Source organism: Schistocerca gregaria, chromosome 7, assembly GCF_023897955.1.
Source record: "Schistocerca gregaria isolate iqSchGreg1 chromosome 7, iqSchGreg1.2, whole genome shotgun sequence".
NCBI classification, from domain to species: Eukaryota; Metazoa; Arthropoda; class Insecta; order Orthoptera; family Acrididae; genus Schistocerca; species Schistocerca gregaria.
The window spans coordinates 7,533,259-7,605,347 of record NC_064926.1 but is presented as its reverse complement, the minus strand read 5'-3'; positions in this window follow the sequence as shown (position 1 = coordinate 7,605,347).

Below are 72,089 nucleotides of genomic sequence, written 5' to 3'. Positions count from 1 at the left end.
TATTCAATCCCGATGCAATTTCTGTGTTTCATCCACAATCTGATAGTCCACAAGACTACAGAAAGCCACCAGATGTGCATTGGGAACTACTACTGGTCTTCCAGGGAACGATCAAAGCGTAGACTGTTTGAGACATTACTCCCATGGAAGAAAGTGCGCATGGTAACTGTTGTATTCATTACCGATGCAATTTCTGTGTTTTATCAACACTATGATAGTCCACAGATTACAGAATGCCTCCAGATGTGCATCGGAAACTACTAGTGGTCTTCCAGGGAACGATCAAAGCGTAGACTGTTTGAGACATTACTCCTGTATAGGAAAGGGCGCATGGTGACTGTTGTATTCAATCCCGATGCAATTTCTGTGTTTCATCAACACTTTGATAGTCCACAGATTACAGAATATCTCCAGATGTGCATCGGAAACTACTACTGGTCTTCCAGGGAACGATCAAAGCGTAGACTGTTTGAGACATTACTAACATGTAGGCAAGTGCGTATGGTGACTGTTGTATTAAATCCCGATGCAATTTCTGTGTTTCATCAACACTCTGATAGTCCACAGATTAAGGAATGCTACCAGATGTCCATCGGAAGCTACTACTGGTCTTTCAGGGTACGATTAATACGTGGAATGTTTGAGACATTACTCCTGTGAAGGAAAGTGCGCATGCAGACTGTTGTATTCAATCCCGATGCAATTTCTGTGTTTCATCAACACTCTGATAGTCCACTGATTACAGAATGCCACCAGATGTGCATCGGAAACTACTACTGGTCTTCCAGGGAACGATCAAAGCGTAGACTGTTTGAGACATTACTCCCGTGGAGGAAAGTGCGCATGGTGCCTGTTGTATTCAATCCCGATGCAATTTCTGTGTTTCATCAACAATCTGATAGTCCACAAGATTACAGAAAGCCACCAGATGTGCATTGGGAACTACTACTGGTCTTCCAGGGAACGATCAAAGCGTAGACTGTTTCAGACATTACTCCCATGGAAGAAAGTGCGCATGGTGACTGTTGTATTCATTCCCGATGCAATTTCTGTGTTTCATCAACACTATGATAGTCCACAGATTACAGAATGCCACCAGATGTGCATCGGAAACTACTACTGGTCTTCCTGGAACGATCAAAGGGTAGCCTGTTTGAGACATTACTCCCATGGAGGAAGGTGCGCATTGTGACTGTTGTATTCAATCCCGACGCAATTTCTGTGTTTCATCAACACTCTGATAGTCCACAGATTACAGAATGCAACCAGATGCGCATCGGAAAATACTACTGGTCTTCCAGGGAACAATCAAAACTTAGACTGTTTGAGACACTACTCCCATGGAGGAAAGTGCGCCTGGTGACTGTTGTATTCAATTCCGATGCAATTTCTGTGTTTCATCAACACTTTGAAGGTCCACAGGTTACAGAATGCCTCCAGATGTGCATTGGAAACTACCACTGGTTTTCCAGGGAACGATCAAATCGTAGACTGTTTGAGGCATTACTCCCATGGAAGAAAGTGCGCATGGTGACTGTTGTATTCAATCCCGATGCAATTTCTGTGTTTCATCAACACTTAGATAGTCCACAGATTACAGAATATCTCCAGATGTGCATCGGAAACTACTAGTGGTCTTCCAGGGAACGATCAAAGCGTAGACTGTTTGAGACATTACTCCTGTATAGGAAAGTGCGCATGGTGACTGTTGTATTCAATCCCGATGCAATTTCTGTGTTTCATCAACACTTTGATAGTCCACAGATTACAGAATGCTTCCAGATGTGCATCGGAATCTACTACTGGCCTTCCAGGGAACGATCAAAACGTAGACTGTTTGAGACACTACTCCGACGGAGGAAAGTGCACATGGTGACTGTTGTATTCAATCCCGATGCAATATCTGTGTTCCATCAACACTCTGATAGTCCACAGATTACAGAATGCCTCCAGAAGTGCATCGGAAACTACTTCTGGTCTTCCAAGGAACGATCAAAGCGTAGACTGTTTGAGACATTACTCCCATGGAGGAAAGTGCGCATGGTGACTGTTGTATTCAATCGCGATGCAATTTCTGTGTTTCATCAACACTTTGATAGTCCACAGATTACAGAATATCTCCAGATGTGCATCGGAAACTACTACTTGTCTTCCAGGGAACGATCAAACCGCAGACTGTTTGAGACATGACTCCTGTGGAGGAAAGTGCGCATTGTGACTGTTGTATTCAATCCCGATGCAATTTCTGTGTTTCATCAACACTCTGGCAGCCCACAGGTTACAGAATGCCTCCAGATGTGCATCGGAAACTACTACTGGTCTTCCAGGGAACGATCAAAGCGTAAACTGTTTGAGACACTACTCCCATGGAGGAAAGTGCGCCTGGTGACTGTTGTATTCAATCCCGATGCAATTTCTGTGTTTCATCAACACTTTGAAGGTCCACAGGTTACAGAATGCCTCCAGATGTGCATTGGAAACTACCACTGGTCTTCCAGGGAACGATCAAAGCGTAGACTGTTTGAGACATTACTACCATGGAGGAAAGTGCGCATGGTGACTGTTGTATTCAATCGGGATGCAATTTCTGTGTTTCATCAACACTTTGATAGTCCACAGATTACAGAATATCTCCAGATGTGCATCGGAAACTACTACTTGTCTTCCAGGGAACGATCAAACCGCAGACTGTTTGAGACATTACTCCCGTGAAGGAAAGTGCGCATGCAGACTGTTGTATTCAATCCCGATGCAATTTCTGTGTTTCATCAACACTCTGATAGTCCACAGATTACAGAATCCCTCCAGATGTGCATCGAAAACTACTACTTGTCTTCCTAAGTACGATCAAAGCGTAGACTGTTTGAGACATTACTAACATGTAGGAAAGTACGCATGGTGGCTGTTGTATGCTATCCCGATGCAATTTCTGTGTTTCATCAACACTTTGAAGGTCCACAGATTACAGAATGCATCCAAACGTGCATCGGAAACTACTACTGGTCTTCCAGGGAACGATCGAAGCGTCGGCTATTTGAGACATTACTCCCATGAAGAAAAGTGCGCATGGTGACTTTTGTATTCAATCCCGATGCAATTTCTGTGTTTCATCAACAATCAGATAGTCCACAAGATTACAGAAAGCCTCCAGATGTGCATCGGAAACTACTACTGGTCTTCCTGGGAACGATCAAAGCGTATACTGTTTGAGACATTACTAACATGTAGGCAAGTGCTCATGGTGACTGTTGTATTCAATCCCGATGCAATTTCTGTGTTTCATCAACACTCTGATAGTCCACGGATTAAGTAATGCTACCAGATGTGCATCGGAAGCTACTACTGGTCTTTCAGGGTACGATTAATACGTGGACTGTTTGAGACATTACTCTCGTGAAGGAAAGTGCGCATGCAGACTGTTGTATTCAATCCCGATGCAATTTCTGTGTTTCATCAACACTCTGATAGTCCACTGATTACAGAATGCCACCAGATGTGCACAGGAAACTACTACTGGTCTTCCAGGGAACGATCAAAGCGTAGACTGTTTGAGACATTACTCCCGTGGAGGAAAGTGCGCATGGTGACTGTTGTATTCAATCCCGATGCAATTTCTGTGTTTCATCCACAATCTGATAGTCCACAAGACTACAGAAAGCCACCAGATGTGCATTGGGAACTACTACTGGTCTTCCAGGGAACGATCAAAGCGTAGACTGTTTGAGACATTACTCCCATGGAAGAAAGTGCGCATGGTGACTGTTGTATTCATTCCCGATGCAATTTCTGTGTTTTATCAACACTATGATAGTCCACAGATTACAGAATGCCTCCAGATGTGCATCGGAAACTACTAGTGGTCTTCCAGGGAACGATCAAAGCGTAGACTGTTTGAGACATTACTCCTGTATAGGAAAGTGCGCATGGTGACTGTTGTATTCAATCCCGATGCAATTTCTGTGTTTCATCAACACTTTGATAGTCCACAGATTACAGAATATCTCCAGATGTGCATCGGAAACTACTAGTGGTCTTCCAGGGAACGATCAAAGCGTAGACTGTTTGAGACATTACTCCTGTATAGGAAAGTGCGCATGGTGACTGTTGTATTCAATCCCGATGCAATTTCTGTGTTTCATCAACACTTTGATAGTCCACAGATTACAGAATATCTCCAGATGTGCATCGGAAACTACTACTGGTCTTCCAGGGAACGATCAAAGCGTAGACTGTTTGAGACATTACTAACATGTAGGCAAGTGCGTATGGTGACTGTTGTATTCAATCCCGATGCAATTTCTGTGTTTCATCAACACTCTGATAGTCCACAGATTAAGGAATGCTACCAGATGTGCATCGGAAGCTACTACTGGTCTTTCAGGGTACGATTAATACGTGGAATGTTTGAGACATTACTCCCGTGAAGGAAAGTGCGCATGCAGACTGTTGTATTCAATCCCGATGCAATTTCTGTGTTTCATCAACACTCTGATAGTCCACTGATTACAGAATGCCACCAGATGTGCATCGGAAACTACTACTGGTCTTCCAGGGAACGATCAAAGCGTAGACTGTTTGAGACATTACTCCCGTGGAGGAAAGTGCGCATGGTGACTGTTGTATTCAATCCCGATGCAATTTCTGTGTTTCATCAACAATCTGATAGTCCACAAGATTACAGAAAGCCACCAGATGTGCATTGGGAACTACTACTGGTCTTCCAGGGAACGATCAAAGCGTAGACTGTTTCAGACATTACTCCCATGGAAGAAAGTGCGCCTGGTGACTGTTGTATTCATTCCCGATGCAATTTCTGTGTTTCATCAACACTATGATAGTCCACAGATTACAGAATGCCTCCAGATGTGCATCGGAAACTACTACTGGTCTTCCTGGAACGATCAAAGGGTAGCCTGTTTGAGACATTACTCCCATGGAGGAAGGTGCGCATTGTGACTCTTGTATTCAATCCCGACGCAATTTCTGTGTTTCATCAACACTCTGATAGTCCACAGATTACAGAATGCAACCAGATGCGCATCGGAAAATACTACTGGTCTTCCAGGGAACAATCAAAACTTAGACTGTTTGAGACACTACTCCCATGGAGGAAAGTGCGCCTGGTGACTGTTGTATTCAATCCCGATGCAATTTCTATGTTTCATCAACACTTTGAAGGTCCACAGGTTACAGAATGCCTCCAGATGTGCATTGGAAACTACCACTGGTCTTCCAGGGAACGATCAAAGCGTAGACTGTTTGAGGCATTACTCCCATGGAAGAAAGTGCGCATGGTGACTGTTGTATTCAATCCCGATGCAATTTCTGTGTTTCATCAACACATAGATAGTCCACAGATTACAGAATATCTCCAGATGTGCATCGGAAACTACTAGTGGTCTTCCAGGGAACGATCAAAGCGTAGACTGTTTGAGACATTACTCCTGTATAGGAAAGTGCGCATGGTGACTGTTGTATTCAATCCCGATGCAATTTCTGTGTTTCATCAACACTTTGATAGTCCACAGATTACAGAATGCTTCCAGATGTGCATCGGAATCTACTACTGGCCTTCCAGGGAACGATCAAAACGTAGACTGTTTGAGACACTACTCCGACGGAGGAAAGTGCACATGGTGACTGTTGTATTCAATCCCGATGCAATATCTGTGTTCCATCAACACTCTGATAGTCCACAGATTACAGAATGCCTCCAGAAGTGCATCGGAAACTACTTCTGGTCTTCCAAGGAACGATCAAAGCGTAGACTGTTTGAGACATTACTCCCATGGAGGAAAGTGCGCATGGTGACTGTTGTATTCAATCGCGATGCAATTTCTGTGTTTCATCAACACTTTGATAGTCCACAGATTACAGAATATCTCCAGATGTGCATCGGAAACTACTACTTGTCTTCCAGGGAACGATCAAACCGCAGACTGTTTGAGACATGACTCCCGTGGAGGAAAGTGCGCATTGTGACTGTTGTACTCAATCCCGATGCAATTTCTGTGTTTCATCAACACTCTGGCAGCCCACAGGTTACAGAATGCCTCCCGATGTGCATCGGAAACTACTACTGGTCTTCCAGGGAACGATCAAAGCGTAAACTGTTTGAGACATTACTCCCATGGGGGAAAGTGCGCATGGTGACTGTTGTATTCAATCCCGATGCAATTTCTGTGTTTCTTCAACACTATGATAGTCCACAGATTACAGAATGCCTCCAGATGTGCATCGGAAACTACTTCTGGTCTTCCAGGGAACGATCAAAGCATAGACTGTTGAGACACTACTCCCATGGAGGAAAGTGCGCATGGTGACTGTTGTATTCAATCCCGATGCAATTTCTGTGTTTCATCAACACTATGATAGTCCACAGATTACAGAATGCTACCAGAGGCGCATCGGAAACTACTACTGGTCTTCCAGGGAACGATCAAAGCGTAGACTGTTTGAGACATTACTCCCGTGGAGGAAAGTGCGCATGGTGACTGTTGTATTCAATCCCGATGCAATTTCTGTGTTTCATCAACACTCTGATAGTCCACAAGATCACAGAAAGCCACCAGATGTGCATTGGAAACTACTACTGGTCTTCCAGGGAACGATCAAAGCGTAGACTGTTTGAGACATTACTCCCATGGAGGAAAGTGCGCATGGTGAGTGTTGTATTCAATCCCAATGCAATTTCTGTGTTTCATCAACACTCGGAATGCCTCCAGATGTGCATCGGAAACTACCACTGGTCTTCCAGGGAACGATTAAAGCGTAGACTGTTTGAGACATTATTAACATGTAGGCAAGTGCGCATGGTGACTTTTGTATTCAATCCCGATGCAATTTCTGTGTTTCATCAACACTTTGAAGGTCCACAGATTACAGAATGGATCCAAATGTGCATCGGAAACTACTACTGGTCTTCCAGGGAACGATCAATGCGTAGACTCTCTGAGACACTACTCCCATGGAGGAATGTGCGCATGGTGACTGTTGTATTCAATCCCAATGCAATTTCTGTGTTTCATCAACACTCGGAATGCCTCCAGATGTGCATTGGAAACTACTACTGGTCTACCAGGGCACGATCAAAGCGTAGACTGTTAGAGACATTACTAAAATGGAGAAAAGTGCGCATGGTGACTGTTGTATTCAATCCCAATGCAAATTCTGTGTTTCATCAACATTCGGAATGCCTCCAGATGTGCATCGGAAACTACCACTGGTCTTCCAGGGAACGTTTAAAGCGTAGACTGTTTGAGACATTACTAAGATGTAGGCAAGTGCGCATGGTGACTGTTGTATTCAATCCCGATGCAATTACTGTGTTTCATCAACACTTTGAAGGTCAACAGATTACAGAATGCATCCAGATGTGCATCGGAAGCTACTACTGGTCTTATAATGAACGATCAAAGCGTAGACTTTTTGAGACATTACTCCCATAGAGATAAGTGCGCATGGTGACTGTTGTATTCAATTCCGATGCAATTTCTGTGTTTCATCAACACTCTGATATTCCACAGATTACAGAATCCCTCCAGATGTGCATCGAAAACTACTACTTGTCTTCCTATGTACGATCAAAGCGTAGGCTGTTTGAGACATTACTAACATGTAGGCAAGTGCGCATGGTGAGTGTTGTATTCAATCCCGATGCAATTTCTGTGTTTCATCAACACTCTGGCAGCCCACAGGTTACAGAATGCCTCCAGATGTGCATCGGAAACTACTACTGGTCTTCCAGGGAACGATCAAAGCGTAAACTGTTTGAGACATTACTCCCATGGGGGAAAGTGCGCATGGTGACTGTTGTATTCAATCCCGATGCAATTTCTGTGTTTCTTCAACACTATGATAGTCCACAGATTACAGAATGCCTCCAGATGTGCATCGGAAACTACTTCTGGTCTTCCAGGGAACGATCAAAGCATAGACTGTTGAGACACTACTCCCATGGAGGAAAGTGCGCATGGTGACTGTTGTATTCAATCCCGATGCAATTTCTGTGTTTCATCAACACTATGATAGTCCACAGATTACAGAATGCCTCCAGATGTGCATCGGAAACTACTTCTGGTCTTCCAGGGAACGACCAAAGCATAGACTGTTGAGACACTACTCCCATGGAGGAAAGTGCGCATGGTGACTGTTGTATTCAGTCCCGATGCAATTTCTGTGTTTCATCAACACTCTGATAGTCCACAGATTACAGAATGCTACCAGAGGCGCATTGGAAACTACTAATGGTCTTCCAGGGAACGATCAAAGCGTAGACTGTTTGAGACATTACTCCCGTGGAGGAAAGTGCGCATGGTGACTGTTGTATTCAATCCCGATGCAATTTCTGTGTTCCATCAACACTCCGATAGTCCACAAGATCACAGAAAGCCACCAGATGTGCATTGGAAACTACTACTGGTCTTCCAGGGAACAATCAAAGCGTAGACTGTTTGAGACATTACTCCCATGGAGGAAAGTGCACATGGTGACTGTTGTATTCAATCCCAATGCAATTTCTGTGTTTCATCAACACTCGGAATGCCTCCAGATGTGCATCGGAAACTACCACTGGTATTCCAGGGAACGATTAAAGCGTAGACTGTTTGAGACATTATTAACATGTAGGCAAGTGCGCATGGTGACTGTTGTATTCAATCCCAATGCAATTTCTGTGTTTCATCAACACTTAGATAGTCCACAGATTACAGAATATCTCCAGATGTGCATCGGAAACTACTAGTGGTCTTCCAGGGAACGATCAAAGCGTAGACTGTTTGAGACATTACTCCTGTATAGGAAAGTGCGCATGGTGACTGTTGTATTCAATCCCGATGCAATTTCTGTGTTTCATCAACACTTTGATAGTCCACAGATTAGAGAATGCTTCCAGATGTGCATCGGAATCTACTACTGGCCTTCCAGGGAACGATCAAAACGTAGACTGTTTGAGACACTACTCCGACGGAGGAAAGTGCACATGGTGACTGTTGTATTCAATCCCGATGCAATATCTGTGTTCCATCAACACTCTGATAGTCCACAGTTTACAGAATGCCTCCAGAAGTGCATCGGAAACTACTTCTGGTCTTCCAAGGAACGATCAAAGCGTAGACTGTTTGAGACATTACTCCCATGGAGGAAAGTGCGCATGGTGACTGTTGTATTCAATCGCGATGCAATTTCTGTGTTTCATCAACACTTTGATAGTCCACAGATTACAGAATATCTCCAGATGTGCATCGGAAACTACTACTTGTCTTCCAGGGAACGATCAAACCGCAGACTGTTTGAGACATGACTCCCGTGGAGGAAAGTGCGCATTGTGACTGTTGTATTCAATCCCGATGCAATTTCTGTGTTTCATCAACACTCTGGCAGCCCACAGGTTACAGAATGCCTCCAGATGTGCATCGGAAACTACTACTGGTCTTCCAGGGAACGATCAAAGCGTAAACTGTTTGAGACACTACTCCCATGGAGGAAAGTGCGCCTGGTGACTGTTGTATTCAATCCCGATGCAATTTCTGTGTTTCATCAACACTTTGAAGGTCCACAGGTTACAGAATGCCTCCAGATGTGCATTGGAAACTACCACTGGTCTTCCAGGGAACGATCAAAGCGTAGACTGTTTGAGACATTACTACCATGGAGGAAAGTGCGCATGGTGACTGTTGTATTCAATCGCGATGCAATTTCTGTGTTTCATCAACACTTTGATAGTCCACAGATTACAGAATATCTCCAGATGTGCATCGGAAACTACTACTTGTCTTCCAGGGAACGATCAAACCGCAGACTGTTTGAGACATTACTCCCGTGAAGGAAAGTGCGCATGCAGACTGTTGTATTCAATCCCGATGCAATTTCTGTGTTTCATCAACACTCTGATAGTCCACTGATTACAGAATGCCACCAGATGTGCATCGGAAGCTACTATTGGTCTTCCAGGGAACGATCAAAGCGTAGACTGTTTGAGACATTACTCCCGTGGCTAAAGTGCGCATGGTGACTGTTGCATTCAATCCCGATGCAATTTCTGTGTTTCATCAACAATCTGATAGTCCACAAGATTACAGAAAGCCACCAGATGTGCATTGGGAACTACTACAGGTCCTCCAGGGAACGATCAAAGCGTAGACTGTTTGAGACATTACTCCCATGGAGGAAAGTGCGCATAGTGACTGTTGTATTCAATCCCAATGCAATTTCTGTGTTTCATCAACACTCGGAATGCCTCCAGATGTGCATCTGAAACTACCACTGGTCTTCCAGGGAACGATTAAAGCGTAGACTGTTTGAGACATTACTAACATGTAGGCAAGTGCGCATGGTGACTGTTGTATTCAATCCCGATGCAATTTCTGTGTTTCATCAACACTTTGAAGGTCAACAGGTTACAGAATGCATCCAGATGTGCATCGGAAACTACTACTGATCTTATAGGGAACGATCAAAGCGTAGACTATTTGAGACATTACTCCCATAGAGAAAAGTGCGCATGGTGACTGTTGTATTCAATTCCGATGCAATTTCTGTGTTTCATCAACACTCTGATAGTCCACAGATTACAGAATCCCTCCAGATGTGCATCGAAAACTACTACTTGTCTTCCTAAGTACGATCAAAGCGTAGACTGTTTGAGACATTACTAACATGTAGGAAAGTACGCATGGTGAATGTTGTATGCTATCCCGATGCAATTTCTGTGTTTCATCAACACTTTGAAGGTCCACAGATTACAGAATGCATCCAAACGTGCATCGGAAACTACTACTGGTCTTCCAGGGAACGATCGAAGCGTCGGCTATTTGAGACATTACTCCCATGAAGAAAAGTGCGCATGGTGACTTTTGTATTCAATCCCGATGCAATTTCTGTGTTTCATCAACAATCTGATAGTCCACAAGATTACAGAAAGCCTCCAGATGTGCATCGGAAACTACTACTGGTCTTCCTGGGAACGATCAAAGCGTATACTGTTTGAGACATTACTAACATGTAGGCAAGTGCGCATGGTGACTGTTGTATTCAATCCCGATGCAATTTCTGTGTTTCATCAACACTTTGATAGTCCACAGATTACAGAATATCTCCAGATGTGCATCGGAAACTACTAGTGGTCTTCCAGGGAACGATCAAAGCGTAGACTGTTTGAGACATTACTTCTGTATAGGAAAGTGCGCATGGTGACTGTTGTATTCAATCCCTTTGCAATTTCTGTGTTTCATCAACACTTTGATAGTCCACAGATTACAGAATATCTCCAGATGTGCATCGGAAACTACTACTGGTCTTCCAGGGAACGATCAAAGCGTAGACTGTTTGAGACATTACTAACATGTAGGCAAGTGCGTATGGTGACTGTTGTATTCAATCCGGATGCAATTTCTGTGTTTCATCAACACTCTGATAGTCCACAGATTAAGGAATGCTACCAGATGTGCATCGGAAGCTACTACTGGTCTTTCAGGGTACGATTAATACGTGGAATGTTTGAGACATTACTCCCGTGAAGGAAAGTGCGCATGCAGTCTGTTGTATTCAATCCCGATGCAATTTCTGTGTTTCATCAACACTCTGATAGTCCACTGATTACAGAATGCCACCAGATGTGCATCGGAAACTACTACTGGTCTTCCAGGGAACGATCAAAGCGTAGACTGTTTGAGACATTACTCCCATGGAGGAAAGTGCGCATGGTGACTGTTGTATTCAATCGCGATGCAATTTCTGTGTTTCATCAACACTTTGATAGTCCACAGATTACAGAATATCTCCAGATGTGCATCGGAAACTACTACTTGTCTTCCAGGGAACGATCAAACCGCAGACTGTTTGAGACATGACTCCCGTGGAGGAAAGTGCGCATTGTGACTGTTGTATTCAATCCCGATGCAATTTCTGTGTTTCATCAACACTCTGGCAGCCCACAGGTTACAGAATGCCTCCAGATGTGCATCGGAAACTACTACTGGTCTTCCAGGGAACGATCAAAGCGTAAACTGTTTGAGACACTACTCCCATGGAGGAAAGTGCGCCTGGTGACTGTTGTATTCAATCCCGATGCAATTTCTGTGTTTCATCAACACTTTGAAGGTCCACAGGTTACAGAATGCCTCCAGATGTGCATTGGAAACTACCACTGGTCTTCCAGGGAACGATCAAAGCGTAGACTGTTTGAGACATTACTACCATGGAGGAAAGTGCGATGGTGACTGTTGTATTCAATCGCGATGCAATTTCTGTGTTTCATCAACACTTTGATAGTCCACAGATTACAGAATATCTCCAGATGTGCATCGGAAACTACTACTTGTCTTCCAGGGAACGATCAAACCGCAGACTGTTTGAGACATTACTCCTGTGAAGGAAAGTGCGCATGCAGACTGTTGTATTCAATCCCGATGCAATTTCTGTGTTTCATCAACAATCTGATAGTCCACAAGATTACAGAAAGCCACCAGATGTGCATTGGGAACTACTACTGGTCTTCCAGGGAACGATCAAAGCGTAGACTGTTTCAGACATTACTCCCATGGAAGAAAGTGCGCATGGTGACTGTTGTATTCATTCCCGATGCAATTTCTGTGTTTCATCAACACTATGATAGTCCACAGATTACAGAATATCTCCATATGTGCATCGGAAACTACTACTGGTCTTCCAGGGAACGATCAAAGCGTAGACTGTTTGAGACATTACTAACATGTAGGCAAGTGCGCCTGGTGACTGTTGTATTCAATCCCGATGCAATTTCTGTGTTTCATCAACACTTTGAAGGTCCACAGGTTACAGAATGCCTCCAGATGTGCATTGGAAACTACCACTGGTCTTCCAGGGAACGATCAAAGCGTAGACTGTTTGAGACATTACTTCTGTATAGGAAAGTGCGCATGGTGACTGTTGTATTCAATCCCGATGCAATTTCTGTGTTTCATCAACACTTTGATAGTCCACAGATTACAGAATATCTCCAGATGTGCATCGGAAACTACTACTGGTCTTCCAGGGAACGATCAAAGCGTAGACTGTTTGAGACATTACTAACATGTAGGCAAGTGCGTATGGTGTCTGTTGTATTCAATCCCGATGCAATTTCTGTGTTTCATCAACACTCTGATAGTCCACAGATTAAGGAATGCTACCAGATGTGCATCGGAAGCTACTACTGGTCTTTCAGGGTACGATTAATACGTGGAATGTTTGAGACATTACTCCCGTGAAGGAAAGTGCGCATGCAGTCTGTTGTGTTCAATCCCGATGCAATTTCTGTGTTTCATCAACACTCTGATAGTCCACTGATTACAGAATGCCACCAGATGTGCATCGGAAACTACTACTGGTCTTCCAGGGAACGATCAAAGCGTAGACTGTTTCAGACATTACTCCCATGGAAGAAAGTGCGCATGGTGACTGTTGTATTCATTCCCGATGCAATTTCTGTGTTTCATCAACACTATGATAGTCCACAGATTACAGAATGCCTCCAGATGTGCATCGGAAACTACTACTGGTCTTCCTGGAACGATCAAAGGGTAGCCTGTTTGAGACATTACTCCCATGGAGGAAGGTGCGCATTGTGACTGTTGTATTCAATCCCGACGCAATTTCTGTGTTTCATCAACACTCTGATAGTCCACAGATTACAGAATGCAACCAGATGCGCATCGGAAAATACTACTGGTCTTCCAGGGAACAATCAAAACTTAGACTGTTTGAGACACTACTCCCATGGAGGAAAGTGCGCCTGGTGACTGTTGTATTCAATCCCGATGCAATTTCTATGTTTCATCAACACTTTGAAGGTCCACAGGTTACAGAATGCCTCCAGATGTGCATTGGAAACTACCACTGGTCTTCCAGGGAACGATCAAAGCGTAGACTGTTTGAGGCATTACTCCCATGGAAGAAAGTGCGCATGGTGACTGTTGTATTCAATCCCGATGCAATTTCTGTGTTTCATCAAAACTTAGATAGTCCACAGATTACAGAATATCTCCAGATGTGCATCGGAAACTACTAGTGGTCTTCCAGGGAACGATCAAAGCGTAGACTGTTTGAGACATTACTCCTGTATAGGAAAGTGCGCATGGTGACTGTTGTATTCAATCCCGATGCAATTTCTGTGTTTCATCAACACTTTGATAGTCCACAGATTACAGAATGCTTCCAGATGTGCATCGGAATCTACTACTGGCCTTCCAGGGAACGATCAAAACGTAGACTGTTTGAGACACTACTCCGACGGAGGAAAGTGCACATGGTGAATGTTGTATTCAATCCCGATGCAATATCTGTGTTCCATCAACACTCTGATAGTCCACAGATTACAGAATGCCTCCAGAAGTGCATCGGAAACTACTTCTGGTCTTCCAAGGAACGATCAAAGCGTAGACTGTTTGAGACATTACTCCCATGGAGGAAAGTGCGCATGGTGACTGTTGTATTCAATCGCGATGCAATTTCTGTGTTTCATCAACACTTTGATAGTCCACAGATTACAGAATATCTCCAGATGTGCATCGGAAACTACTACTTGTCTTCCAGGGAACGATCAAACCGCAGACTGTTTGAGACATGACTCCCGTGGAGGAAAGTGCGCATTGTGACTGTTGTATTCAATCCCGATGCAATTTCTGTGTTTCATCAACACTCTGGCAGCCCACAGGTTACAGATTGCCTCCAGATGTGCAACGGAAACTACTACTGGTCTTCCAGGGAACGATCAAAGCGTAAACTGTTTGAGACATTACTCCCATGGGGGAAAGTGCGCATGGTGACTGTTGTATTCAATCCCGATGCAATTTCTGTGTTTCTTCAACACTATGATAGTCCACAGATTACAGAATGCCTCCAGATGTGCATCGGAAACTACTTCTGGTCTTCCAGGGAACGATCAAAGCATAGACTGTTGAGACACTACTCCCATGGAGGAAAGTGCGCATGGTGACTGTTGTATTCAATCCCGATGCAATTTCTGTGTTTCATCAACACTATGATAGTCCACAGATTACAGAATGCTACCAGAGGTGCATCGGAAACTACTACTGGTCTTCCAGGGAACGATCAAAGCGTAGACTGTTTGAGACATTACTCCCGTGGAGGAAAGTGCGCATGGTGACTGTTGTATTCAATCCCGATGCAATTTCTGTGTTTCATCAACACTCTGATAGTCCACAAGATCACAGAAAGCCACCAGATGTGCATTGGAAACTACTACTGGTCTTCCAGGGAACGATCAAAGCGTAGACTGTTTGAGACATTACTCCCATGGAGGAAAGTGCGCATGGTGAGTGTTGTATTCAATCCCAATGCAATTTCTGTGTTTCATCAACACTCGGAATGCCTCCAGATGTGCATCGGAAACTACCACTGGTCTTCCAGGGAACGATTAAAGCGTAGACTGTTTGAGACATTATTAACATGTAGGCAAGTGCGCATGGTGACTTTTGTATTCAATCCCGATGCAATTTCTGTGTTTCATCAACACTTTGAAGGTCCACAGATTACAGAATGGATCCAAATGTGCATCGGAAACTACTACTGGTCTTCCAGGGAACGATCAATGCGTAGACTCTCTGAGACACTACTCCCATGGAGGAATGTGCGCATGGTGACTGTTGTATTCAATCCCAATGCAATTTCTGTGTTTCATCAACACTCGGAATGCCTCCAGATGTGCATTGGAAACTACTACTGGTCTTCCAGGGCACGATCAAAGCGTAGACTGTTAGAGACATTACTAAAATGGAGAAAAGTGCGCATGGTGACTGTTGTATTCAATCCCAATGCAAATTCTGTGTTTCATCAACATTCGGAATGCCTGCAGATGTGCATCGGAAACTACCACTGGTCTTCCAGGGAACGTTTAAAGCGTAGACTGTTTGAGACATTACTAAGATGTAGGCAAGTGCGCATGGTGACTGTTGTATTCAATCCCGATGCAATTACTGTGTTTCATCAACACTTTGAAGGTCAACAGATTACAGAATGCATCCAGATGTGCATCGGAAGCTACTACTGGTCTTATAATGAACGATCAAAGCGTAGACTTTTTGAGACATTACTCCCATAGAGATAAGTGCGCATGGTGACTGTTGTATTCAATTCCGATGCAATTTCTGTGTTTCATCAACACTCTGATATTCCACAGATTACAGAATCCCTCCAGATGTGCATCGAAAACTACTACTTGTCTTCCTATGTACGATCAAAGCGTAGACTCTTTGAGACATTACTAACATGTAGGCAAGTGCGCATGGTGACTGTTGTATTCAATCCCGATGCAATTTCTGTGTTTCATGAACACTCTGGCAGCCCACAGGTTACAGAATGCCTCCAGATGTGCATCGGAAACTACTACTGGTCTTCCAGGGAACGATCAAAGCGTAAACTGTTTGAGACATTACTCCCATGGGGGAAAGTGCGCATGGTGACTGTTGTATTCAATCCCGATGCAATTTCTGTGTTTCTTCAACACTATGATAGTCCACAGATTACAGAATGCCTCCAGATGTGCATCGGAAACTACTTCTGGTCTTCCAGGGAACGATCAAAGCATAGACTGTTGAGACACTACTCCCATGGAGGAAAGTGCGCATGGTGACTGTTGTATTCAATCCCGATGCAATTTCTGTGTTTCATCAACACTATGATAGTCCACAGATTACAGAATGCCTCCAGATGTGCATCGGAAACTACTTCTGGTCTTCCAGGTAACGACCAAAGCATAGACTGTTGAGACACTACTCCCATGGAGGAAAGTGCGCATGGTGACTCTTGTATTCAATCCCGATGCAATTTCTGTGTTTCATCAACACTCTGATAGTCCACAGATTACAGAATGCTACCAGAGGCGCATTGGAAACTACTAATGGTCTTCCAGGGAACGATCAAAGCGTAGACTGTTTGAGACATTACTCCCGTGGAGGAAAGTGCACATGGTGACTGTTGTATTCAATCCCGATGCAATTTCTGTGTTCCATCAACACTCCGATAGTCCACAAGATCACAGAGAGCCACCAGATGTGCATTGGAAACTACTACTGGTCTTCCAGGGAACAATCAAAGCGTAGACTGTTTGAGACATTACTCCCATGGAGGAAAGTGCGCATGGTGACTGTTGTATTCAATCCCAATGCAATTTCTGTGTTTCATCAACACTCGGAATGCCTCCAGATGTGCATCGGAAACTACCACTGGTATTCCAGGGAACGATTAAAGCGTAGACTGTTTGAGACATTATTAACATGTAGGCAAGTGCGCATGGTGACTGTTGTATTCAATCCCGATGAAATTTCTGTGTTTCATCAACACTTTGAAGGTCCACAGATTACAGAATGGATCCAAATGTGCATCGGAAACTACTACTGGTCTTCCAGGGAACGATCAATGCGTAGACCCTCTGAGACACTACTCCCATGGAGGAATGTGCGCATGGTGACTGTTGTATTCAATCCCAATGCAATTTATGTGTTTCATCAACACTCGGAATGCCTCCAGATGTGCATTGGAAACTACTACTGGTCTTCCAGGGAACGATCAAAGCGTAGACTGTTAGAGACATTACTAACATAGAGAAAAGTGCGCATGGTGATTGTTGTATTCAATCCCAATGCAATTTCTGTGTTTCATCAACATTCGGAATGCCTCCTGATGTGCATCGGAAACTACCACTGGTCTTCCAGGGAACGTTTAAAGCGTAGACTGTTTGAGACATTACTAAGATGTAGGCAAGTGCGCATGGTGACTGTTGTATTCAATCCCGAAGCAATTACTGTGTTTCATCAACACTTTGAAGGTCAACAGATTACAGAATGCATCCAGATGTGCATCGGAAGCTACTACTGGTCTTATAGGGAACGATCAAAGCGTAGACTATTTGAGACATTAACCCATAGAGATAAGTGCGCATGGTGACTGTTGTATTCAATTCCGATGCAATATCTGTGTTTCATCAACACTCTGATAGTCCACAGATTACAGAATCCCTCCAGATGTGCATCGAAAACTACTACCTGTCTTCCTATGTACGATCAAAGCGTAGACTGTTTGAGATATTACTAACATGTAGGCAAGTGCGCATGGTGACTGTTGTATTCAATCCCGATGCAATTTCTGTGTTTCATCAACACTTTGAAGGTCCACAGATTACAGAATGCATCCAAACGTGCATCGGAAAATACTACTGGTCTTCCATGGAACGATCGAAGCGTCGGCTATTTGAGACATTACTCCCATGGAGAAAAGTGCGCATGGTGACTGTTGTATTCAATCCCGATGCAATTTCTGTGTTTCATCAACACTCTGAATGTCCACAGATTACAGAATGCCTCCAGATGTGCATCGGAAACTACTACTGGTCTTCCAGGGAACGATCAAAGCGTAGCGTGTTTGAGACATTACCCCCATGAGGGAAGGTGCGCATTGTGACTGTTGTATTCAATCCCGATGCAATTTCTGTGTTTCATCAACACTCTGATAGTCCACAGATTACAGAGTGCTACCAGAGGCGCATCGGAAACCACTACTGGTCTTCCAGGGAACGATCAAAGCGTAGACTGTTTGAGACATTACTTTCGTGGAGGAACGTGCTCATGGTGACTGTTGTATTCAATCCCGATGCAATTTCTGTGTTTCATCAACACTCTGATAGTCCACAGATGACAGAATGCTACCAGATGTGCATCAGAAACTACTACTGGTCTTCCAGGGAACGATCAAAGCGTAGTCTGTTTGAGACATTACTCCCGTGGAGGAAAGTGCGCAAGGTGACTGTTGTATTCAATCCCGATGCAATTTCTGTGTTTCATCAACACTCTGATAGTCCACTGATTACAGAATGCCACCAGATGTGCATCAGAAACTACTACTGGTCTTCCAGGGAACGATCAAAGCGTAAACTGTTTGAGACATTACTCCCGTGGAGGAAAGTGCGCATGGTGACTGTTGTATTCAATCCCGATGCAATTTCTGTGTTTCATCAACAATCTGATAGTCCACAAGATTACAGAAAGCCACCAGATGTGCATTGGGAACTACTACTGGTCTTCCAGGGAACGATCAAAGCGTAGACTGTTTGAGACATTACTCCCATGGAGTAAAGTGCGCATGGTGACTGTTGTATTCAATCCCAATGCAACTTCTGTGTTTCATCAACACTCGGAATGCCTCCAGATGTGCATCGGAAACTACCACTGGTCTTCCATTGCACGATTAGAGCGTAGACTCTTTGAGTCATTACTAACATGTAGGCAAGTGAGCATGGTGACTGTTGTATTCAATCCCGATGCAATTTCTGTGTTTCATCAACACTTTGAAGGTCAACAGATTACAGAATGCATCCAGATGTGCATCGGACACTACTACTGGCCTTCCAGGGACGATCAATGCGTAGACTCTCTGAGACACTACTCCCATGGAGGAATGTGCGCATGGTGACTGTTGTATTCAATCCCAATGCAATTTCTGTGTTTCATCAACACTCGGAATGCCTTCAGATGTGCATTGGAAACTACTACTGGTCTTCCAGGGAACGATCAAAGCGTAGACTGTTAGAGACATTACTAACATGGAGAAAAGTGCGCATGGTGACTGTTGTATTCAATCCCAATGCAATTTCTGTGTTTCATCAACATTCGGAATGCCTCCAGATGTGCATCGGAAACTACCACTGGTCTTCCAGGGAACGTTTAAAGCGTAGACTGTTTGAGACATTACTAAGATGTAGGCAAGTGCGCATGGTGACTGTTGTATTCAATCCCGATGCAATTACTGTGTTTCATCAACACTTTGAAGGTCAACAGATTACAGTATGCATCCAGATGTGCATCGGAAGCTACTACTGGTCTTATAGGGAACGATCAAAGCGTAGACTATTTGAGACATTACTCCCATAGAGATAAGTGCGCATGGTGACTGTTGTATTCAATTCCGATGCAATTTCTGTGTTTCATCAACACTCTGATAGTCCATAGATTACAGAATCCCTCCAGATGTGCATCGAAAACTACTACTTGTCTTCCTATGTACGATGAAAGCGTAGACTGTTTGAGACATTACTAACATGTAGGCAAGTGCGCATGGTGACTGTTGTATTCAATCCCGATGCAATTTCTGTGTTTCATCAACACTTTGAAGGTCCACAGATTACAGTATGCATCCAAACGTGCATCGGAAACTACTACTGGTCTTTCATGGAACGATCGAAGCGTCAACTATTTGAGACATTACTCCCATGGAGAAAAGTGCGCATGGTGACTGTTGTATTCAATCCCGATGCAATTTCTGTGTTTCATCAACACTCTGAATGTCCACAGATTACAGAATGCCTCCAGATGTGCATCGGAAACTACTACTGGTCTTCCAGGGAACGATCAAAGCGTAGCGTGTTTCAGACATTACCCCCATGAGAGAAGGTGCGCATTGTGACTGTTGTATTCAATCCCGATGCAATTTCTGTGTTTCATCAACACTCTGATAGTCCACAGATTACAGAGTGCTACCAGAGGCGCATCGGAAACCACTACTGGTCTTCCAGGGAACGATCAAAGCGTAGACTGTTTGAGACATTACTTTCGTGGAGGAACGTGCTCATGGTGACTGTTGTATTCAATCCCGATGCAATTTCTGTGTTTCATCAACACTCTGATAGTCCACAGATTACAGAATGCTACCAGATGTGCATCAGAAACTACTACTGGTCTTCCAGGGAACGATCAAAGCGTAGTCTGTTTGAGACATTACTCCCGTGGAGGAAAGTGCGCAAGGTGACTGTTGTATTCAATCCCGATGCAATTTCTGTGTTTCATCAACACTCTGATAGTCCACAGATTAAGGAATGCTACCAGATGTGCATCGGAAGCTACTACTGGTCTTTCAGGGTACGATTAAAACGTAGACTGTTTGAGACATTACTCCCGTGAAGGAAAGTGCGCATGCAGGCTGTTGTATTCAATCCCGATGCAATATCTGTGTTTCATCAACACTCTGATAGTCCACTGATTACAGAATGCCACCAGATGTGCATCAGAAACTACTACTGGTCTTCCAGGGAACGATCAAAGCGTAGACTGTTTGAGACATTACTCACGTGGAGGAAAGTGCGCATGGTGACTGTTGTATTCAATCCCGATGCAATTTCTGTGTTTCATCAACAATCTGATAGTCCACAAGATTACAGAAAGCCACCAGATGTGCATTGGGAACTACTACTGGTCTTCCAGGGAACGATCAAAGCGTAGACTGTTTGAGACATTACTCCCATGGAGTAAAGTGCGCATGGTGACTGTTGTATTCAATCCCAATGCAACTTCTGTGTTTCATCAACACTCGGAATGCCTCCAGATGTGCATCGGAAACTTCCACTGGTCTTCCATTGAACGATTAGAGCGTAGACTGTTTGAGTCATTACTAACATGTAGGCAAGTGAGCATGGTGACTGTTGTATTCAATACCGATGCAATTTCTGTGTTTCATCAACACTTTGAAGGTCAACAGATTACAGAATGCATCCAGATGTGCATCGGAAACTACTACTGGCCTTCCAGGGACGATCAATGCGTAGACTCTCTGAGACATTACTCCCATGGAGGAATGTGCGCATGGTGACTGTTGTATTCAATCCCAATGCAATTTCTGTGTTTCATCAACACTCGGAATGCCTTCAGATGTGCATTGGAAACTACTACTGGTCTTCCAGGGAACGATCAAAGCGTAGACTGTTAGAGACATTACTAACATGGAGAAAAGTGCGCATGGTGACTGTTGTATTCAATCCCAATGCAATTTCTGTGTTTCATCAACATTCGGAATGCCTCCAGATGTGCATCGGAAACTACCACTGGTCTTCCAGGGAACGTTTAAAGCGTAGACTGTTTGAGACATTACTAAGATGTAGGCAAGTGCGCATGGTGACTGTTGTATTCAATCCCGATGCAATTACTGTGTTTCATCAACACTTTGAAGGTCAACAGATTACAGAATGCATCCAGATGTGCATCGGAAACTACTACTGGTCTTATAGGGAACGATCAAAGCGTAGACTATTTGAGACATTACTCCCATAGAGATAAGTGCGCATGGTGACTGTTGTATTCAATTCCGATGCAATTTCTGTGTTTCATCAACACTCTGATAGTCCATAGATTACAGAATCCCTCCAGATGTGCATCGAAAACTACTACTTGTCTTCCTATGTACGATCAAAGCGTAGACTGTTTGAGACATTACTAACATGTAGGCAAGTGCGCATGGTGACTGTTGTATTCAATCCCGATGCAATTTCTGTGTTTCATCAACACTTTGAAGGTCCACAGATTACAGTATGCATCCAAACGTGCATCGGAAATTACTACTGGTCTTCCATGGAACGATCGAAGCGTCGGCTATTTGAGACATTACTCCCACGGAGAAAAGTGCGCATGGTGACTGTTGTATTCAATCCCGATGCAATTTCTGTGTTTCATCAACACTCTGAATGTCCACAGATTACAGAATGCCTCCAGATGTGCATCGGAAACTACTACTGGTCTTCCAGGGAACGATCAAAGCGTAGCGTGTTTCAGACATTACCCCCATGAGAGAAGGTGCGCATTGTGACTGTTGTATTCAATCCCGATGCAATTTCTGTGTTTCATCAACACTCTGATAGTCCACAGATTACAGAGTGCTACCAGAGGCGCATCGGAAACCACTACTGGTCTTCCAGGGAACGATCAAAGCGTAGACTGTTTGAGACATTACTTTCGTGGAGGAACGTGCTCATGGTGACTGTTGTATTCAATCCCGATGCAATTTCTGTGTTTCATCAACACTCTGATAGTCCACAGATTACAGAATGCTACCAGATGTGCATCAGAAACTACTACTGGTCTTCCAGGGAACGATCAAAGCGTAGTCTGTTTGAGACATTACTCCCGTGGAGGAAAGTGCGCAAGGTGACTGTTGTATTCAATCCCGATGCAATTTCTGTGTTTCATCAACACTCTGATAGTCCACAGGTTACAGAATGCCTCCACATGTGCATCGGAAGCTACTACTGGTCTTCCTGGGAACGATTAAAGCGTAGACTCTTTGAGACATTACTAACATGTAGGCAAGTGCGTATGGTGACTGTGGTATTCAATCCCGATGCAATTTCTGTGTTTCATCAACACTCTGATAGTCCACAGATTAAGGAATGCTACCAGATGTGCATCGGAAGCTACTACTGGTCTTTCAGGGTACGATTAAAACGTAGACTCTTTGAGACATTACTCCCGTGAAGGAAAGTGCGCATGCAGACTGTTGTATTCAATCCCGATTCAATATCTGTGTTTCATCAACACTCTGATAGTCCACTGATTACAGAATGCCACCAGATGTGCATCGGAAACTACTACTGGTCTTCCAGGGAACGATCAAAGCGTAGACTGTTTGAGACATTACTACCGTGGAGGAAAGTGCGCATGGTGACTGTTGTATTCAATCCCGATGCAATTTCTGTGTTTCATCAACAATCTGATAGTCCACAAGATTACAGAAAGCCACCAGATGTGCATTGGGAACTACTACTGGTCTTCCAGGGAACGATCAAAGCGTAGACTGTTTGAGACATTACTCCCATGGAGTAAAGTGCGCATGGTGACTGTTGTATTCAATCCCAATGCAACTTCTGTGTTTCATCAACACTCGGAATGCCTCCAGATGTGCATCGGAAACTACCACTGGTCTTCCATTGCACGATTAGAGCGTAGACTGTTTGAGTCATTACTAACATGTAGGCAAGTGAGCATGGTGACTGTTGTATTCAATCCCGATGCAATTTCTGTGTTTCATCAACACTTTGAAGGTCAACAGATTACAGAATGCATCCAGATGTGCATCGGACACTACTACTGGCCTTCCAGGGACGATCAATGCGTAGACTCTCTGAGACACTACTCCCATGGAGGAATGTGCGCATGGTGACTGTTGTATTCAATCCCAATGCAATTTCTGTGTTTCATCAACACTCGGAATGCCTTCAGATGTGCATTGGAAACTACTACTGGTCTTCCAGGGAACGATCAAAGCGTAGACTGTTAGAGACATTACTAACATGGAGAAAAGTGCGCATGGTGACTGTTGTATTCAATCCCAATGCAATTTCTGTGTTTCATCAACATTCGGAATGCCTCCAGATGTGCATCGGAAACTACCACTGGTCTTCCAGGGAACGTTTAAAGCGTAGACTGTTTGAGACATTACTAAGATGTAGGCAAGTGCGCATGGTGACTGTTGTATTCAATCCCGATGCAATTACTGTGTTTCATCAACACTTTGAAGGTCAACAGATTACAGTATGCATCCAGATGTGCATCGGAAGCTACTACTGGTCTTATAGGGAACGATCAAAGCGTAGACTATTTGAGACATTACTCCCATAGAGATAAGTGCGCATGGTGACTGTTGTATTCAATTCCGATGCAATTTCTGTGTTTCATCAACACTCTGATAGTCCATAGATTACAGAATCCCTCCAGATGTGCATCGAAAACTACTACTTGTCTTCCTATGTACGATGAAAGCGTAGACTGTTTGAGACATTACTAACATGTAGGCAAGTGCGCATGGTGACTGTTGTATTCAATCCCGATGCAATTTCTGTGTTTCATCAACACTTTGAAGGTCCACAGATTACAGTATGCATCCAAACGTGCATCGGAAACTACTACTGGTCTTTCATGGAACGATCGAAGCGTCAACTATTTGAGACATTACTCCCATGGAGAAAAGTGCGCATGGTGACTGTTGTATTCAATCCCGATGCAATTTCTGTGTTTCATCAACACTCTGAATGTCCACAGATTACAGAATGCCTCCAGATGTGCATCGGAAACTACTACTGGTCTTCCAGGGAACGATCAAAGCGTAGCGTGTTTCAGACATTACCCCCATGAGAGAAGGTGCGCATTGTGACTGTTGTATTCAATCCCGATGCAATTTCTGTGTTTCATCAACACTCTGATAGTCCACAGATTACAGAGTGCTACCAGAGGCGCATCGGAAACCACTACTGGTCTTCCAGGGAACGATCAAAGCGTAGACTGTTTGAGACATTACTTTCGTGGAGGAACGTGCTCATGGTGACTGTTGTATTCAATCCCGATGCAATTTCTGTGTTTCATCAACACTCTGATAGTCCACAGATTACAGAATGCTACCAGATGTGCATCAGAAACTACTACTGGTCTTCCAGGGAACGATCAAAGCGTAGTCTGTTTGAGACATTACTCCCGTGGAGGAAAGTGCGCAAGGTGACTGTTGTATTCAATCCCGATGCAATTTCTGTGTTTCATCAACACTCTGATAGTCCACAGATTAAGGAATGCTACCAGATGTGCATCGGAAGCTACTACTGGTCTTTCAGGGTACGATTAAAACGTAGACTGTTTGAGACATTACTCCCGTGAAGGAAAGTGCGCATGCAGGCTGTTGTATTCAATCCCGATGCAATATCTGTGTTTCATCAACACTCTGATAGTCCACTGATTACAGAATGCCACCAGATGTGCATCAGAAACTACTACTGGTCTTCCAGGGAACGATCAAAGCGTAGACTGTTTGAGACATTACTCCCGTGGAGGAAAGTGCGCATGGTGACTGTTGTATTCAATCCCGATGCAATTTCTGTGTTTCATCAACAATCTGATAGTCCACAAGATTACAGAAAGCCACCAGATGTGCATTGGGAACTACTACTGGTCTTCCAGGGAACGATCAAAGCGTAGACTGTTTGAGACATTACTCCCATGGAGTAAAGTGCGCATGGTGACTGTTGTATTCAATCCCAATGCAACTTCTGTGTTTCATCAACACTCGGAATGCCTCCAGATGTGCATCGGAAACTTCCACTGGTCTTCCATTGAACGATTAGAGCGTAGACTGTTTGAGTCATTACTAACATGTAGGCAAGTGAGCATGGTGACTGTTGTATTCAATACCGATGCAATTTCTGTGTTTCATCAACACTTTGAAGGTCAACAGATTACAGAATGCATCCAGATGTGCATCGGAAACTACTACTGGCCTTCCAGGGACGATCAATGCGTAGACTCTCTGAGACATTACTCCCATGGAGGAATGTGCGCATGGTGACTGTTGTATTCAATCCCAATGCAATTTCTGTGTTTCATCAACACTCGGAATGCCTTCAGATGTGCATTGGAAACTACTACTGGTCTTCCAGGGAACGATCAAAGCGTAGACTGTTAGAGACATTACTAACATGGAGAAAAGTGCGCATGGTGACTGTTGTATTCAATCCCAATGCAATTTCTGTGTTTCATCAACATTCGGAATGCCTCCAGATGTGCATCGGAAACTACCACTGGTCTTCCAGGGAACGTTTAAAGCGTAGACTGTTTGAGACATTACTAAGATGTAGGCAAGTGCGCATGGTGACTGTTGTATTCAATCCCGATGCAATTACTGTGTTTCATCAACACTTTGAAGGTCAACAGATTACAGAATGCATCCAGATGTGCATCGGAAACTACTACTGGTCTTATAGGGAACGATCAAAGCGTAGACTATTTGAGACATTACTCCCATAGAGATAAGTGCGCATGGTGACTGTTGTATTCAATTCCGATGCAATTTCTGTGTTTCATCAACACTCTGATAGTCCATAGATTACAGAATCCCTCCAGATGTGCATCGAAAACTACTACTTGTCTTCCTATGTACGATCAAAGCGTAGACTGTTTGAGACATTACTAACATGTAGGCAAGTGCGCATGGTGACTGTTGTATTCAATCCCGATGCAATTTCTGTGTTTCATCAACACTTTGAAGGTCCACAGATTACAGTATGCATCCAAACGTGCATCGGAAATTACTACTGGTCTTCCATGGAACGATCGAAGCGTCGGCTATTTGAGACATTACTCCCATGGAGAAAAGTGCGCATGGTGACTGTTGTATTCAATCCCGATGCAATTTCTGTGTTTCATCAACACTCTGAATGTCCACAGATTACAGAATGCCTCCAGATGTGCATCGGAAACTACTACTGGTCTTCCAGGGAACGATCAAAGCGTAGCGTGTTTCAGACATTACCCCCATGAGAGAAGGTGCGCATTGTGACTGTTGTATTCAATCCCGATGCAATTTCTGTGTTTCATCAACACTCTGATAGTCCACAGATTACAGAGTGCTACCAGAGGCGCATCGGAAACCACTACTGGTCTTCCAGGGAACGATCAAAGCGTAGACTGTTTGAGACATTACTTTCGTGGAGGAACGTGCTCATGGTGACTGTTGTATTCAATCCCGATGCAATTTCTGTGTTTCATCAACACTCTGATAGTCCACAGATTACAGAATGCTACCAGATGTGCATCAGAAACTACTACTGGTCTTCCAGGGAACGATCAAAGCGTAGTCTGTTTGAGACATTACTCCTGTGGAGGAAAGTGCGCAAGGTGACTGTTGTATTCAATCCCGATGCAATTTCTGTGTTTCATCAACGCTCTGATAGTCCACAGGTTACAGAATGCCTCCACATGTGCATCGGAAGCTACTACTGGTCTTCCTGGGAACGATTAAAGCGTAGACTCTTTGAGACATTACTAACATGTAGGCAAGTGCGTATGGTGACTGTGGTATTCAATCCCGATGCAATTTCTGTGTTTCATCAACACTCTGATAGTCCACAGATTAAGGAATGCTACCAGATGTGCATCGGAAGCTACTACTGGTCTTTCAGGGTACGATTAAATCGTAGACTCTTTGAGACATTACTCCCGTGAAGGAAAGTGCACATGCAGACTGTTGTATTCAATCCCGATTCAATATCTGTGTTTCATCAACACTCTGATAGTCCACTGATTACAGAATGCCACCAGATGTGCATCGGAAACTACTACTGGTCTTCCAGGGAACGATCAAAGCGTGGACTGTTTGAGACATTACTACCGTGGAGGAAAGTGCGCATGGTGACTGTTGTATTCAATCCCGATGCAATTTCTGTGTTTCATCAACAATCTGATAGTCCACAAGATTACAGAAAGCCACCAGATGTGCATTGGGAACTACTACTGGTCTTCCAGGGAACGATCAAAGCGTAGACTGTTTGAGACATTACTCCCATGGAGTAAAGTGCGCATGGTGACTGTTGTATTCAATCCCAATGCAACTTCTGTGTTTCATCAACACTCGGAATGCCTCCAGATGTGCATCGGAAACTACCACTGGTCTTCCAGGGAACGATTAGAGCGTAGACTGTTTGAGACATTACTAACATGTAGGCAAGTGAGCATGGTGGCTGTTGTATTCAATCCCGATGCAATTTCTGTGTTTCATCAACACTTTGAAGGTCAACAGATTACAGAATGCATCCAGATGTGCATCGGAAACTACTACTGGTCTTATAGGGAACGATCAAAGCGTAGACTATTTGAGACATTACTCCCATAGAGAAAAGTGCGCATGGTGACTGTTGTATTCAATTCCGATGCAATTTCTGTGTTTCATCAACACTCTGACAGTCCACAGATTACAGAATCCCTCCAGATGTGCATCGAAAACTACTACTTGTCTTCCTAAGTACGATCAAAGCGTAGACTGTTTGAGACATTACTAACATGTAGGCAAGTGCGCATGGTGACTGTTGTATTCAATCCCGATGCAATTTCTGTGTTTCATCAACACTTTGAATGTCCACAGATTACAGAATGCATCCAAACGTGCATCGGAAACTACTACTGGTTTTCCAGGGAACGATCGAAGCGCCGGCTACTTGAGACATTACTCCCATGGAGAAAAGTGCGCATGGTGATTTTTGTATTCAATCCCGATGCAATTTCTGTGTTTCATCAACAATCTGATAGTCCACAAGATTACAGAAAGCCACCAGATGTGCATTGGGAACTACTACTGGTCTTCCAGGGAACGATCAAAGCGTAGACTGTTTGAGACATTACTCCCATGGAGAAAAGTGCGTATGGTGACTGTTGTATTCAATCCCAATGCAATATCTGTGTTTCATCAACACTCTGAATGTCCACAGATTACAGAATGCCTCCAGATGTGGATCGGAAACTACTACTGGTCTTCCAGGGAACGATCAAAGCGTAGCGTGTTTGAGACATTACCCCCATGGAGGAAGGTGCGCATTGAACTGTTGTATTCAATCGCGATGCAATTTATCTGTTTCATCAACACTCTGATAGTCCACAGTTTACAGAATACTACCAGAGGCGCATCGGAAACTACTACTGGTCTTCCAGGGAACGATCAAAGCGTAGACTGTTTGAGATATTACTTTCGTGGAGGAACGTGCTCATGGTGACTGTTGTATTCAATCCCGATGCAATTTCTGTGTTTCATCAACACTCTGATTGTCCACAGATTACAGAATGCTACCAGATGTGCATCAGAAACTACTACTGGTCTTCCAGGGAACGATCAAAGCGTAGACTGTATGTGACAATACTCCCATGGAGGAAAGTGCGCATGGTGACTGTTGTATTCAATCCCGATGCAATTTCTGTGTTTCATCAACACTTTGAAGGTCCACAGATTACAGAATGCATCCAGATGTGCATCGGAAACTACTACTGGTCTTCCAGGGAACGATCAAAGCGTAGACTATTTGAGACATTACTCCCATGGAGGAAAGTGCGCATGGTGACTGTTGTATTCAATCCCGATGCAATTTTTGTGTTTCATCAACACTCTGATAGTCCACAGGTTACAGAATGCCTCCAGATGTGCATCGGAAACTACTACCGGTCTTCCTGGGAACGATCAAACCGTAGACTGTTTGAGACATTACTCCCATGGAGGAAAGTGCGCATGGTGACTGTTGTATTCAATCCCAATGCAATTTCTGTGTTTCATCAACACTCGGAATGCCTCCAGATGTGCATTGGAAACTACAACTGCTCTTACAGGGAACGATTAAAGCGTAGACTGTTTGAGACATTACTAACATGTAGGCAAGTGCGCATGGTGACTGTTGTATTCAATCCCGATGCAATTACTGTGTTTCATCAACACTCTAATAGTCCACAAGATTACAGAAAGCCACCAGATGTGCATTGGGAACTACTACTGGTCTTCCAGGGAACGATAAAAGCGTACACTGTTTGAGACATTACTCCCATGGAGGAAAGTGCTCATGGTGACTGTTGTATTCAATCCCGATGCATTTTCTGTGTTTCATCAACACTCCGATAGTCCACAAGATTACAGAATGCATCCAGATGTGCATCGGAAACCACTACTGGTCTTCCAGGGAACGATCAAAGCGTAAACTATTTGAGACATTACTCCCATGGAGGAAAGTGCGCATGGTGACTGTTGTATTCAATCCCAATGCAATATCTGTGTTTCATCAACACTCGGAATGCCTCCAGATGTGCATTGGAAACTACCACTGCTCTTACAGGGAACGATTAAAGCGTAGACTGTTTGAGACATTACTAACATGTAGGCAAGTGCGCATGGTGACTGTTGTATTCAATCCCGATGCAATTACTGTGTTTCATCAACACTCTGATAGTCCACAAGATTACGGAAAGCCACCAGATGTGCATTGGGAACTACTACTGGTCTTCCAGGGAACGATAAAAGCGTACACTGTTTGAGACATTACTCCCATGGAGGAAAGTGCTCATGGTGACTGTTGAATTCAATCCCGATGCAATATCTGTGTTTCATCAACACTCCGATAGTCCACAAGATTACAGAATGCATCCAGATGTGCATCGGAAACTACTACTGGTCTTCCAGGGAACGATCAAAGCGTAAACTATTTGAGACATTACTCCCATGGAGGAAAGTGCGCATGGTGACTGTTGTATTAAATTCCGATGCAATTTCTGTGTTTCATCAACAGTCTGATAGGCCACAGTTTACAGAATGCCACCAGATGTGCATAGGAAACTACTACTGGTCTTCCTGGGAACGATCAAAGCGTAGATTGTTTGTGACATTACTTCCGTGGAGGAAAGTGCGCATGGTGACTGTTGTATTCAATCCCGATGCAATTTCTGTGTTTCATTAACACTCTGACAGCCCACAGATTACAGAATGCCTCCAGATGTGCATCGGAAACTACCACTGGTCTTCCAGGGAACGATCAAAGCGAAGACTGTTTGAGACATTACTCCCATGGAGGAAAGTGCTCATGGTGACTGTTGTATTCAATCCCGATGCAATTTCTGTGTTTCATCAACAGTCTGATAGTCCACAGTTTACAGAATGCCACCAGATGTGCATAGGAGATGCAATTTCTGTGTTTCATCAACACTCTGACAGTCCACAAGATTACAGAATGCATCCAGATGTGCATCGGAAACTACTACTGGTCTTCCAGGGAACGATCAAAGCATTAACAATTTGAGACATTACTCCCATGGAGGTAAGTGCGCATGGTGACTGTTGTATTAAATTCCGATGCAATTTCTGTGTTTCATCAACAGTCTGACAGCCCACAGATTACAGAATGCCTCCAGATGTGCATCGGAAACTACCACTGGTCTTCCAGGGAACGATCAAAGCGTAGACTGTTTGAGACATTACTAACATGTAGGCAAGTGCGCATGGTGACTGTTGTATTCAATCCCGATGCAATTTCTTTGGTTCATCAACACTTTGAAGGTCCACAGATTACAGAATGCTTCCAGATGTGCATCGGAAACTACTACTGGTCTTCCAGGGAACGATCAAAACGTAGACTGTTTGAGACACTACTCCCATGGAGGAAAGTGCGCATGGTTACTGTTGTATTCAATCCCTATGCAATTTCTGTGTTTCATCAAAACTCTGATAGTCCACAGATTAAGGAATGCTACCAGATGTGCATCGGAAACTACTACTGGTCTTCCAGGGTACGATTAAAACGTAGACTGTTTGAGACATTACTTCCGTGAAGGAAAGTGCGCATGGAGACTGTTGTATTCAATCCCGATGCAATTTCTGTGTTTCATCAACACTCTGATAGTCCACAGATTACAGAATGCCACCAGATGTGCATCGGAAACTACTACTGGTCCTCCAGGGAACGATCAAAGCGTAGACTGTTTGAGACATTACTTCCGTGGAGGAAAGTGCGCATGGTGACTGTTGATTTCAATCCCGATGCAATTTCTGTGTTTCATTAACACTCTGACAGCCCACAGATTACAGAATGCCTCCAGATGTGCATCGGAAACTACCACTGGTCTTCCAGGGAACGATCAAAACGTAGACTGTTTGAGACATTAATAACATGTAGGCAAGTGCGCATGGTGGCTGTTGTATTCAATCCCGATGCTATTTCTGTGGTTCATCAACACTTTGAAGGTCCACAGATTACAGAATGCTTCCAGATGTGCATCGGAAACTACTACTGGTCTTCCAGGGAACGATCAAAGCGTAGATTGTTTGAGACACTACTCCCATGGAGGAAAGTGCGCATGGTGACTGTTGTATTCAATCCCAATGCAATTTACTTGTTTCATCAACACTCGGAATGCCTCCAGATGTGCATCGGAAACTACCACTGGTCTTCCAGGGAACGAATAAAGCGTAGACTGTTTGAGACATTACTAACATGTAGGCAAGTGCGCATGGTGACTGTTGTATTCAATCCCGATGCAATTTCTGAGTTTCAAAAACACTTTGAAGGTCCACAGATTACAGAATGCATCCAGATGTGCATCGGATACTATTACTGGTCTTCCAGGGAACGATCATACCGTAGACTATTAGAGACATTACTCCCATGGAGGAAAGTGCGCATGGTGACTGTTGTATTCAATCCCGATGCAATTTCTGTGTTTCATCAACACTCAGATAGTCCACAGATAACGGAATGCCACCAGATGTGCATGGGAAACTACACGGGTCTTCCAGGTAACGATAAAAGCGTAAAGTGTTTGAGACATTACTCCCATGGAGGAAAGTGCGCATAGTGACTGTTGTATTCACTCCCGATGCAATTTCTGTGTTTCATCAACACTTTGAAGGTCCACAGATTACAGAATGCCACCAGACGTGCATCGGAAACTACTACTGGTCTTCCAGGGAACGATCAAAGCGTAGTCTGTTTGAGACATTACTCCCATGGAGGAAAGTGCGCATGGTGACTGTTGTATTCAATCCCAATGCGATTTCTGTTTTTCATCAACACTCTGATAGTCCACTTATTACAGAATGCCTCCGGATGTGAATCGGAAGCTACTACTTGTCTTCCATGGAACTCAAAGCGTAGACTGTTTGAGACATTACTCCCATGGAGGAAAGTGCGCATGGTGACTGTTGTATTCAATCCGCGTGCAATTTCTGTGTTTCATCAACACTCTGATAGTCCACAGATTACAGAATGCCTCCAGATGTGCATCGGAAACTACTACTGGTCTTCCAGGGAACGATCAAAGCGTAGACTCTTTGAGACACTACTCCCATGGAGGAATGTGAGCATGGTGACTGTTGTATTCAATCCCGATGCAATTTCTGTGTTTCATCAACACTCTGATAGTCCACAGATTACAGAATGCCTCCAGATGTGCATCGGAAACTACTACTGGTCTTCCAGGGAACGATCGAAGCGTAGACTTTTTGAGACATTACTCCCATGGAGGAAAGTGCGCATGGTGACTGTTGTATTCAATCCCGATGCAATTTCTGTGTTTCATCAACACTCAGATAGTCCACAGATTACGGAATGCCACCAGATGTGCATGGGAAACTACACGGGTCTTCCAGGTAACGATAAAAGCGTAAACTGTTTGAGACATTACTCCCATGGAGGAAAGTGCGCATAGTGACTGTTGTATTCACTCCCGATGCAATTTCTGTGTTTCATCAACACTTTGAAGGTCCACAGATTACAGAATGCCACCAGACGTGCATCGGAAACTACTACTGGTCTTCCAGGGAACGATCAAAGCGTAGACTGTTTGAGACATTACTCCCATGGAGGAAAGTGCGCATGGTGACTGTTGTATTCAATCCCAATGCGATTTCTGTTATTCATCAACACTCTGATAGTCCACTTATTACAGAATGCCTCCGGATGTGAATCGGAAGCTACTACTTGTCTTCCATGGAACTCAAAGCGTAGACTGTTTGAGACATTACTCCCATGGAGGAAAGTGCGCATGGTGACTGTTGTATTCAATCCGCGTGCAATTTCTGTGTTTCATCAACACTCTGATAGTCCACAGATTACAGAATGCCTCCAGATGTGCATCGGAAACTACTACTGGTCTTCCAGGGAACGATCAAAGCGTAGACTCTTTGAGACACTACTCCCATGGAGGAATGTGAGCATGGTGACTGTTGTATTCAATCCCGATGCAATTTCTGTGTTTCATCAACACTCTGATAGTCCACAGATTACAGAATGCCTCCAGATGTGCATCGGAAACTACTACTGGTCTTCCAGGGAACGATCGAAGCGTAGACTTTTTGAGACATTACCCCCATGGAGGAAAGTGCGCATGGTGACTGTTGTATTCAATCCCGATGCAATTTCTGTGTTTCATCAACACTCTGATAGTCCACAGATTACAGAATGCCTCCAGATGTGCATCGGAATCTACTACTGGCCTTCCTGGGAACGATCAAAGCGTAGACTCTTAGAGAAATTACTCCAATGGAGTAAAGAGCGCATGGTGACTGTTGTATTCTATCCCAATGCAATTTATGTGTTTCATCAACACTCTGAATATCAACAGATTACAGAATGCCTCCAGATGTGCATCGGAAACTACTACTGGTCTTCCAGGGAACGATCAAAGCGTAGAATGTTTGAGACATTACTCCGGTGGAGGAAAGTGGACATGGTGACAGTTGTATTCAATCCCGATGCAATATCTGTGTTCCATCAACACTCTGATAGTCCACAGATTACAGAATGCCTCCAAATGTGCATCGGAAACTACTTCTGGTCTTCCAGGGAACGATCAAAGCGTAGACTGTTTGAGACATTACTCCTGTGGAGGAAAGTGCGCATTGTCACTGTTGTATTCAATCCCTATGCAATTTCTGTGTTTCATCAACACTATGATAGTAGACAGATGACAGAATGCCTCCAGATGTGCATCGGAAACTTCTTCTGGTCTTCCAGGGAACGATTAAAGCGTAGACTGTTTATGACATTACTCCTGTGGAGGAAAGTGCGCATGGTCACTGTTGTATTCAATCCCGATGCAATTTCTGTGTTTCATCAACACTCTGATACTCCACAGATTACAGAATGCCACCAGATGTGCATCGGAAACTACTTCTATTCTTCCAGGGAACGATCAAAACGTAGACTGTTTGAGGCATTACTCCCATGGAGGAAAGTGCGCATGGTGACTGTTGTATTCAATCCCGATGCAATTTCTGTGTTTCATCAACACTCTGATAGTCCACAGATTAATGAATGCCTCCAGATGTGCATCGGAAACTACTACTGGTCTTCCAGGGAATGATCAAGGCGTAAACTCTTTGAGATATTACTTCCATGGAGTAAGGTGCGCATGGTGACTGTTGTACTCAATTCCGATGCAATTTCTGTGTTTCACCAACACTCTGATAATCCACAGATAACAGAATGCCTCCAGATGTGCATCGGATACTACTTCTGGTCTTCCAGAGAACGATCAAAGCGTAGACTGTTTGAGACTTTACTCCCATGGAGGAAAGTGCTCATGGTGACCGTTGTATTCAATCCCGATGCAATTTCTGTGTTTCATCAACACTCTGATAGTCCACAGATTGCAGAATGCCTCCAGATGTGCATCGGAAACTACTACTGGTCTAGATTGAACGATCAAAGAGTAGACTGTTTGAGACACTACTCCCATGGAGGAAAGTGCGCATGGTGACTGTTGCATTCAATCCTTTTCAATTTCTGTGTTTCATCAACACTCTGATAGTCCACAGAGTACAGAATGCCTCCAGATGTGCATCGGATACTACTTCTGGTCTTCCAGGGAACGATGAAAGCGTAGACTGTTTGAAACAATACTCCCATGGAGGAAAGTGCTCATGGTGACTGTTGTATTCACTCCCGATGCAATTTCTGTGTTTCATCAACACTCTGATAGTCCACAGATTACAGAATGCCTCCAGATGGGCATCGGAAACTACTACTGTTCTTCCAGGGAACGATCAGAGCGTATACTATTTGTGACATTACTCCCATGGAGGAAAGTGCGCATGGTGATTGTTGTATTCAATCCCGAATAATTTCTGTGTTTCATCAACACTCTGATAATCCACAGATTAAGGAATCATAACAGATGTGCATCGGAAACTACTACTGGTCTTCCAGGGAACGATCAAAGCGTAAACTCTTTGAGGTATTACTTCCATGGAGGAAGGTGCGCATGGTGACTGTTGTAATCAATTCCGATGCAATTTCTGTGTTTCATCAACACTCTGATACTCCACAGATTACAGAATGCCTCCAGATGTGCATCGGAAACTACTACTGGTCTTACTGGGAACGATCAAAGTGTAGACTGTTTGAGACATTACTCCCATGGAGGAAAGTACGCATGGTGACTGTTGTATTCAATCCCGATGCATTTTCTGTGTTTCATCAACATTCTGACAGTCCACAGATTACTGAAAGCCTCCAGATATGCATCGGAAACTCTTTCTGCTCTTCCAGGGAACGATCAAAGCGTAGACTGTTTGAGACATTACTCCCATGGAGGAAAGTGCTCATGGTGACTGTTTTATTCAATCCCGATGCAATTTCTGTGTTTCATCAACACTCTGATAGTCCACAGATTACAGAATCCCTAGATGTGCATCGGAAACTGCTACTGGTCTTCCAGGGAACGATCAAATCGTAGACTGTTTGAGACATTACTCCCAAGGAGGAAAGTGCACATGGTGACTGTTGTATTCAATCCCGATGCAATTTCCGTGTTTCGTCAACACTCTGATAGTCCACAGATTACAGAATGCCTCCAGAAGTGCATCGGAAACTACTACTGGTCTTCCAGGGAACGATCAGAGCGTAGACTATTTGAGACATTACTCCCGTGAGGGAAAGTGTGCATGGTGACTGTTGAATTCAATCCCGATGCAATTTCTGTGTTTCGTCAACAATCTTATAGTCCACAGATTACAGTTGCCACCAGATGTGCATCGGAAACTACTACTGGTCTTCCAGGGAAGGATCAAAGCGTAGACTATTTGAGACATTACTCCCGTGAGGGAAATTGAGCATGGTGACTGTTGAATTCAATCCCGTTTCAATTTCTGTGTTTCATCAACACTCTGATAGGCCACAGATTGCAGAATGCCTCTAGATGTGCATCGGAAACTACTTCTGGTCTTCCTGGGAACGATCAAAGCGTAGACTGTTTGAGGCAACACTCACATGGAGGAAAGTGCGCATTGTGACTGTTGTATTCAATCCCGATGCAATTTCTGTGTTTCATCAATACTCTTATAGTCCACAGATTACAGAATGCCTCCAGATGTGCATCGGAAACTACTTCTGGGCTTCCAGGGAACAATCAAAGCGTAAACTCTTTGAGACATTACCCCCAGTGAAGAAGTTGCGCATGGTGACTGTTGTATTCAATCCCGATGCAATTCATGTGTTTCATCAACACTCTGATACTCCACGGATTACAGAATGCTTCAGATGTGCATCGGAAACTACTACTTGTCTTCCTGGGAACGATCAAAGCGTAGACTGTTTGAGACAATACTCCCATGGAGGAAAGTGCGCATGGGGACTGTTGTATTCAATCACGATGCATTTTCTGTGTTTCATCAACACTCTGATGGTCCACAGATTGCAGAATGCCTCCAGATGTGCATCGGAAACTACTACTGCTCTACAGGGAACGATCAAAGCGTAGACTGTTTGAGACACTACTCCCATGGAGGAAAGTGTGCATGGTGACTGTTGCATTCGATCCCGATGCAATTTTTGTGTTTCATCAACACTCTGATAGTCCACAGATTACAGAATGCCTCCAGATGTGCATCGGAAACTTCTTCTGGTCTTCCAGGGAACAAATAAAGCGTAGACTGTTTAAGACATTACTCCTGTGGAGGAAAGTGCGTATGGTCACTGTTGTACTCAATCCCGATGCAATTTCTGTGTTTCATCAACAGTCAATTAGTCCACAGATTTTAGAATGTCTCCAGATGTGCATCGGAAACTACTACTAATCTTTCAGGGAACGATCAAAGCGTAAACTCTTTGAGACACTACTCCCATGGAGGAATGCGCGCATGGTGACTTTTGTATTCAATCCCGATGCCATTTCTGTGTTTCATCAACACTCTGATACTCCACAGATTACAGAATGCCTCCAGATGTGCATCGGAAACTACTTCTAGTCTTCCAGGGAACGATCAAAACGTAGACTGTTTGACACACTACTCCCATGGAGGAAAGTGCGCATGGTGACTGTTGTATTCAATCCCGATGCAATTTCTGTGTTTTATCAACACTCTGATAGTCCACAGATTACAGAATGCCTCCAGATGTGCATCGGAAACTTCTTCTGGTCTTCCAGGGAACGACTAAAGCGTAGACTGTTTAAGACATTACTCCTGTGGAGGAAAGTGCGCATGGTCACTGTTGTATTCAATCCCGATGCAATTTCTGTGTTTCATCAACAGTTAATTAGTCCGCAGATTTCAGAATGTCTCCAGATGTGCATCGGAAACTAGTACTAATCTTTCAGGGAACGATCAAAGCGTAAACTCTTTGAGACACTACTCCCATGGAGGAATGTGCGCATGGTGACTGTTGTATTCAATCCCGATGCAATTTCTGTGTTTCATCAACACTCTGATACTCCACAGATTACAGAATGACTCCAGATGTGCATCGGAAACTACTTCTAGTCTTCCAGGGAATGATCAAAACGTAGACTGTTTGACACACTACTCCCATGGAGGAAAGTGCGCATGGTGACTGTTGTATTCAATCCCGATGCAATTTCTGTGTTTCATCAACACTCTGATAGTCCACAGATTAATGAATACCTCCAGATGTGTATCGGAAACTCTTTCTGCTCTTCCAGGGAACGATCAAAGCGTAAACTCTTTGAGATATTACTTCCATGGAGGAAGGTGCGCATGGTGACTGTTGTACTCAATTCCGATGCAATTTCTGTGTTTCATCAACACTCTGATACTCGACAGATTACAGAATGCCTCCAGATGTGCATCGGAAACTACTACTGGTCTTACTGGGAACGATCAAAGTGTAGACTGTTTGAGACATTACTCCCATGGAGGAAAGTACGCATGGTGACTGTTGTTTTCAATCCCGATGCATTTTCTGTGTTTCATCAACACTCTGATAGTCCACAGATTACAGAATGCCTCCAGATATGCATCGGAAACTCTTTCTGCTCTTCCAGGGAACGATCAAAGCGTAGACTGTTTGAGACATTACTCGCAAGGAGGAAAGTGCGCATGGTGACTGTTGTCTTCAATCCCGATGCAATTTCTGTGTTTCGTCAACACTCTGATAATCCGCAGATTACAGAATCCCTCCAGATGTGCATCGGAAACTACTACTGGTCTTCCAGGGAACGATCAGAGCGTAGACTATTTGAGACATTACTCCCGTGAGGGAAAGTGCGCATGGTGACTGTTGAATTCAATCCCGATGCAATTTCTGTGTTTCGTGAATACTCTTATAGTCCACAGATTACAGAATGCCACCAGATGTGCATCGGAAACTACTACTGGTCTTCCAGTGAAGGATCAAAGCGTAGACTATTTGAGACACTACTCCCGTGAGGCAAATTGCGCATGGTGACTGTTGAATTCAAACCCGTTTCAATTTCTGTGTTTCATCAACACTCTGATAGGCCACAGATTGCAGAATGCCTCTAGATGTGCATCGGAAACTACTATTGGTCTTCCTGGGAACGATCAAAGCGTAGACTGTTTGAGGCATTACTCACATGGAGGAAAGTGCGCATTGTGACTGTTGTATTCAATCCCGATGCAATTCATGTGTTTCATCAACACTCTGATACTCCACGGATTACAGAATGCTTCCAGATGTGCATCGGAAACTAATACTGGTCTTCCAGGGAACGATCAGAGCGTAGACTATTTGAGACATTACTGCCGTGAGGGAAAGTGTGCATGGTGACTGTTGAATTCAATCCCGATGCAATTTCTGTGTTTCGTCAACAATCTTATAGTCCACAGATTACAGAATGCCACCAGATGTGCATCGGAAACTACTACTGGTCTTCCAGGGAAGGATCAAAGCGTAGACTATTTGAGACATTACTCCCGTGAGGGAAATTGAGCATGGTGACTGTTGAATTCAATCCCGTTTCAATTTCTGTGTTTCATCAACACTCTGATAGGCCACAGATTGCAGAATGCCTCTAGATGTGCATCGGAAACTACTTCTGGTCTTCCTGGGAACGATCAAAGCGTAGACTGTTTGAGGCAACACTCACATGGAGGAAAGTGCGCATTGTGACTGTTGTATTCAATCCCGATGCAATTTCTGTGTTTCATCAATACTCTTATAGTCCACAGATTACAGAATGCCTCCAGATGTGCATCGGAAACTACTTCTGGGCTTCCAGGGAACAATCAAAGCGTAAACTCTTTGAGACATTACCCCCAGTGAAGAAGTTGCGCATGGTGACTGTTGTATTCAATCCCGATGCAATTCATGTGTTTCATCAACACTCTGATACTCCACGGATTACAGAATGCTTCAGATGTGCATCGGAAACTACTACTTGTCTTCCTGGGAACGATCAAAGCGTAGACTGTTTGAGACAATACTCCCATGGAGGAAAGTGCGCATGGGGACTGTTGTATTCAATCACGATGCATTTTCTGTGTTTCACCAACACTCTGATAGTCCACAGATAACAGAATGCCTCCACATGTGCATCGGATATACTTCTGGTCTTCCAGGGAACGATCAAAACGTAGACAGTTTGAGACTTTACTCCCATGGAAGAAAGTGCTCATGGTGACCGTTGTATTCAATCCCGATGCAATTTCTGTGTTTCATCAACACTCTGATAGTCCACAGATTACAGAATGCCTCCAGATGTGCATCGGAAACTTCTTCTGGTCTTCCAGGGAACAAATAAAGCGTAGACTGTTTAAGACATTACTCTTGTGGAGGAAAGTGCGCATGGTCACTGTTGTACTCAATCCCGATGCAATTTCTGTGTTTCATCAACAGTCAATTAGTCCACAGATTTCAGAATGTCTCCAGATGTGCATCGGACACTACTACTAATCTTTCAGGGAACGATCAAAGCGTAAACTCTTTGAGACACTACTCCCATGGAGGAATGCGCGCATGGTGACTTTTGTATTCAATCCCGATGCCATTTCTGTGTTTCATCAACACTCTGATACTCCACAGATTACAGAATGCCTCCAGATGTGCATCGGAAACTACTTCTAGTCTTCCAGGGAACGATCAAAACGTAGACTGTTTGACACACTACTCCCATGGAGGAAAGTGCGCATGGTGACTGTTGTATTCAATCCCGATGCAATTTCTGTGTTTCATCAACACTCTGATAGTCCACAGATTACAGAATCCCTAGATGTGCATCGGAAACTGCTACTGGTCTTCCAGGGAACGATCAAATCGTAGACTGTTTGAGACATTACTCCCAAGGAGGAAAGTGCACATGGTGACTGTTGTATTCAATCCCGATGCAATTTCCGTGTTTCGTCAACACTCTGATAGTCCACAGATTACAGAATGCCTCCAGAAGTGCATCGGAAACTACTACTGGTCTTCCAGGGAACGATCAGAGCGTAGACTATTTGAGACATTACTCCCGTGAGGGAAAGTGTGCATGGTGACTGTTGAATTCAATCCCGATGCAATTTCTGTGTTTTGTCAACAATCTTATAGTCCACAGATTACAGAATGCCACCAGATGTGCATCGGAAACTACTACTGGTCTTCCAGGGAAGGATCAAAGCGTAGACTATTTGAGACATTACTCCCGTGAGGGAAATTGAGCATGGTGACTGTTGAATTCAATCCCGTTTCAATTTCTGTGTTTCATCAACACTCTGATAGGCCACAGATTGCAGAATGCCTCTAGATGTGCATCGGAAACTACTTCTGGTCTTCCTGGGAACGATCAAAGCGTAGACTGTTTGAGGCAACACTCACATGGAGGAAAGTGCGCATTGTGACTGTTGTATTTAATCCCGATGCAATTTCTGTGTTTCATCAATACTCTTATAGTCCACAGATTACAGAATGCCTCCAGATGTGCATCGGAAACTACTTCTGGGCTTCCAGGGAACAATCAAAGCGTAAACTCTTTGAGACATTACCCCCAGTGAAGAAGTTGCGCATGGTGACTGTTGTATTCAATCCCGATGCAATTCATGTGTTTCATCAACACTCTGATACTCCACGGATTACAGAATGCTTCAGATGTGCATCGGAAACTACTACTTGTCTTCCTGGGAACGATCAAAGCGTAGACTGTTTGAGACAATACTCCCATGGAGGAAAGTGCGCATGGGGACTGTTGTATTCAATCACGATGCATTTTCTGTGTTTCACCAACACTCTGATAGTCCACAGATAACAGAATGCCTCCACATGTGCATCGGATATACTTCTGGTCTTCCAGGGAACGATCGAAACGTAGACAGTTTGAGACTTTACTCCCATGGAGGAAAGTGCTCATGGTGACCGTTGTATTCAATCCCGATGCAATTTCTGTGTTTCATCAACACTCTGATAGTCCACAGATTGCAGAATGCCTCCAGATGTGCATCGGAAACTACTACTGCTCTACAGGGAACGATCAAAGCGTAGACTGTTTGAGACACTACTCCCATGGAGGAAAGTGCGCATGGTGACTGTTGCATTCGATCCCGATGCAATTTTTGTGTTTCATCAACACTCTGATAGTCCACAGATTACAGAATGCCTCCAGATGTGCATCGGAAACTTCTTCTGGTCTTCCAGGTACAAATAAAGCGTAGACTGTTTAAGACATTACTCCTGTGGAGGAAAGTGCGCATGGTCACTGTTGTACTCAATCCCGATGCAATTTCTGTGTTTCATCAACAGTCAATTAGTCCACAGATTTCAGAATGTCTCCAGATGTGCATCGGAAACTACTACTAATCTTTCAGGGAACGATCAAAGCGTAAACTCTTTGAGACACTACTCCCATGGAGGAATGCGCGCATGGTGACTTTTGTATTCAATCCCGATGCCATTTCTGTGTTTCATCAACACTCTGATACTCCACAGATTACAGAATGCCTCCAGATGTGCATCGGAAACTACTTCTAGTCTTCCAGGGAACGATCAAAACGTAGACTGTTTGACACACTACTCCCATGGAGGAAAGTGCGCATGGTGACTGTTGTATTCAATCCCGATGCAATTTCTGTGTTTCATCAACACTCTGATAGTCCACAGATTACAGAATGCCTCCAGATGTGCATCGGAAACTTCTTCTGGACTTCCAGGGAACGACTAAAGCGTAGACTGTTTAAGACATTACTCCTGTGGAGGAAAGTGCGCATGGTCACTGTTGTATTCAATCCCGATGCAATTTCTGTGTTTCATCAACAGTTAATTAGTCCGCATATTTCAGAATGTCTCCAGATGTGCATCGGAAACTAGTACTAATCTTTCAGGGAACGATCAAAGCGTAAACTCTTTGAGACACTACTCCCATGGAGGAATGTGCGCATGGTGACTGTTGTATTCAATCCCGATGCAATTTCTGTGTTTCATCAACACTCTGATACTCCACAGATTACAGAATGACTCCAGATGTGCATCGGAAACTACTTCTAGTCTTCCAGGGAACGATCAAAACGTAGACTGTTTGACACACTACTCCCATGGAGGAAAGTGCGCATGGTGACTGTTGTATTCAATCCCGATGCAATTTCTGTGTTTCATCAACACTCTGATAGTCCACAGATTAATGAATACCTCCAGATGTGCATCGGAAACTACTACTGGTCTTCCAGGGAACGATCAAAGCGTAGACTCTTTGAGACACTACTCCCATGGAGGAATGTGAGCATGGTGACTGTTGTATTCAATCCCGATGCAATTTCTGTGTTTCATCAACACTCTGATGGTCCACAGATTACAGAATGCCTCCAGATGTGCATCGGAAACTACTACTGGTCTTCCAGGGAACGATCGAAGCGTAGACTTTTTGAGACATTACTCCCATGGAGGAAAGTGCGCATGGTGACTGTTGTATTCAATCCCGATGCAATTTCTGTGTTTCATCAACACTCAGATAGTCCACAGATTACGGAATGCCACCAGATGTGCATGGGAAACTACACGGGTCTTCCAGGTAACGATAAAAGCGTAAACTGTTTGAGACATTACTCCCATGGAGGAAAGTGCGCATAGTGACTGTTGTATTCACTCCCGATGCAATTTCTGTGTTTCATCAACACTTTGAAGGTCCACAGATAACAGAATGCCACCAGACGTGCATCGGAAACTACTACTGGTCTTCCAGGGAACGATCAAAGCGTAGACTGTTTGAGATATTACTTCCATGGAGGAAAGTGCGCATGGTGACTGTTGTATTCAATCCCAATGCGATTTCTGTTTTTCATCAACACTCTGATAGTCCACTTATTACAGAATGCCTCCGGATGTGAATCGGAAGCTACTACTTGTCTTCCATGGAACTCAAAGCGTAGACTGTTTGAGACATTACTCCCATGGAGGAAAGTGCGCATGGTGACTGTTGTATTCAATCCGCGTGCAATTTCAGTGTTTCATCAACACTCTGATAGTCCACAGATTACAGAATGCCTCCAGATGTGCATCGAAAACTACTACTGGTCTTCCAGGGAACGATCAAAGCGTAGACTCTTTGAGACACTACTCCCATGGAGGAATGTGAGCATGGTGACTGTTGTATTCAATCCCGATGCAATTTCTGTGTTTCATCAACACTCTTATAGTCCACAGATTACAGAATGCCTCCAGATGTGCATCGGAAACTACTACTGGTCTTCCAGGGAACGATCGAAGCGTAGACTTTTTGAGACATTACTCCCATGGAGGAAAGTGCGCATGTTGACTGTTGTATTCAATCCCGATGCAATTTCTGTGTTTCATCAACACTCTGATAGTCCACAGATTACAGAATGCCTCCAGATGTGCATCGGAATCTACTACTGGCCTTCCTGGGAACGATCAAAGCGTAGACTCTTAGAGAAATTACTCCAATGGAGTAAAGAGCGCATGGTGACTGTTGTATTCTATCCCAATGCAATTTATGTGTTTCATCAACACTCTGAATATCAACAGATTACAGAATGCCTCCAGATGTGCATCGGAAACTACTACTGGTCTTCCAGGGAACGATCAAAGCGTAGAACGTTTGAGACATTACTCCGGTGGAGGAAAGTGGACATGGTGACAGTTGTATTCAATCCCGATGCAATATCTGTGTTCCATCAACACTCTGATAGTCCACAGATTACAGAATGCCTCCAAATGTGCATCGGAAACTACTTCTGGTCTTCCAGGGAACGATCAAAGCGTAGACTCTTTGAGACATTACTCCTGTGGAGGAAAGTGCGCATTGTCACTGTTGTATTCAATCCCTATGCAATTTCTGTGTTTCATCAACACTATGATAGTAGACAGATGACAGAATGCCTCCAGATGTGCATCGGAAACTTCTTCTGGTCTTCCAGGGAACGATTAAAGCGTAGACTGTTTATGACATTACTCCTGTGGAGGAAAGTGCGCATGGTCACTGTTGTATTCAATCCCGATGCAATTTCTGTGTTTCATCAACACTCTGATACTCCACAGATTACAGAATGCCACCAGATGTGCATCGGAAACTACTTCTATTCTTCCAGGGAACGATCAAAACGTAGACTGTTTGAGTCATTACTCCCATGGAGGAAAGTGCGCATGGTGACTGTTGTATTCAATCCCGATGCAATTTCTGTGTTTCATCAACACTCTGATAGTCCACAGATTAATGAATGCCTCCAGATGTGCATCGGAAACTACTACTGGTCTTCCAGGGAATGATCAAAGCGTAAACTCTTTGAGATATTACTTCCATGGAGTAAGGTGCGCATGGTGACTGTTGTACTCAATTCCGATGCAATTTCTGTGTTTCACCAACACTCTGATAATCCACAGATAACAGAATGCCTCCAGATGTGCATCGGATACTACTTCTGGTCTTCCAGAGAACGATCAAAGCGTAGACTGTTTGAGACTTTACTCCCATGGAGGAAAGTGCTCATGGTGACCGTTGTATTCAATCCCGATGCAGTTTCTGTGTTTCATCAACACTCTGATAGTCCACAGATTGCAGAATGCCTCCAGATGTGCATCGGAAACTACTACTGGTCTAGATTGAACGATCAAAGAGTAGACTGTTTGAGACACTACTCCCATGGAGGAAAGTGCGCATGGTGACTGTTGCATTCAATCCTTTTCAATTTCTGTGTTTCATCAACACTCTGATAGTCCACAGAGTACAGAATGCCTCCAGATGTGCATCGGATACTACTTCTGGTCTTCCAGGGAACGATGAAAGCGTAGACTGTTTGAAACAATACTCCCATGGAGGAAAGTGCTCATGGTGACTGTTGTATTCACTCCCGATGCAATTTCTGTGTTTCATCAACACTCTGATAGTCCACAGATTACAGAATGCCTCCAGATGGGCATCGGAAACTACTACTGTTCTTCCAGGGAACGATCAGAGCGTATACTATTTGTGACATTACTCCCATGGAGGAAAGTGCGCATGGTGATTGTTGTATTCAATCCCGAATAATTTCTGTGTTTCATCAACACTCTGATAATCCACAGATTAAGGAATCATAACAGATGTGCATCGGAAACTACTACTGGTCTTCCAGGGAACGATCAAAGCGTAAACTCTTTGAGATATTACTTCCATGGAGGAAGGTGCGCATGGTGACTGTTGTAATCAATTCCGATGCAATTTCTGTGTTTCATCAACACTCTGATACTCCACAGATTACAGAATGCCTCCAGATGTGCATCGGAAACTACTACTGGTCTTACTGGGAACGATCAAAGTGTAGACTGTTTGAGACATTACTCCCATGGAGGAAAGTACGCATGGTGACTGTTGTATTCAATCCCGATGCATTTTCTGTGTTTCATCAACATTCTGACAGTCCACAGATTACTGAAAGCCTCCAGATATGCATCGGAAACTCTTTCTGCTCTTCCAGGGAACGATCAAAGCGTAGAATGTTTGAGACATTACTCCCATGGAGGAAAGTGCTCATGGTGACTGTTTTATTCAATCCCGATGCAATTTCTGTGTTTCATCAACACTCTGATAGTCCACAGATTACAGAATCCCTAGATGTGCATCGGAAACTGCTACTGGTCTTCCAGGGAACGATCAAATCGTAGACTGTTTGAGACATTACTCCCAAGGAGGAAAGTGCACATGGTGACTGTTGTATTCAATCCCGATGCAATTTCCGTGTTTCGTCAACACTCTGATAGTCCACAGATTACAGAATGCCTCCAGAAGTGCATCGGAAACTACTACTGGTCTTCCAGGGAACGATCAGAGCGTAGACTATTTGAGACATTACTCCCGTGAGGGAAAGTGTGCATGGTGACTGTTGAATTCAATCCCGATGCAATTTCTGTGTTTCGTCAACAATCTTATAGTCCACAGATTACAGTTGCCACCAGATGTGCATCGGAAACTACTACTGGTCTTCCAGGGCAGGATCAAATCGTAGACTATTTGAGACATTACTCCCGTGAGGGAAATTGAGCATGGTGACTGTTGAATTCAATCCCATTTCAATTTCTGTGTTTCATCAACACTCTGATAGGCCACAGATTGCAGAATGCCTCTAGATGTGCATCGGAAACTACTTCTGGTCTTCCTGGGAACGATCAAAGCGTAGACTGTTTGAGGCAACACTCACATGGAGGAAAGTGCGCATTGTGACTGTTGTATTCAATCCCGATGCAATTTCTGTGTTTCATCAATACTCTTATAGTCCACAGATTACAGAATGCCTCCAGATGTGCATCGGAAACTACTTCTGGGCTTCCAGGGAACAATCAAAGCGTAAACTCTTTGAGACATTACCCCCAGTGAAGAAGTTGCGCATGGTGACTGTTGTATTCAATCCCGATGCAATTCATGTGTTTCATCAACACTCTGATACTCCACGGATTACAGAATGCTTCAGATGTGCATCGGAAACTACTACTTGTCTTCCTGGGAACGATCAAAGCGTAGACTGTTTGAGACAATACTCCCATGGAGGAAAGTGCGCATGGGGACTGTTGTATTCAATCACGATGCATTTTCTGTGTTTCATCAACACTCTGATAGTCCACAGATTGCAGAATGCCTCCAGATGTGCATCGGAAACTACTACTGCTCTACAGGGAACGATCAAAGCGTAGACTGTTTGAGACACTACTCCCATGGAGGAAAGTGCGCATGGTGACTGTTGCATTCGATCCCGATGCAATTTTTGTGTTTCATCAACACTCTGATAGTCCACAGATTACAGAATGCCTCCAGATGTGCATCGGAAACTTCTTCTGGTCTTCCAGGGAACAAATAAAGCGTAGACTGTTTAAGACATTACTCCTGTGGAGGAAAGTGCGCATGGTCACTGTTGTACTCAATCCCGATGCAATTTCTGTGTTTCATCAACAGTCAATTAGTCCACAGATTTCAGAATGTCTCCAGATGTGCATCGGAAACTACTACTAATCTTTCAGGGAACGATCAAAGCGTAAACTCTTTGAGACACTACTCCCATGGAGGAATGCGCGCATGGTGACTTTTGTATTCAATCCCGATGCCATTTCTGTGTTTCATCAACACTCTGATACTCCACAGATTACAGAATGCCTCCAGATGTGCATCGGAAACTACTTCTAGTCTTCCAGGGAACGATCAAAACGTAGACTGTTTGACACACTACTCCCATGGAGGAAAGTGCGCATGGTGACTGTTGTATTCAATCCCGATGCAATTTCTGTGTTTCATCAACACTCTGATAGTCCACAGATTACAGAATGCCTCCAGATGTGGATCGGAAACTTCTTCTGGTCTTCCAGGGAACGACTAAAGCGTAGACTGTTTAAGACATTACTCCTGTGGAGGAAAGTGCGCATGGTCACTGTTGTATTCAATCCCGATGCAATTTCTGTGTTTCATCAACAGTTAATTAGTCCGCAGATTTCAGAATGTCTCCAGATATGCATCGGAAACTAGTACTAATCTTTCAGGGAACGATCAAAGCGTAAACTCTTTGAGACACTACTCCCATGGAGGAATGTGCGCATGGTGACTGTTGTATTCAATCCCGATGCAATTTATGTGTTACATCAACACTCTGATACTCCACAGATTACAGAATGACTCCAGATGTGCATCGGAAACTACTTCTAGTCTTCCAGGGAACGATCAAAACGTAGACTGTTTGACACACTACTCCCATGGAGGAAAGTGCGCATGGTGACTGTTGTATTCAATCCCGATGCAATTTCTGTGTTTCATCAACACTCTGATAGTCCACAGATTAATGAATACCTCCAGATGTGCATCGGAAACTACTACTGGTCTTCCAGGGAACGATCAAAGCGTAAACTCTTTGAGATATTACTTCCATGGAGGAAGGTGCGCATGGTGACTGTTGTACTCAATTCCGATGCAATTTCTGTGTTTCATCAACACTCTGATACTCGACAGATTACAGAATGCCTCCAGATGTGCATCGGAAACTACTACTGGTCTTACTGGGAACGATCAAAGTGTAGACTGTTTGAGACATTACTCCCATGGAGGAAAGTACGCATGGTGACTGTTGTTTTCAATCCCGATGAATTTTCTGTGTTTCATCAACACTCTGATAGTCCACAGATTACAGAATGCCTCCAGATATGCATCGGAAACTCTTTCTGCTCTTCCAGGGAACGATCAAAGCGTAGACTGTTTGAGACATTACTCGCAAGGAGGAAAGTGCGCATGGTGACTGTTGTCTTCAATCCCGATGCAATTTCTGTGTTTCGTCAACACTCTGATAATCCGCAGATTACAGAATCCCTCCAGATGTGCATCGGAAACTACTACTGGTCTTCCAGGGAACGATCAGAGCGTAGACTATTTGAGACATTACTCCCGTGAGGGAAAGTGCGCATGGTGACTGTTGAATTCAATCCCGATGCAATTTCTGTGTTTCGTGAATACTCTTATAGTCCACAGATTACAGAATGCCACCAGATGTGCATCGGAAACTACTACTGGTCTTCCAGTGAAGGATCAAAGCGTAGACTATTTGAGACATTACTCCCGTGAGGCAAATTGCGCATGGTGACTGTTGAATTCAAACCCGTTTCAATTTCTGTGTTTCATCAACACTCTGATAGGCCACAGATTGCAGAATGCCTCTAGATGTGCATCGGAAACTACTATTGGTCTTCCTGGGAACGATCAAAGCGTAGACTGTTTGAGGCATTACTCACATGGAGGAAAGTGCGCATTGTGACTGTTGTATTCAATCCCGATGCAATTCATGTGTTTCATCAACACTCTGATACTCCACGGATTACAGAATGCTTCCAGATGTGCATCGGAAACTACTACTGGTCTTCCTGGGAACGATGAAAGCGTAGACTGTTTGAGACATTACCCCCATGGAGGAAAGTGCGCATGGGGACTGTTATATTCAATCCCGATGCATTGCCTGTGTTTCACCAACACTCTGATAGTCCACAGATAACAGAATGCCTCCAGATGTGCTTCGGATACTACTTATGGTCTTCCAGGGAACGATCAAAGCGTAGACTGTTTGAGACATTACTCCCATGGAGGAAAGTGCGCATGGTGATTGTTGTATTCAATCCCAATTAATTTCTGCGTTTCATCAACACTCTGATAGTCCAGAGATTAAGGAATAATACCAGATGTGCATCGGAAACTAATACTGATCTTCCAGGGAACGATCAAAGCATAGACTGTTTGAGATATTACACTGTGGAGGAAAGTGCGCATGGTGACTGTTGTATTCAATCCCGCTGCAATTTCTTTGTTTCATCAACACTCTGATAGTCCACAGATTACAGAATGCCACCAGATGTGCATCGGAATCTACTACTGGTCTTCCTGGGAACGATCAAAGCGTAGACTCTTAGAGACATTACTCCAATGGAGGAAAGAGCGCATGATGACTGTTGTATTCTATCCCAATGCAATTTATGTGTTTCATCAACACTCTGATTATCAACAGATTACAGAATGCCTCCAAATGTGCATCGGAAACTACTTCTGGTCTTCCAGGGAACGAATAAAGCGTAAACTGTTTGAGACATTACTCCTGTGGAGGAAAGTGCGCATGCTCACTGATGTATTCAATCCCTATGCAATTTCTGTGTTTCATCAACACTATGATAGTAGGCAGATTACAGAATGCCTCCAGATGTGCATCGGAAACTTCTTCTGGTCTTCCAGGGAACGATTAAAGCGTAGACTGTCTAAGACATTACTCCTGTGGAGGAAAGTGCGCATGGTCACTGTTGTATTCAATCCCGATGCAATTTCTGTGTATCATCAACACTCAATTAGCCCACAGATTTCAGAATGTCTCCAGATGTGCATCGGAAACTACTACTAATCTTTCAGGGAACGATCAAAGCGTAAACTCTTTGAGACACTACTCCCATTGAGGAATGTGCGCATGGTGACTGTTGTACTCAATCCCGATGCAATTTCTGTGTTTCATCAACACTCAGATACTCCACAGATTACAGAATGCCTCCAGATGTGCATCGGAAACTACTTCTAGTCTTCCAGGGAACGATCAAAACGTAGACTGTTTGACACACTACTCCCATGGAGGAAAGTGAGCATGGTGACTGTTGTATTCAATCCCGATGCAATTTCTGTGTTTCATCAACAATCTGATAGTCCACAGATTTATGAATACCTCCAGATGTGCATCGGAAACTACTACTGGTCTTCCAGGGAACGATCAAAGCGTAAACTCTTTGAAATATTACTTCCATGGAGGAAGGTGCGCATGGTGACTGTTGTACTCAATTCCGATGCATTTTCTGTGTTTTATCAACATTCTGATAGTCCACAGATTACAGAAAGCCTCCAGATATGCATCGGAAACTCTTTCTGCTCTTCCAGGGAACGATCAAAGCGTAGACTGTTTGAGACATTACTCCCATGGAGGAAAGTGCTCATGGTGACTGTTGTATTCAATCCCGATGCAATTTCTGTGTTTCATCAACACTCTGATAGTCCACAGATTACAGAATCCCTAGATGTGCATCGGAAACTGCTAATGGTCTTCCAGGGAACGATCAAATCGTAGACTGTTTGAGACATTACTCCCAAGGAGGAAAGTGCACATGGTGACTGTTGTATTCAATCCCGATGCAATTTCCGTGTTTCGTCAACACTCTGATAGTCCACAGATTACTGAATGCCTCCAGATGTGCATCGGAAACTACTACTGGTCTTCCAGGGAACGATCAGAACGTAGACTATTTGAGACATTACTCCCGTGAGGGAAAGTGTGCATGGTGACTGTTGAATTCAATCCCGATGCAATTTCTGTGTTTCGTCAACAATCTTATAGTCCACAGATTACAGAATGCCACCAGATGTGCATCGGAAACTACTACTGGTCTTCCACGAATTGATCTAAGCGTAGACTATTTGAGACATTACTCCCGTGAGGGAAATTGAGCATGGTGACTGTTGAATTCAATCCCGTTTCAATTTCTGTGTTTCATCAACACTCTGATAGGCCACAGATTGCAGAATGCCTCTAGATGTGCATCGGAAACTACTTCTGGTCTTCCTGGGAACGATCAAAGCGTAGACTGTTTGAGGCAACACTCACATGGAGGAAAGTGCGCATTGTGACTGTTGTATTCAATCCCGATGCAATTTCTGTGTTTCATCAATACTCTTATAGTCCACAGATTACAGAATGCCTCCAGATGTGCATCGGAAACTACTTCTGGGCTTCCAGGGAACAATCAAAGCGTAAACTCTTTGAGACATTACCCCCAGTGAGGAAGTTGCGCATGGTGACTGTTGTATTCAATCCCGATGCAATTCATGTGTTTCATCAACACTCTGATACTCCACGGATTACAGAATGCTTCAGATGTGCATCAGAAACTACTACTTGTCTTCCTGGGAACGATCAAAGCGTAGACTGTTTGAGACAATACTCCCATGGAGGAAAGTGCGCATGGGGACTGTTGTATTCAATCACGATGCATTTTCTGTGTTTCACCAACACTCTGATAGTCCACAGATAACAGAATGCCTCCACATGTGCATCGGATATACTTCTGGTCTTCCAGGGAACGATCAAAACGTAGACAGTTTGAGACTTTACTCCCATGGAGAAAAGTGCTCATGGTGACCGTTGTATTCAATCCCGATGCAATTTCTGTGTTTCATCAACACTCTGATAGTCCACAGATTGCAGAATGCCTCCAGATGTGCATCGGAAACTACTACTGCTCTACAGGGAACGATCATAGCGTAGACTGTTTGAGACACTACTCCCATGGAGGAAAGTGCGCATGGTGACTGTTGCATTCGATCCCGATGCAATTTTTGTGTTTCATCAACACTCTGATAGTCCACAGATTACAGAATGCCTCCAGATGTGCATCGGAAACTTCTTCTGGTCTTCCAGGGAACAAATAAAGCGTAGACTGTTTAAGACATTACTCCTGTGGAGGAAAGTGCGCATGGTCACTGTTGTACTCAATCCCGATGCAATTTCTGTGTTTCATCAACAGTCAATTAGTCCACAGATTTCAGAATGTCTCCAGATGTGCATCGGAAACTACTACTAATCTTTCAGGGAACGATCAAAGCGTAAACTCTTTGAGACACTACTCCCATGGAGGAATGTGCGCATGGTGACTTTTGTATTCAATCCCGATGCCATTTCTGTGTTTCATCAACACTCTGATACTCCACAGATTACAGAATGCCTCCAGATGTGCATCGGAAACTACTTCTAGTCTTCCAGGGAACGATCAAAACGTAGACTGTTTGACACACTACTCCCATGGAGGAAAGTGCGCATGGTGACTGTTGTATTCAACCCCGATGCAATTTCTGTGTTTCATCAACACTCTGATAGTCCACAGATTACAGAATGCCTCCAGATGTGCATCGGAAACTTCTTCTGGTCTTCCAGGGAACAACTAAAGCGGAGACTGTTTAAGACATTACTCCTGTGGAGGAAAGTGCGCATGGTCACTGTTGTATTCAATCCCGATGCAATTTCTGTGTTTCATCAACAGTTAATTAGTCCGCAGATTTCAGAATGTCTCCAGATGTGCATCGGAAACTAGTACTAATCTTTCAGGGAACGATCAAAGCGTAAACCCTTCGAGACACTACTCCCATGGAGGAATGTGCGCATGGTGACTGTTGTATTCAATCCCGATGCAATTTCTGTGTTTCATCAACACTCTGATACTCCACAGATTACAGAATGCCACCAGATGTGCATCGGAATCTACTACTGGTCTTCCTGGGAACGATCAAAGCGTAGACTCTTAGAGACATTACTCCAATGGAGGAAAGAGCGCATGATGACTGTTGTATTCTATCCCAATGCAATTTATGTGTTTCATCAACACTCTGATTATCAACAGATTACAGAATGCCTCCAAATGTGCATCGGAAACTACTTCTGGTCTTCCAGGGAACGAATAAAGCGTAAACTGTTTGAGACATTACTCCTGTGGAGGAAAGTGCGCATGCTCACTGATGTATTCAATCCCTATGCAATTTCTGTGTTTCATCAACACTATGATAGTAGGCAGATTACAGAATGCCTCCAGATGTGCATCGGAAACTTCTTCTGGTCTTCCAGGGAACGATTAAAGCGTAGACTGTCTAAGACATTACTCCTGTGGAGGAAAGTGCGCATGGTCACTGTTGTATTCAATCCCGATGCAATTTCTGTGTATCATCAACACTCAATTAGCCCACAGATTTCAGAATGTCTCCAGATGTGCATCGGAAACTACTACTAATCTTTCAGGGAACGATCAAAGCGTAAACTCTTTGAGACACTACTCCCATTGAGGAATGTGCGCATGGTGACTGTTGTACTCAATCCCGATGCAATTTCTGTGTTTCATCAACACTCAGATACTCCACAGATTACAGAATGCCTCCAGATGTGCATCGGAAACTACTTCTAGTCTTCCAGGGAACGATCAAAACGTAGACTGTTTGACACACTACTCCCATGGAGGAAAGTGAGCATGGTGACTGTTGTATTCAATCCCGATGCAATTTCTGTGTTTCATCAACAATCTGATAGTCCACAGATTTATGAATACCTCCAGATGTGCATCGGAAACTACTACTGGTCTTCCAGGGAACGATCAAAGCGTAAACTCTTTGAAATATTACTTCCATGGAGGAAGGTGCGCATGGTGACTGTTGTACTCAATTCCGATGCATTTTCTGTGTTTCATCAACATTCTGATAGTCCACAGATTACAGAAAGCCTCCAGATATGCATCGGAAACTCTTTCTGCTCGTCCAGGGAACGATCAAAGCGTAGACTGTTTGAGACATTACTCCCATGGAGGAAAGTGCTCATGGTGACTGTTGTATTCAATCCCGATGCAATTTCTGTGTTTCATCAACACTCTGATAGTCCACAGATTACAGAATCCCTAGATGTGCATCGGAAACTGCTAATGGTCTTCCAGGGAACGATCAAATCGTAGACTGTTTGAGACATTACTCCCAAGGAGGAAAGTGCACATGGTGACTGTTGTATTCAATCCCGATGCAATTTCCGTGTTTCGTCAACACTCTGATAGTCCACAGATTACTGAATGCCTCCAGATGTGCATCGGAAACTACTACTGGTCTTCCAGGGAACGATCAGAACGTAGACTATTTGAGACATTACTCCCGTGAGGGAAAGTGTGCATGGTGACTGTTGAATTCAATCCCGATGCAATTTCTGTGTTTCGTCAACAATCTTATAGTCCACAGATTACAGAATGCCACCAGATGTGCATCGGAAACTACTACTGGTCTTCCACGAATTGATCTAAGCGTAGACTATTTGAGACATTACTCCCGTGAGGGAAATTGAGCATGGTGACTGTTGAATTCAATCCCGTTTCAATTTCTGTGTTTCATCAACACTCTGATAGTCCACAGATTGCAGAATGCCTCCAGATGTGCATCGGAAACTACTACTGCTCTACAGGGAACGATCATAGCGTAGACTGTTTGAGACACTACTCCCATGGAGGAAAGTGCGCATGGTGACTGTTGCATTCGATCCCGATGCAATTTTTGTGTTTCATCAACACTCTGATAGTCCACAGATTACAGAATGCCTCCAGATGTGCATCGGAAACTTCTTCTGGTCTTCCAGGGAACAAATAAAGCGTAGACTGTTTAAGACATTACTCCTGTGGAGGAAAGTGCGCATGGTCACTGTTGTACTCAATCCCGATGCAATTTCTGTGTTTCATCAACAGTCAATTAGTCCACAGATTTCAGAATGTCTCCAGATGTGCATCGGAAACTACTACTAATCTTTCAGGGAACGATCAAAGCGTAAACTCTTTGAGACACTACTCCCATGGAGGAATGTGCGCATGGTGACTTTTGTATTCAATCCCGATGCCATTTCTGTGTTTCATCAACACTCTGATACTCCACAGATTACAGAATGCCTCCAGATGTGCATCGGAAACTACTTCTAGTCTTCCAGGGAACGATCAAAACGTAGACTGTTTGACACACTACTCCCATGGAGGAAAGTGCGCATGGTGACTGTTGTATTCAACCCCGATGCAATTTCTGTGTTTCATCAACACTCTGATAGTCCACAGATTACAGAATGCCTCCAGATGTGCATCGGAAACTTCTTCTGGTCTTCCAGGGAACAACTAAAGCGGAGACTGTTTAAGACATTACTCCTGTGGAGGAAAGTGCGCATGGTCACTGTTGTATTCAATCCCGATGCAATTTCTGTGTTTCATCAACAGTTAATTAGTCCGCAGATTTCAGAATGTCTCCAGATGTGCATCGGAAACTAGTACTAATCTTTCAGGGAACGATCAAAGCGTAAACCCTTCGAGACACTACTCCCATGGAGGAATGTGCGCATGGTGACTGTTGTATTCAATCCCGATGCAATTTCTGTGTTTCATCAACACTCTGATACTCCACAGATTACAGAATGCCACCAGATGTGCATCGGAATCTACTACTGGTCTTCCTGGGAACGATCAAAGCGTAGACTCTTAGAGACATTACTCCAATGGAGGAAAGAGCGCATGATGACTGTTGTATTCTATCCCAATGCAATTTATGTGTTTCATCAACACTCTGATTATCAACAGATTACAGAATGCCTCCAAATGTGCATCGGAAACTACTTCTGGTCTTCCAGGGAACGAATAAAGCGTAAACTGTTTGAGACATTACTCCTGTGGAGGAAAGTGCGCATGCTCACTGATGTATTCAATCCCTATGCAATTTCTGTGTTTCATCAACACTATGATAGTAGGCAGATTACAGAATGCCTCCAGATGTGCATCGGAAACTTCTTCTGGTCTTCCAGGGAACGATTAAAGCGTAGACTGTCTAAGACATTACTCCTGTGGAGGAAAGTGCGCATGGTCACTGTTGTATTCAATCCCGATGCAATTTCTGTGTATCATCAACACTCAATTAGCCCACAGATTTCAGAATGTCTCCAGATGTGCATCGGAAACTACTACTAATCTTTCAGGGAACGATCAAAGCGTAAACTCTTTGAGACACTACTCCCATTGAGGAATGTGCGCATGGTGACTGTTGTACTCAATCCCGATGCAATTTCTGTGTTTCATCAACACTCAGATACTCCACAGATTACAGAATGCCTCCAGATGTGCATCGGAAACTACTTCTAGTCTTCCAGGGAACGATCAAAACGTAGACTGTTTGACACACTACTCCCATGGAGGAAAGTGAGCATGGTGACTGTTGTATTCAATCCCGATGCAATTTCTGTGTTTCATCAACAATCTGATAGTCCACAGATTTATGAATACCTCCAGATGTGCATCGGAAACTACTACTGGTCTTCCAGGGAACGATCAAAGCGTAAACTCTTTGAAATATTACTTCCATGGAGGAAGGTGCGCATGGTGACTGTTGTACTCAATTCCGATGCATTTTCTGTGTTTCATCAACATTCTGATAGTCCACAGATTACAGAAAGCCTCCAGATATGCATCGGAAACTCTTTCTGCTCGTCCAGGGAACGATCAAAGCGTAGACTGTTTGAGACATTACTCCCATGGAGGAAAGTGCTCATGGTGACTGTTGTATTCAATCCCGATGCAATTTCTGTGTTTCATCAACACTCTGATAGTCCACAGATTACAGAATCCCTAGATGTGCATCGGAAACTGCTAATGGTCTTCCAGGGAACGATCAAATCGTAGACTGTTTGAGACATTACTCCCAAGGAGGAAAGTGCACATGGTGACTGTTGTATTCAATCCCGATGCAATTTCCGTGTTTCGTCAACACTCTGATAGTCCACAGATTACTGAATGCCTCCAGATGTGCATCGGAAACTACTACTGGTCTTCCAGGGAACGATCAGAACGTAGACTATTTGAGACATTACTCCCGTGAGGGAAAGTGTGCATGGTGACTGTTGAATTCAATCCCGATGCAATTTCTGTGTTTCGTCAACAATCTTATAGTCCACAGATTACAGAATGCCACCAGATGTGCATCGGAAACTACTACTGGTCTTCCACGAATTGATCTAAGCGTAGACTATTTGAGACATTACTCCCGTGAGGGAAATTGAGCATGGTGACTGTTGAATTCAATCCCGTTTCAATTTCTGTGTTTCATCAACACTCTGATAGGCCACAGATTGCAGAATGCCTCTAGATGTGCATCGGAAACTACTTCTGGTCTTCCTGGGAACGATCAAAGCGTAGACTGTTTGAGGCAACACTCACATGGAGGAAAGTGCGCATTGTGACTGTTGTATTCAATCCCGATGCAATTTCTGTGTTTCATCAATACTCTTATAGTCCACAGATTACAGAATGCCTCCAGATGTGCATCGGAAACTACTTCTGGGCTTCCAGGGAACAATCAAAGCGTAAACTCTTTGAGACATTACCCCCAGTGAGGAAGTTGCGCATGGTGACTGTTGTATTCAATCCCGATGCAATTCATGTGTTTCATCAACACTCTGATACTCCACGGATTACAGAATGCTTCAGATGTGCATCAGAAACTACTACTTGTCTTCCTGGGAACGATCAAAGCGTAGACTGTTTGAGACAATACTCCCATGGAGGAAAGTGCGCATGGGGACTGTTGTATTCAATCACGATGCATTTTCTGTGTTTCACCAACACTCTGATAGTCCACAGATAACAGAATGCCTCCACATGTGCATCGGATATACTTCTGGTCTTCCAGGGAACGATCAAAACGTAGACAGTTTGAGACTTTACTCCCATGGAGGAAAGTGCTCATGGTGACCGTTGTATTCAATCCCGATGCAATTTCTGTGTTTCATCAACACTCTGATAGTCCACAGATTGCAGAATGCCTCCAGATGTGCATCGGAAACTACTACTGCTCTACAGGGAACGATCAAAGCGTAGACTGTTTGAGACACTACTAACATGGAGGAAAGTGCGCATGGTGACTGTTGCATTCGATCTCGATGCAATTTTTGTGTTTCATCAACACTCTGATAGTCCACAGATTACAGAATGCCTCCAGATGTGCATCGGAAACTTCTTCTGGTCTTCCAGGGAACAAATAAAGCGTAGACTGTTTAAGACATTACTCCTGTGGAGGAAAGTGCGCATGGTCACTGTTGTACTCAATCCCGATGCAATTTCTGTGTTTCATCAACAGTCAATTAGTCCACAGATTTCAGAATGTCTCCAGATGTGCATCGGAAACTACTACTAATCTTTCAGGGAACGATCAAAGCGTAAACTCTTTGAGACACTACTCCCATGGAGGAATGCGCGCATGGTGACTTTTGTATTCAATCCCGATGCCATTTCTGTGTTTCATCAACACTCTGATACTCCACAGATTACAGAATGCCTCCAGATGTGCATCGGAAACTACTTCTAGTCTTCCAGGGAACGATCAAAACGTAGACTGTTTGACACACTACTCCCATGGAGGAAAGTGCGCATGGTGACTGTTGTATTCAACCCCGATGCAATTTCTGTGTTTCATCAACACTCTGATAGTCCACAGATTACAGAATGCCTCCAGATGTGCATCGGAAACTTCTTCTGGTCTTCCAGGGAACAACTAAAGCGGAGACTGTTTAAGACATTACTCCTGTGGAGGAAAGTGCGCATGGTCACTGTTGTATTCAATCCCGATGCAATTTCTGTGTTTCATCAACAGTTAATTAGTCCGCAGATTTCAGAATGTCTCCAGATGTGCATCGGAAACTAGTACTAATCTTTCAGGGAACGATCAAAGCGTAAACCCTTCGAGACACTACTCCCATGGAGGAATGTGCGCATTGTGACTGTTGTATTCAATCCCGATGCAATTTCTGTGTTTCATCAACACTCTGATACTCCACAGATTACAGAATGACTCCAGATGTGCATCGGAAACTACTTCTAGTCTTCCAGGGAACGATCAAAACGTAGACTGTTTGACACACTACTCCCATGGAGGAAAGTGCGCATGGTGACTGTTGTATTCAATCCCGATGCAATTTCTGTGTTTCATCAACACTCTGATAGTCCACAGATTAATGAATACCTCCAGATGTGCATCGGAAACTACTACTGGTCTTCCAGGGAACGATCAAAGCGTAAACTCTTTGAGATATTACTTCCATGGAGGAAGGTGCGCATGGTGACTGTTGTACTCAATTCCGATGCAATTTCTGTGTTTCATCAACACTCTGATACTCGACAGATTACAGAATGCCTCCAGATGTGCATCGGAAACTACTACTGGTCTTACTGGGAACGATCAAAGTGTAGACTGTTTGAGACATTACTCCCATGGAGGAAAGTACGCATGGTGACTGTTGTTTTCAATCCCGATGCATTTTCTGTGTTTCAACAACACTCTGATAGTCCACACAATACAGAATGCCTCCAGATATGCATCGGAAACTCTTTCTGCTCTTCCAGGGAAGGATCAAAGCGTAGACTGTTTGAGACATTACTCGCAAGGAGGAAAGTGCGCATGGTGACTGTTGTCTTCAATCCCGATGCAATTTCTGTGTTTCGTCAACACTCTGATAATCCACAGATTACAGAATCCCTCCAGATGTGCATCGGAAACTACTACTGGTCTTCCAGGGAACGATCAGAGCGTAGACTATTTGAGACATTACTCCCGTGAGGGAAAGTGCGCATGGTGACTGTTGAATTCAATCCCGATGCAATTTCTGTGTTTCGTGAATACTCTTATAGTCCACAGATTACAGAATGCCACCAGATGTGCATCGGAAACTACTACTGGTCTTCCAGTGAAGGATCAAAGCGTAGACTATTTGAGACATTACTCCCGTGAGGCAAATTGCGCATGGTGACTGTTGAATTCAAACCCGTTTCAATTTCTGTGTTTCATCAACACTCTGATAGGCCACAGATTGCAGAATGCCTCTAGATGTGCATCGGAATCTACTATTGGTCTTCCTGGGAACGATCAAAGCGTAGACTGTTTGAGGCATTACTCACATGGAGGAAAGTGCGCATTGTGACTGTTGTATTCAATCCCGATGCAATTTCTGTGTTTCATCAACACTCTGATAGTCCACAGATTTATGAATACCTCCAGATGTGCATCGGAAACTACTACTGGTCTTCCAGGGAACGATCAAAGCGTAAACTCTTTGAGATATTACTTCCATGGAGGAAGGTGCGCATGGTGACTGTTGTACTCAATTCCGATGTATTTTCTGTGTTTCATCAACACTCTGATAGTCCACAGATTACAGAATGCCTCCAGATATGCATCGGAAACTCTTTCTGCTCTTCCAGGGAACGATCAAAGGGTAGACTGTTTGAGACATTACTCGCAAGGAGGAAAGTGCGCATGGTGACTGTTGTCTTCAATCCCGATGCAATTTCTGTGTTTCGTCAACACTCTGATAATCCACAGATTACAGAATGCCACCAGATGTGCATCGGAAACGACTACTGGTCTTCCAGGGAAGGATCAAAGCGTAGACTATTTGAGACATTACTCCCGTTAGGGAAATTGCGCATGGTGACTGTTGAATTCAATTCCGTTTCAATTTCTGTGGTTCATCAACACTCTGATAGGCCACAGATTGCAGAATGCCTCTAGATGTGCTTCGGAAACTACTACTGGTCTTCCTGGGAACGATCAAAGCGTAGACTGTTTGATTCATTACTCACATGGAGGAAAGTGCGCATTGTGACTGTTGTATTCAATCCCGATGCAATTTCTGTGTTTCATCAACACTCTGATAGTCCACAGATTGCAGAATGCCTCCAGATTTGCATCGGAAACTACTACTGGTCTTCCAGGGAACGATCAGAGCATATACTATTTGAGACATTACTCCCGTGAGGGAAATTGCGCATGGTGACTGTTGAATTCAATCCCGATGCAATTTCTGTGTTTCGTCAACACTCTGATAGTCCACAGATTACAGAGTGCCTCCAGATGTGCTTAGGAAACTACTACTGGTCTTCCAGGGAACGATAAAAGCGTAAACTGTTTGAGACATTACTCCCGTTGAGAAAGTGCGCATGGTGACTGTTGTATTAAATCCCGATGCAATTTCTGTGTTTCATCAACACTCTGACAGTCCACAGATTACTGAATGCCACCAGACGTGAATCGGAAACTACTACTGGTCTTCCAGGGAACGATCAAAGCGTAGACTGTTTGAGACATTACTCCCGTGTAGGAAAGTGCGCATGGTGACTGTTGTATTCAGTCCCGATGCAATTTCTGTGTCTCATCAACACTCTGATAGTCTACAAATTACAGAATACCTCTATATGTGCATCGGAAACTACTACTGGTCTTCCTGGGAACGATCAATGCGTAGACTGTTTGAGGCATTACTCACATTTAGGAAAGTGCGCATGGTGACTGTTGTATTCAATCCCGATGCAATTTCTGTGTTTCATCAACGCTCTTATAGTCCACAGATTACAGAATGCATCCAGATATGCATCGGAAACTACTTCTGGTCTTCCAGGGAACGATCAAAGCGTAAACTCTTTGAGGCATTACCCCCAGTGAGGTAGGTGCGCATGGTGACTGTTGTATTCATTCCCGATGCAATTCATGTGTTTCATCCACACTCTGATACTCCAGAGATTACAGAATGAATCCAGATGTGCATCGGAAACTACTACTGGTCTTCCTGGGAACGATCAAAGCGTTGACTGTTTTAGACATTACTCCCATGGAGGAAACTGCGCATGGTGACTGTTGTATTCAATCCCGATGCATTTTCTGTGTTTCATCAACCTTCTGATAGTCCACAGATTACAGAATGCCTCCAGATGTGCATCGGATACTACTTCTGGTCTTCCAGGGAACGAACAAAGCGTAGACAGTTTGAAACATTACTCCCATGGAGGAATGTGCTCATGGTGACTGTTGTATTCAATCCCGATGCAATTTGTGTGTTTCATCAACACTCTGATAGTCCACAGATTACAGAATGCCTCTAGGTGTGCATCGGATACTACTTCTGGTCTTCCAGGGAACGAACACAGCGTAGACTGTTTGAAACATTACTCCCATGGAGGAATGTGCACATGGTGACTGTTGTATTCAATCCAGATGCAATTTCTGTGTTTCATCAACACTCTGATAGTCCACAGCTTACAGAATTCCTCCAGATGTGCATCGGAAACTACTACTGGTCTTCCAGGGAGCGATCAAAGCTTAGACTGTGTGAGACATTACTCCCATGGAGGAAAGTGCGCATGGTGACTGTTGTATTCAATCCCGATGCAATTTCTGTGTTTCATCAACACTCTGATAGGCCACAGATTGCAGAATGCCTCTAGATGTGCATCGGAAACTGCTACTGGTCTTCCTGGGAACGATCAAAGCGTAGACTGTTTGAGGCATTACTCACATGGAGGAAAGTGCGCATTGTGACAGTTGTATTCAATCCCGATGCAATTTCTGTGTTTCGTCAACACTCTGATAATCCACAGATTACAGAATGCCACCAGATGTGCATCGGAAACTACTACTGTCTTCCAGGGAAGGATCAAAGCGTAGACTGTTTGAGACATTACTCCCGTGGAGGAAAGTGCGCATAGTGACTGTTGTATTCAATCCCGATGCAATTTCTGTGTTTCATCAACACACTGACAGTCCACAGATTACAGAATGCCACCAGTTGTGCATCGGAAACTACTACCGGTCTTCCAGGGAACGATCAAAGCGTAGACTGTATGAGACTTTACTCCCATGGAGGAAAGTGCTCATGGTGAACGTTGTATTCGATCCCGATGCAATTTCTGTGTTTCATCAACACTCTGATAGTCCACAGATTGCAGAATGCCTCCAGACGTGCATCGGAAACTACTACTGGTCTACTGGGGACGATCAAAGCGTAGACTGTTTGAGACACTACTCCCATGGAGGAATGTGCGCATGGTGACTGTTGTATTCAATCCCGATTTAATTTCTGTGTTTCATCAACACTCTGATAGTTCACAGATTGCAGAATGCCTCCAGATGTGCATCGGAAACTACTACTGGTCTACAGGGAACGATCAAGCGTAGACTGTTTGAGACACTACTCCCATAGAGAAAAGTGTGCATGGTGACTGTTGCATTCAATCCCGATGCAATTTCTGTGTTTCATCAACACTCTGATAGTCCACAGATTACAGAATCCCTCCAGATGTGCATCGGAAATTACTACTGGTCTTCCAGGGAACGATCAGAGCGTAGACTATTTGAGATATTACTCCCATGGAGGAAAGTGCTCATGGTGACCGTTGTATTCAATCCCGATGCAATTTCTGTGTTTCTTCAACACTCTGATAGTTCACAGATTGCAGAATGCCTCCAGATGTGCATCGGAAACTACTACTGGTCTACAGGGAACGATCAAAGCGTAGACTGTTTGAGACACTACTCCCATGGAGAAAAGTGTGCATGGTGACTGTTGCATTCAATCCCGATGCAATTTCTGTGTTTCATCAACACTCTGATAGTCCACAGATTTTAGAATGCCTCCAGATGTGCATCGGACACTACTTCTGGTCTTCCAGGGAACGATTAAAGCGTAGACTGTTTGAAACATTACTCCCATGGAGGAAAGTGCTCATGGTGACTGTTGTATTCACTCCCGATGCAATTTCTGTGTTTCATCAACACTCTGATAGTCTACAGATTACAGAATGCCTCCAGATGGGCATCGGAAACTACTACTTATCTTCCAGGGAACGATCAGAGCGTATACTATTTGAGATATTACTCACGTGAGGGAAATTGCGCATGGTGATTGTTGAATTCAATCCCGATGCAATTTCTGTGTTTCGTCACCACTCTGATAGTCCACAGATTACAGAATGCCACCAGATGTGCATCGGAAACTACTACTGTGTTCCAGTGAAGGATCAAAGCGTAGACTGTTTGAGACATTACTCCCGTGGAGGAAAGTGCGCACAGTGACTGTTGTATTCAATCCCGAAGCAATTTCTGTGTATCATCAACACTCAATTAGCCCACAGATTTCGGAATGTCTCCAGATGTGCATCGGAAACTACTACTAATCTTTCAGGGAACGATCAAAGCGTAAACTCTTTGAGACACTACTCCCATTGAGGAATGTGCGCATGGTGACTGTTGTACTCAATCCCGATGCAATTTCTGTGTTTCATCAACACTCAGATACTCCACAACTTACAGAATGCCTCCAGATGTGCATCGGAAACTACTTCTAGTCTTCCAGGGAACGATCAAAACGTAGACTGTTTGACAAACTACTCCCATGGAGGAAAGTGCGCATGGTGACTGTTGTATTCAATCCCGATGCAATTTCTGTGTTTCATCAACACTCTGATAGTCCACAGATTTATGAATACCTCCAGATGTGCATCGGAAACTACTACTGGTCTTCCAGGGAACGATCAAAGCGTAAACTCTTTGAGATATTACTTCCATGGAGTAAGGTGCGCATGGTGACTGTTGTACTCAATTCCGATGCATTTTCTGTGTTTCATCAACACTCTGATAGTCCACAGATTACAGAATGCCTCCAGATATGCATCGGAAACTACTACTGGTCTTCCAGGGAACGATCAGAGCGTAGACTATTTGAGACATTACTCCCGTGAGGGAAAGTGCGCATGGTGACTGTTGTCTTCAATCCCGATGCAATTTCTGTGTTTCGTCAACACTCTGATAATCCACAGATTACAGAATGCCTCCAGATGTGCATCGGAAACTGCTACTGGTCTTCCAGGGAACGATCAGAGCGTAGACTATTTGAGACATTACTCCCGTGAGGGAAAGTGCGCATGGTGACTGTTGAATTCAATCCCGATGCAATTTCTGTGTTTCGTCAACACTCTTATAGTCCACAGAATACAGAATGCCACCAGATGTGCATCGGAAACGACTACTGGTCTTCCAGGGAAGGATCAAAGCGTAGACTATTTGAGACATTACTCCCGTTAGGGAAATAGCGCATGGTGACTGTTGAATTCAATTCCGTTTCAATTTCTGTGGTTCATCAACACTCTGATAGGCCACAGATTGCAGAATGCCTCTAGATGTGCTTCGGAAACTACTACTGGTCTTCCTGGGAACGATCAAAGCGTAGACTGTTTGATTCATTACTCACATGGAGGAAAGTGCGCATTGTGACTGTTGTATTCAATCCCGATGCAATTTCTGTGTTTCATCAACACTCTGATATTCCACAGATTGCAGAATGCCTCCAGATTTGCATCGGAAACTACTACTGGTCTTCCAGGGAACGATCAGAGCATATACTATTTGAGACATTACTCCCGTGAGGGAAATTGCGCATGGTGACTGTTGAATTCAATCCCGATGCAATTTCTGTGTTTCGTCAACACTCTGATAGTCCACAGATTACAGAGTGGCTCCAGATGTGCATCGGAAACTACTACTGGTATTCCAGGGAACGATAAAAGCGTAGACTGTTTGAGACATTACTCCCGTTGAGAAAGTGCGCATGGTGACTGTTGTATTAAATCCCGATGCAATTTCTGTGTTTCATCAACACTCTGACAGTCCACAGATTACTGAATGCCACCAGACGTGAATCGGAAACTACTACTGGTCTTCCAGGGAACGATCAAAGCGTAGACTGTTTGAGACATTACTCCCGTGTAGGAAAGTGCGCATGGTGACTGTTGTATTCAGTCCCGATGCAATTTCTGTGTTTCATCAACACTCTGATAGTCTACAAATTACAGAATACCTCTATATGTGCATCGGAAACTACTACTGGTCTCCCTGCGAACGATCAATGCGTAGACTGTTTGAGGCATTACTCACATTTAGGAAAGTGCGCATGGTGACTGTTGTATTCAATCCCGATGCAATTTCTGTGTTTCATCAACGCTCTTATAGTCCACAGATTACAGAATGCATCCAGATATGCATCGGAAACTACTTCTGGTCTTCCAGGGAACGATCAAAGCGTAAACTCTTTGAGGCATTACCCCCAGTGAGGTAGGTGCGCATGGTGACTGTTGTATTCAATCCCAATGCAATTCATGTGATTCATCCACACTCTGATACTCCAGAGATTACAGAATGAATCCAGATGTGCATCGGAAACTACTACTGGTCTTCCTGGGAACGATCAAAGCGTTGACTGTTTTAGACATTACTCCCATGGAGGAAACTGCGCATGGTGACTGTTGTATTCAATCCCGATGCATTTTCTGTGTTTCATCAACACTCTGTTAGTCCACAGATTACAGAATGCCTCCAGATGTGCATCGGATACTACTTCTGGTCATCCAGGGAACGAACAAAGCGTAGACAGTTTGAAACATTACTCCCATGGAGGAATGTGCTAATGGTGACTGTTGTATTCAATCCCGATGCAATTTGTGTGTTTCATCAACACTCTGATAGTCCACAGATTACAGAATGCCTCTAGGTGTGCATCGGATACTACTTCTGGTCTTCCAGGGAACGAACAAAGCGTAGACTGTTTGAAACATTACTCTGATGGAGGAATGTGCACATGGTGACTGTTGTATTCAATCCCGATGCAATTTCTGTGTTTCATCAACACTCTGATAGTCCACAGCTTACAGAATTCCTCCAGATGTGCATCGCAAACTACTACTGGTCTTCCAGGGAACGATCAAAGCGTAGACTGTGTGAGACATTACTCCCATGGAGGAAAGTGCGCATGGTGACTGTTGTATTCAATCCCGATGCAATTTCTGTGTTTGATCAACACTCTGATAGGCCACAGATTGCAGAATGCCTCTAGATGTGCATCGGAAACTGCTACTGGTCTTCCTGGGAACGATCAAATCGTAGACTGTTTGAGGCATTACTCACATGGAGGAAAGTGCGCATTGTGACAGTTGTATTCAATCCCGATGCAATTTCTGTGTTTCGTCAACACTCTGATAATCCACAGATTACAGAATGCCACCAGATGTGCATCGGAAACTACTACTGTCTTCCAGGGAAGGATCAAAGCGTAGACTGTTTGAGACATTACTCCCGTGGAGGAAAGTGCGCATAGTGACTGTTGTATTCAATCCCGATGCAATTTCTGTGTTTCATCAACACTCTGACAGTCCACAGATTACAGAATGCCACCAGATGTGCATCGGAAACTACTACTGGTCTTCCAGGGAACGATCAAAGCGTAGACTGTATGAGACTTTACTCTCATGGAGGAAAGTGCTCATGGTGACTGTTGTATTCGATCCCGATGCAATTTCTGTGTTTCATCAACACTCTGATAGTCCACAGATTGCAGAATGCCTCCAGATGTGCATCGGAAACTACTACTGGTCTACAGGGGACGATCAAAGCGTAGACTGTTTGAGACACTACTCCCATGGAGGAAAGTGCGCATGGTGACTGTTGTATTCAATCCCGATTTAATTTCTGTGTTTCATCAACACTCTGATAGTTCACAGATTGCAGAATGCCTCCAGATGTGCATCGGAAACTACTACTGGTCTACAGGGCACGATCAAAGCGTAGACTGTTTGAGACACTACTCCCATGGAGAAAAGTGTGCATGGTGACTGTTGCATTCAATCCCGATGCAATTTCTGTGTTTCATCAACACTCTGATAGTCCACAGATTACAGAATCCCTCCAGATGTGCATCGGAAACTACTACTGGTCTTCCAGGGAACGATCAGAGCGTAAACTATTTGAGATATTACTCCCATGGAGGAAAGTGCTCATGGTGACCGTTGTATTCAATCCCGATGCAATTTCTGTGTTTCTTCAACACTCTGATAGTTCACAGATTGCAGAATGCCTCCAGATGTGCATCGGAAACTACTACTGGTCTACAGGGAACGATCAAAGCGTAGACTGTTTGAGACACTACTCCCATGGAGAAAAGTGTGCATGGTGACTGTTGCATTCAATCCCGATGCAATTTCTGTGTTTCATCAACACTCTGATAGTCTACAGATTACAGAATGCCTCCAGATGGGCATCGGAAACTACTACTTATCTTCCAGGGAACGATCAGAGCGTATACTATTTGAGATATTACTCACGTGAGGGAAATTGCGCATGGTGATTGTTGAATTCAATCCCGATGCAATTTCTGTGTTTCGTCACCACTCTGATAGTCCACAGATTACAGAATGCCACCAGATGTGCATCGGAAACTACTACTGTCTTCCAGGGAAGGATCAAAGCGTAGACTGTTTGAGACATTACTCCCGTGGAGGAAAGTGCGCATAGTGACTGTTGTATTCAATCCCGATGCAATTTCTGTGTTTCATCAACACTCTGATAGTCCACAGATTACAGAATGCCACCAGATGTGCATCGGAAACTACTACTGGTCTTCCAGGGAACGACAAAAGCGTAGACTGTTTGAGACATTACTCCCGTTGAGAAAGTGCGCATGGTGACTGTTGTATTAAATCCCGATGCAATTTCTGTGTTTCATCAACACTCTGACAGTCCACAGATTACTCTAATGCCACCAGACGTGAATCGGAAACTACTACTGGTCTTCCAGGAAACGATCAAAGCGTAGACTGTTTGAGACATTACTAACGTGGAGGAAAGTGCGCATGGTAACTCTTGTATTCAGTCCCGATGCAATTTCTGTGTTTCATCAACACTCTGATAGTCCACAAATTACAGAATACCTCTAGATGTGCATCTGAAACTACTACTGGTCTTCCTGGGAACGATCAATTCGTAGACTGTTTGAGGCATTACTCACATGGAGGAAAGTGCGCATTGTGACTGTTGTATTCAATCCCGATTCAGTTTCTGTGTTTCATCAACACTCTTATAGTCCACAGATTACAGAATGCCTCCAGATGTGCATCGGAAACTTATTCTTGTCCTCCAGGGAACGATCAAATCGTAAACTCTTTGAGACATTACCTCCAGTGAGGAAGGTGCGCATGGTGACTGTTGTATTCAATCCGGATGCAATTCATGTGTTTCATCAACACTCTGATACTCCACGGATTACAGAATGCTTCCAGGTGTGCATCGGAAACTACTACTGGTGTTCCTGGGAACGATCAAAGCGTAGACTGTTTGAGACATTACTCCCATGGAGGAAAGTGCGCATGGGGACTGTAGTATTCAATCCCGATGCATTTTCTGTGATTCACCTACACTCCGATAGTCAACAGATTACAGAATGCCTCCAGATGTGCATCGGATACTACTTCTGGTCTTCCAGGGAACGATCAAAGCGTAGACTGTTTCAGACTCTACTCCCATGGAGGAAAGTGCTCATGGTGACCGTTGTATTCAATCCCGATGCAATTTCTGTGTTTCATCAACACTCTGATAGTCCACAAGTTACAGAATACCTCTAGATGTGCATCGGAAACTACTACTGGTCTTCCTGGGAACGATCAATGCGTAGACTGTTTGAGGCATTACTCACATGGAGGAAAGTGCGCATGGTGACTGTTGTATTAAATCCCGATGCAATTTCTGTGTCTCATCAACGCTCTTATAGTCCACAGATTACAGATTGCATCCAGATGTGCATCGGAAACTACTTCTGTTCTTCCAGGGAACGATCAAATCGTAAACTCTTTGAGGCATTACCCCCAGTGAGGAAGGTGCGCATGGTGACTGTTGTATTCAATCCCGGTGCAATTCATGTGTTTCATCCACACTCTGATACTCCAGAGATTACAGAATGAATCCAGATGTGCATCGGATACTACTTCTGGTCTTCCTGGGAACGATCAGAGCTTATACTATTTGAGACATTACTCCCATGAGGGAAATTGCGCATGGTGACTGTTGAATTCAATCCCGATGAATTTTCTGTGTTTCACCAACACTCTGATAGTCCACAGATTACAGAATGCATCCAGATGTGCATCGGAAACTACTTCTGGTCTTCCAGGGAACGATCAAAGCGTAAACTCTTTGAGGCATTACCCCCAGTGAGGAAGGTGCGCATGGTGGCTGTTGTATTCAATCCCGATGCAATTCATGTGTTTCATCCACACTCTGATACTCCAGAGATTACAGAATGAATCCAGATGTGCATCGGAAACTACTACTGGTCTTCCTGGGAAAGATCAAAGCGTTGACTGTTTTAGACATTACTCTCATGGAGGAACCTGCGCATGGTGACTGTAGTATTCAATCCCGATGCATTTTCTGTGTTTCATCAACACTCTGATAGTCCACAGATTACAGAATGCCTCCAGATGTGCATCGGATACTACTTCTAATCTTCCAGGGAACGATCAAAGCGTAGACTGTTTGAGACTTTACTCCCATGGAGGTAAGTGCTCATGGTGACCGTTGTATTCAATCCCGATGCAATTTCTGTGTTTCATCAACACTCTGATAGTCCACAAG